The 72,089-nt window shown below is 41.0% G+C and overlaps 1 protein-coding gene and 1 long non-coding RNA gene across 5 annotated transcripts in view; one reads left to right on the top strand and one right to left on the bottom strand.

Moving 5' to 3' along the window:
- The window catches only part of LOC310896575, a 25,546-nt gene extending 13,206 nt beyond the window's left edge, over positions 1–12,340 (top strand). The window contains exons 2-3 of the long non-coding RNA XR_014581626.1: positions 1,117–1,259; positions 9,660–12,340. This is a non-coding gene — a long non-coding RNA (uncharacterized lncRNA). The remainder of the gene's footprint in view (positions 1–1,116; positions 1,260–9,659) is intronic.
- A 28,457-nt stretch (positions 12,341–40,797) lies between these two features.
- On the bottom strand, positions 40,798–49,645 carry FAM110C (family with sequence similarity 110 member C). Of its 4 annotated transcripts, XR_014581186.1 has the most exons (4): positions 49,293–49,645; positions 48,005–49,177; positions 44,349–44,657; positions 40,798–42,145 (listed from the first exon to the last, which is right to left on the bottom strand). XR_014581186.1 is itself a non-coding variant. In XM_083828011.1 (3 exons), exon 2 carries the CDS (start codon positions 49,146–49,148, stop codon positions 48,045–48,047), a length of 1,104 nt encoding a protein of 367 aa, XP_083684137.1. In that variant the 5' UTR covers positions 49,149–49,177; positions 49,293–49,645; the 3' UTR covers positions 40,798–44,657; positions 48,005–48,044. The 4 variants fall into 4 exon arrangements, 3 of the variants coding, with proteins under 3 accessions (XP_083684137.1, XP_083684139.1, XP_083684138.1); XM_083828011.1 differs by having other exon boundaries at positions 40,798–44,657; XM_083828013.1 differs by having other exon boundaries at positions 40,798–44,657; positions 49,308–49,645.
- Positions 49,646–72,089: the final 22,444 nt, after the last annotated feature.

Genomic DNA, 72,089 nt, shown 5'->3' with positions numbered 1-72,089 from the left:
AATCTGTACTTTGAACTGAATATGATGTAGAAAGAAAGAGAGGAAGAATGACAGTGAAAGGAAAGTGGGAAGGACAGGAGGACCTTTAAGAGATCCATCTTCTCTGTGAGTTTTGAGGTGTTCTGGCCACTTCAAAACATTATTTGGAAGAATATATCAACTGAGACTTATTCTGACCTTCACACTTACATGAAACAAGCCAAAAATACCTCTGGTACCTTCTCTGCCCAAGTTACCATGGTATCTTTTTTAGATCCTTTAATCTTTCCTCTCTTTCTTCCCATTCTTGTTTTATCTTTTAAATCTAATCTAGTCCAGCTTTTTATCCAGTTCTACCTACAGGGAGAGCCTGCTGCTGTTGGTGCCCAATGTGAGATATGGTAAAAAGCATATTTTTTTAATGGGTGAGAAGTCCCCTACGAAGGCTGAAAGCTGATGAATTATTTAAAGCAGAATAACTAAGGTACACTACAATATGAGTTATTCTTTATATATTTACATGCGTTTGTTGCCTTAGCCCATCAACTGTATGGTCTAAAGAAATGCTAATCCACACGAGCCTTTTAACTATCGTACATGTGGTTAGGATATATTGGAAGAAGCTGAATGCAGACCAGGAGATGAAATAAACAAACAGTGTTAACACTTCTGCATATATACAATGATAAAGAAAAGTCATCTAGAAATTTCATAAATAGGAGGATTGAAAAACTTCCTAGTACGAAGTCATTATGCCAGAAGATATCTTAGGCTCTGGGTCAACACATGGATCTTGAATTTTGCAGAATTTTTCTTTTACTTATTTCATGAATATAACTTTTCCATATGGCTTGTAGACAATTTCCACAATATGTTAGATGCTATAAGCATATAACTACTCCCATCTTGCTTGATTACAAGAATTCAAATGCAAGTCAGGTATGGAGGGCTCTAAAAATGGTAAACACATGGGCTTTGAACACTGGCTGAAATATAAACTTCTTGTCTTTGTCTAGTTCTGAAAATAGGTCCAGAAATCATAATTTTCTAGATTATCTTAACATGGAACCTGATTGAGTTAATCTGTTTTAATAATTCTGTATTATTATTATTATTTTGTAATAATTTTGTTTTCAGAAATTGAAAGCCACCAAAAGAAGTTTTATTAAAGATGTGTTTGAAATATACAAAATGAAATACGTGGAAGCTCATATCACTTTGGGAGTTTTGCATGTGTTGTGGTCCTGTTAACCTAGCAGCTGAAATGTAGAAAAAACATGGTAAGTTGTAAAGAAGTTTGAATCAATTATTGTCTGTAGACAAATGTGGCCAAGGTTGATTTCAGTTTTTGACATACTGAACAGCTTCCTCTGACTATATGAGTGTCCTGTCTGACGTTTCTTGTTTGATTGAGAAGTCATCTTGTGTAACAAAATAGAGTTACTATTCTTAAATCTGCACATTTGCTGCTAAGCTATACCAAACACAGGTGAAATAGTAAGATTAAAGAGCAGTGTGTAACACAGCAGAAATAGCTGGCTAATTATAATCAGCTACCCAGCTACATAGCATATTCCCTAGATGACAGTTTATGAAAATGTGTAGTGCTTTCAATGCATACGCAGAAAAATGGAGCCTTCAATTGAAAAGAAATGCTTTTATGTGGCTGTATAAGGCTTGATTTTGTTTGGACTGTGAATGGATTTTTGGCGTGATTTGAAGCTGTGTTTAAAGTAGTTTAAATTACAGTGACCACAGCAGTCACAGAACGTCTACAGTAGGAGCTCTGGGTCATACTCAGTGTCCTAACCCTGACACGTGCTATATTATTCTTTGAGTTGATGGGAAGCTCTTTTGCCAATTTGTGCTCCTGAACAAGCAGATTAAAAACACTGAATACAGGCAAACATAATGCCTCTTTTGCTAATAAACGTGTGCTGCTACTGAAAAGAAAAGGCTTTTGGGTTCACAAGCAATTGCTGCAAGGTTTCCTATAACCAGCAGTGCAAGAAACTGCACTTTTCCTTAAAATGGCTTTACTTTTTTTTTTTTTTTCTCCCCCCCCAAAAAAGTGTAGCATTAATGGGATAATGGGATGAACAGAGGGAAAGAACTGTCACTGAATGCACATTAGATTATTAGAAAATTTAGAAGCTTAACAAATCTGAAAACATTAGTAAATGGCTGATATTATAGTTTGTAGAGGGGACTCAAAGGAAGTAAAAAACATAAACCCCACCAAATTAATGAAGGATGTGTATGGAAGATATTATTATACACCCCAAAATGAGGTTATGAGAGAGATCTGCAATACAGATTCCATGTGAGCTGCCAGATTTCCAGTGGCTACAGGATCTCAAAATCTGTCAGATCAGCATCTCTATTTCACTGCATATACTCATGGGATTTTTCACTTCCAACCTAGCAAAGAAAAAAGGCAGCTGCCACGATCTCTGCTTTGATGTTTGGAAAAAAAGCAGAGTAGTCTAGGATTTCTGAAAGGAGATTTGTAAAATCACATATACTCAAGCGAAGTCTAGCCAGGCTATATTTACTATACAGGAAAAATTTGATTTGCAAAAATGTGGGATATAGATTACTAGATTAATGAATTAATGAATTATAAGAACAGAGCTTGCTGTCTGTCTTTTGCTCATTTTCTGTCTCATGGGAAGAGTAAATTATATTCTGTCTACTCACTGGAATAATTAAAATTTTGAAGAGCATGCAAGTACAGTATTGAATAGGTACTCATCAGTAACTAAAATCAGTAACTAAAATCAGTATTTTGTTGAATGTTCCTTATCACAAAGTCAACATCAGTCTCTGCACCTAGCTGTTAAGAAAAAATAAATACCCCACTCAAGCCATATTTTTTATTACGTTCCCCTCTGATTTAGAGAGTTTGTCCAAAATGGAAATTTTGAATGATTTATGATATTTTCCCCAATTCTTGCTTCATCAGAAAATTATGTTTTTACACTGATTTTGGGTCCTGAATCAGTTTCACAGCTGCTACGGAATATTTATTTATTTATTTATTTCCTGTGAAATCTGTGGGAGAAGGGCATCTCACACAAAGGAAGACTCTGGAAGGAGGTCTTCATCTAGGGCACAGAAAAGCTTGTGAGAACCTTTCTTATGATTTCTGTGGGCAGAAGGGCACCACTCATTTCAGATAGCAAATAATTATGATCTGAGCACAGATAAGAGTGGAAATAAACAGTTTCCAGGAAAAAAAAAAAAAGAGAGTACATGCTGATACATATTTGATTATGTGAGAAAAAAGCAGAAGAAAATCAAAAAGAGAAAAGACAAGAAAAAGGCATATATTGTATGACACTATGAAAAAGAGATATGCAAGGCTTACTAGCAGGCAGGAAAGAAGCTTGATGCCAAGGAAAAAGAAGCTTTGTTCCCCTCACACATGTGGCTCCAAAGCAGACAAAGTTGTGATGGAGGGGAATGAGCAGTTCCTCCTCTGGAGTCGTAGGGAGGTCATGTTTTACTGGATGGGGCTACTGGAAAGAGGACTTTACGTCTGTTAGCTTCCCTGCTAAATCAATGTTGTGCTTGCATTTTTGCTGTTGCTGTTGAGAATAAATGGGACCACATATAAGAAGTGTCTGGCTTCTTTATCAATTTCTCTGTCCAGTAGAAACCATCTGTAGGACTCCAAACCCTGGACAAAAACGAAAGTCCAGGACAGGTAACAATCTCTCTCTACATGAGGTGTGTATTCATATAAAATATTTCTGAGATGGTCCCTCCACAGAACTCCTATTTCTGTCAGGTTAGATTAGTCTTCTAAACTTTAGAGCCACCAGCTAACAAGCTTTACAGCACAGCCTTGTAAATCATCTGTCTTGCAAAGGCACTTACATGGAGGAGCTGAGCATCTCTGAAAATCAGGCCATTTCATTTTACCGACTATATATGGATGCAGCAACTTAAATTAGGCATACAGAAATGTTAGCAGTGGGATTTTCTGAAGATTGGTTGCTGCTTTGTTATTAGAACATGTTCCAAAGGCAGGTTTTGTGCCAGGAAAGATATGATAGCAATAATTCACTAGCCAAACGGACAGGATGACCTTTATGAAATGGCTCAGCCTCAGGATGGTGCTGCCGCAGCAATAACAATGCATGCAGGTGGACGCTAGGAAAATCAGGGGTTAAGCTGTCCCAGCGGGTGATTTTCACCTGAGAATATGAACCCTAAATTTGGTTAGCTTGTGTGGCCACCCCACATCCTTTCAGGACAAAAAAAAGTGGGGAGCAGCCAAGAGCAGGTAGGTGGTGATAAGCATATATGGCTGAGAGCAGGGGCCTGCAACGCTGTGTGTGTGCTAAGGCAGCTGCTGGCAGTCTCTAAATGACTGAGCAGGCTGTAGTTTTCCAGCTGAAGGATAATATGCTCGAGGGAGTTGGAATCCTTTGCCTTTCAAAGGTAGTGCTCTGCTTCAAAGATTCCAGCTCGGCTGTGTGGCAAGCAATGTCTGCTTGCATGTCCTCAGTGCCATGGGTTGCTCTCTCTGCTACTGGGGATGAAATATTTAAGCTCTGCTTCTGAAGTTTGCATGGTTGCTGCCCTAGGCTTGGTCTTGTGCTGAGCAGCAAGTGAGGCAGCCTGCAGTATTCACAAGCATTAGCTCAGCTTCAAGCCCAAAGACCTCAGAGTTATCCGCACTCGTCTGTGAACAAGACAGGATCTGCCAAGTAGATGAACTTAACAGTTTTACTGTGAGTTTGTGAAACATGCCCTGTCGGGCTGTCACCACCATGCCCGTGACGTAGGCTTGGGATTCGGCACATGGGATCATAGAATCACAGAATCATTAAGGTTGGAAAAGACCTTCAAGATCATCTCATCTAACTGTCCTTCTACCACCTATATTACCCACTAAACCATGTCCCTAAGCACCAGGTCCAACCTTTTCTTAAACACCCCAAGGAACAGTGACTCCACCTCCTCCCTGAGCAACCCATCCCAATGCCTGACTGCTCTTTCTGAGAAGAAATGTCTCCTCGTTTCCAACCTGCACCTCCCATGGAGCAACTTGAGGCCATTCCCTCTTGTCCTATCACTGGTTACCTGTGAGAAGAGGCCAACCCCCAGCTCCCCACAACTCCCTTTCAGGTAGTTGTAGAGAGCAATAAGGTCTCCCCTGAGCCTCTTCTTCCCCAGACCAAACTACCCCAGTTCCCTCAGCTGCTCCTCATAGGACTTGTGTTCCAGGCCCTCCACTAGCTGTGTAGCCCTTCTCTGGACATGATCCTGGGCCTTGATGTCCTTCCTGTGCTGTGGGGCCCAAAGCTGAACACAGTACTTGAGGTGCGGTCTCACCAGAGCAGAGTACAGGGGGACGATCACCTCCCTGGTCCTGCCATCTACACAATTCCTGATACAAGCCAGGATGCCCTGCAGGCCCGCTCACTGTCGGTGCCTGTTGCTTGTCATCAGGTGGTTCAGCTGGGCCGAGCGCGGCACTGCAAAATGGTGCAAAGTCCCCAGGGCATCAGGAGCTGCCGAACCGGCCTTTTTGCAGCTCTAAACTAATGGCTGTGATGCACTGCTGCGAGGAGAAGAGCAGTGTGATCCCCTCATTAAAGTAATTGTAGTCTGAAATAATTATACCTTAATTAGTGAGCTGCTATAACTTGCTCCAGCTCATGGTCTTGGGTGCTCAAAAAGTAACAACCAAGCCATGGTTTTATTTGGACAATAAACAGATTGCTTATTTACAAAAGAGTATTCAAGTATCAGTTGCTCAGGACTTGTTGGAGGGATGGGATTCTGATTTCAGTGAAATCAGTGAAAGGTGTTTTTTTGTTTGTTTGTTTGTTTTGTTTTCTGTTTTTCCTACTGAAAGGTCTGATTTTGAATGGTGACAGTCCAGTGGTAGCCTTGTGTTTGCTTTGCTCTGGCAGCTACAAGCTCCAGACAGTCATGCTGCACTGACGCCTTCGCTGTCACTACTCTGCCCAAGTGCTTGCAGACATTAAATGTCTGAAGGGGAAGGAGCTTTGAAATTACCTCCAGAAAGTTATGGTTGCCCTGTCTGAAGAGCAGACTTGGAACCAGACAACTCAGCTCTGCGCCTCGGGTGACTGTGTTACAGCCGAGGCCACAGGTGCCTCCTTCTGCTTTTGGAGATCGTACCCACTCCTCCCTGGCACTGACTCACGGTCTGATTTTAGTTTTATTTAGTCACAGAATTGGCACTGTACCCTGTGATCTCTGTCTTCCATCTGCTAAAGGGTTCATCCCATTTAGAGGAGAGAACAGCATCCACAATTATTGAGTTGGCAGTGAGAAACGGAGACTAAGGCTATAATGGTAAATAAAACAGGGCTAGGGCACAAGTTTCAGCACTGGCACATGACTGCCCAAACTTGCTGTTCGCATAACCCCTGGCATGGTTTTGGCATGCACCAACTAGCTCTCCCCCAAGGAACGCCCAGGCACAATCTGGACGACAGCATCTGCCAGAGACTGTTCCTAAAAAACTCTTTGAGCAAAGGATGCAAGGTGTGCCCTGCCAGTTAGCCCCAGGGCCCACAGTCCCTGGCCCATCATACTCACCGATACAGACAAAGCTGGAGATGCCAAACATCTGATCCCTTTTCCTCATACAGCCAGAGAAGCAAGAATATCGGCAGGATACTTTAGCCTCAGTACTCTAACAACAGAGCTGCCCAAGAGCCTTTGTAGCCTTAGATTTTAGAGGTTTATTTTGTAATAAATGCTTAGGCTGTGAGCAGTTTTATGCTGGATCTGAATGACACCTTTTCTTCCAGAAGCCCTGTAGAAAGCCTGCACCCTTTTTAAGGAACTACCTGCCATGCTTTGTGTACTGCAGGTGCAGCATGTCCTGGGCAAAGCAATAATGGCTGGCAAAAGAGTGCCCTTTGTGAGGACCTCCCTTGCAATCAGAGTCAGTCTGTAGCTTTGCCATAAATTACATAGCAACAAAAGCTATACTGCATTGTTTTATTCTATGGAAAGAAAAATGCCTCTTAGGCTGGCTGGATTATCTTTAACACCTCTGAAATTTAGCAGAGTGATTTTTTTTTGTGCTTTGGGAATTCACAGTGAGGGATGAGCACAGCTAATGAGCTGCTTTCAATGAGTCTAAACTTAGCTAAAGCCTCTTCATGGATCCCTTCAGTAACCAAGGATATTAGCAGAAGAACAAGGTCGAAAAGACAAAAGCCCACAGCTTGACTTTACACTGTGTACAAATTAGGGAACTGACTCTTGCATTTGATCTTTTAAGCAAAAGGGTAACGTATGGTTAAATTTATACCGTCTTTTGCCTTTCATCACTTCACTCCTGTCAGTACAAGTTGAATGGTGCTGATTTGTGATGCCACTGCTTTATATATCAGCCTGGCTGGATTTCAACTACATCTCCGCATGTTGCATTTTATGTTGCCATTGCTGTGTCCTGTCTGTGAATTAAAATCTTTGCCATTTGTCCTGCTGTAGTTGATTGTGAATCCACAACCCAGCAGATATTCTTCCATTCTTCCTGGTTACCAGAGAAAGAAATACGTTTTGGCTCTTCTCCACAGCAGACTGAGCACCTGTGTGTGTTTGCAGTCAACGGGAACTTTAAGCCATGCTGCTCCATGAGCCCCCTCCTGCTTTCACTGAAAACTGGGGTTGCTCAGCACTTCACAAAAGGACTCTGCTTAAAGGGATGCAAAACTCCCGAGCAGACTGTCTTTAATGCGAGTTCTTTATGGAAAGAATTACAACTGCTTTGTTGTTGCTGTTCTTCCTTTTTTTTTTTTTTTTTTTTTTTTAGGTATTGTTCCATTGCTATTGTACTAATTAAATTTGTCCATTTGTTAGGCAATCTAAATTGCCTTCATTCCCAGCTGCTGCACAATTTAACTGTAATAGTGCAGATTGTTTTATGTAGATGGCTTGATTTTTGTGGTCGGTTGTATGGTAATGAATTGTTTGTCAGAGAAATTTAACTATAAATTCAACAATATATGCACAGATTGAAGTAATGAAATTTGTGATCATGATAATATTTTATGATACAGTCAATCTGTCCTTCTCTTAAAGATAAAAAGTCAGGTTTTATGACTACTAAACAAAAGAACAGCTGTTAGCTGCTCAAAGTTGAGCATACAGAATGAAGCTGATTTATATGATCTAATGAGAGCCCTCTGGAAATGGTGTATCTAGAAAATATTTTGGATATGGAAAAGCAGAAGATAATTATAAAATGGCTTATTTTTAAGTTTAAGCATTTAAGCACAATCCAATATTTGACTGTAAACTGATGACCTCTCTGAAAATTTTCACAGACTCTTGCTGTACTTGAGCAATTTTATCAAGAGTAGGACAGTTGCAGTATAATGGCTGCAAGCCTAGATAATGGTACAGATGGGAAATCTATAGGAAACCTTTTCCCTAGAAATAAATATTACAGCAGAAAGAATATCTGGGAATCAGCACTGAAAATTGCAGCAAAAAGAACTATTTGGGCAAATATCAGCAAGCTTTCCCATGGTGTTGTAATACTTTTTCAGTAAATGGATTGGGCATTAGAGGAGGAATATCACCTGGTCAATCTCAGATAGCTGCTGCTGGTCAGTCACACAGCTCTGATGTGAGGCACAGAGGATGGGATTCACATGAAAAGATGAAACTTCACATAGTTCAGTCATCTCCCCCTAGCTGGCTGTCTAAGCTCCCTTTATATGCAATGGAGAGAAATATCTACTCTAGAAAAGCAGGCAACCTCTTAAAGTCAAAAAAGAAGAATAATGACCTCCAGAAAATGATGATCTCATCTTGTCTAGTATAGGTGGTGGATGAGTATTTGTCACCTTCCACTACAGAAAGACTTTGTCTCTCCAGAAGAGGAACTTTAGGTGGTTGAAGTAGTTGACAGGTTAGATAGCTAAGATGAAGTGAAATAAATCTTGTTCAAACATTGGTGGAATTGTGTTGGTGTACAGAGCACAGCCCATAAGAACTTTCAAGTATTTATGCTGCAATACAAAGGAAAGGGTGCCATGTCATACCATACATTTAGAAATATTGGCATCATTAATGTTCTCCAGCATTTGAAATACTTTCAAAGCATTCCTGCACATGTTTTCCAGCTTGATCTCTCAAGGTCAAGCAGTTTGTCTTATATTCTTACCTTTTCTTTTCGTCTCTCCGTATTTCTCCTGATGGTAACTTTATACTGTAGTGTAATTGCTGCTTGACCAGCATTGTACTGAGGCCAGGTTGAAATGTTAATACTGCTTTATGTCACTGAGTAATGACTAGTAGCAAGCTAGTGTTTATAACTGAGGATGAATGCACTTATTTTTTGGTCAAAACAGTATTTTAAAAGTCTTTACCTTTACGCATTTTCAAGTCAGCTAAATTTTCAGCTTTTGAAAAAATCCAGAGGAGACAAAAGCAAAACAAAACAAACAAACCCCAAAGTGTCTTCTCCATGAAGGAGAAATTAAAGTCACTTTTTTGCATCTCAGAACTCTAGATGATTATTATTAACATAACTGAGGAAATTGGTCTTCACAGAAATGACTTAAACTGTGTAAAATGAATTCCATTAAATGTTGGCCCAAAAGGGATTATTTTGTGCTCTGTGAGGAAACCTGAGTTCATTTTTGTCCCTTGTTTCCTGATTTCTGGTCCAGATGACATGGAGTGCAGAAGAAAGGATCAGACTCAGACACAGGGGAATGGTGGCGTCCGATAATGCAAAGTGGAAACCACTTCAGATGTGGTGCTGACATAGTCCCAGTGGTGGTCTATTTACTTAAAAAAATACTCACCCCAGTTGGTGATACCTTGTAAATATAAACCTGATATGTGCATTTCCAAGTTATTTGAATCCTGTGCAGCAGCTTTCGTCAGTGTACTCCAATACCTGCTTTCTCTCCAAGCTAAAGTACCACTAATGCTTGGATTTGTCAACATACAGTGACTTTGGGTAAGAGCAAAGGAGAAGGGAAGAGGAAAAATAAAAAATATTAAAAAAATAATAATAAAATACAAAATAAATAATAAAATAATAAAAGAAAAGAAAAGAAAAGAAAAGAAAAGAAAAGAAAAGAAAAGAAAAGAAAAGAAAAGAAAAGAAAAGAAAAGAAAAGAAAAGAAAAGAAAAGAAAAGAAAAGAAAAGAAAAGAAAAGAAAAGAAAAGAAAAGAAAAGAAAAGAAAAGAAAAGAAAAGAAAAGAAAAAGAAAATGCTTCATTGCCATATGTTGCCAAAAAAGTTAGGGCAATTTTTCATAAAAACACTGAACCTGAAATGAGGCCTCTTTGTATCAACTTGGAAATGTATCTAATACACAGTTACTTCGGAATGAGGCATGGGAAAGAACATGTATGATCGCATATTTGGCTACATAAGGCTTCTCCCTTGAGTAAAGTTGTTGTGAAAGTAAGAGGGTATGTCTGCCTCCTAGAGCAAATCGTGACTTCTTGTTTGCTTTAGAAATTGCCAAAATGTTTTCTTTCATCTCTTGTTAATTTCATCAATGCTGGATCTGAACTCTGTAAATTAAGCAGAAAGTTTTGGTTTGCTTGTGGAGGCACAGAAAGCCTGATCCTAATTGCAGTAGCATGCACTGAAATTCAGCTTTCTTCTTTCTTCAGTATTGGACCCTGAGTTAATTTCTGTAGAGGCTTGTTACAGAAAATCGTTCCACACTTTTGGCCTGTAGCTCTGAAATCACCTTTTCCTTCAAGATGTGATATGCTACAGAATTTAGATGGCACAAAATGTGTTCCACTGCAGTTGAAACAACTCTGGTGCAGTGTCAAGTATACAGGTTTTTTCATGGTTACCTAGAGACTGAGTGAAAGGAAATATGTGAGGCTTTACTGAGCCTACCTGAGAAGATAAATGCTTTTCAGCAGTCAATGGACCTTAGACAGACAAAGTAAGAAGAAGCTGTACCTTCAGTGGAAGAAAAAAAAAATAAATAAGAAGGATTGCCATTTCTATTTGGTAGTATGTTTCTTCTTCTGAAGATGAGATGGAGAGGACCTGGACTCTTGCATTGTTTAGTACTAACTGATGGATGATGTTTGTTCTTACCTTTCTTTTGTTCCTAAGACAATAATTTTAACTTTGTTTTATGCAGACTTTAACATTTTATATTTGTTTATCCAACAATAGGAATATCTAAATGAAACATAACTAATAATTAAAATCAGGAGAAATTCTCATTTTTTGTATGAATTTTATTGATGAGCCCATTGCATGCCACCAAAATTAAGCAATAGACATAACTATTTGCCATGAAGTGAGACTATATCTTTTCTTGCTGGTGACATTTTGGGGGAAGGGAAGGCTAACATTAGCAGTTAGTTAAAAACATACAGTCTGTAGCTCACATCAAAGTGCCTATCTATAAACATCATGCTGTGTATTCACTGAAAATTCAAGTGGGGTTGAAAATCTGAAGGTGTTTTTTTTTTGTTTTGTTTTGTTTTGTTTTTTTTTGACACAAATACCCCAGACAATTTTATCACTCTGTGAATGAACTCCATTAAAATCTATGTGATGAAACCTATAAGTATTATGTGACAAGTTTTGTGTTTTCTTTCTTTGTTTTTATTTTTCTTCCCTTGTCTAAGTCAACCTTTGGGTAACACACCAATGAATTTTATTATCAGTATTTAGTAGAAGCTTTGATGGTCTAAGGTTATGAGTCTGTCAAGGTTCATAGGGAGAAACATTATCTTCTATTTGACTGATTTAGTATGAAAACTAGTTTTCAGTGACCCAGACTGTACCTGAGCAGTCATGTGCCTGAAGATTTGTTTGTTTTTCTTCCCTGTGTTCTGTTAATTCTTGTTCCAGTTGCACAGTCATCACAAACAAAGGGTTGCTTTCAGCTCTTTCCTTCCTCTTAAAAGTATTTATTTGGTAAGGTAGCCCCAGGTAGGTCTTGATGAATGGGATATTGCATGTTACATAACTTTTGTACTGTAAATTTTTTTTTGTTTGTTTGTTTGTTTTTTAAGAAAGGAAATTTAATATGTTCTCTTTTAAGAAAGTAAATTCAATTTTCTAGATAAAATCCTGGCCATCCTGACATCAGTTTTGGCATTTACTGCAGTACAGCTAGAATTTCACCTTTCGTGTGGGAAGCTTGTTTGGTTAATTACCAACCCATGAAGAGCAGGATCATACCAGATTCAGAAACAGAATCACTTGCTAGTGTCATGGCAATTGTACCAATTATTCATTTACACACAACTTTGGGAGGTTATGAAAGTTATATGACTACGTCTCTCATTTTGAACCACTAAGACTATAGGTAATTACACATGGCAAGTCTTATACATGTTGTACAAGGAATATAAAACCCGAAGCTGTGCTCTAGCAAGTTCTGATTTGTACAGATCCCCTTGACCTTCATCTGATTATAGACATATATAGGATAAAGGATGTATAAAGAATATGTGTGACCTACAGCTCTGCAGCTTGAATTTGAACTAATTGTATGTACTGTTCATCTTAATGTGTGCTGATTTAGGATGTTTAATGCTGGTTTTAGAATTGTTAATTAAAATCAGAAATAATTAGTTTTTCCAGGAGAGGTGGGTATCTTAGGTTGTTAATAGGTAGTTATGTTTTCTAAGAAACACTCTTAATATTTCTGCATCATGTTGAATTTTTAACCAACCATTCTGCACCTTGACATTTTCAGCCAGGAAATAAAATACCTAAATAAAGTTTCCTAAGAACAGGAAAATAAAGTACCTAAAAGAAGGAATAAAATGTCCAGAAAGCATTCTGTCTCCAAACTATAATGCTGTTGTCCTTTCTAAATAATCTTTCATCAATTTTTGAGTAAGTAACACTGTAAAAAAATCCTGGAAATAAGAAATGGTCTGATTGTCAGACTGTGGAGACTATCTGCACTATGGGAAATGACTAGAAGCCCTAGAACTGTATGTATTTATCTATTTCTTGAGCTATATAATTTGTTAATCCACAGTGGAGGATAAAATGTCTCCTTAACACTACTAAAGGGTAACTCAAAGCTATTGCTGTGTTTCTCTGCATAGCAGTCATGAATTTCTGAAATTGTACCTGTTTGCAATAAGTGTCCCAATGATTTTAAAGACATGGTTTAGAGATAAAAATCTCAACATAGTGCACGAATAGACAGATACTCAGATAATCCAGGGGGTGCATAGCAAGTTACTTACACAGGTGTCTTAATTCAGAAAAGACTTCATTCTGCACGTGCCTTAATCTACTACGGCTACTACACAGCAAATGAAGGTGACAATCTAAATTAAAGGTAATCACCAATGAAGTTACTTTTACTAGGAGAAGAGAAGATAACTGTAAAAATGTGGTATGGACTAGCAAACAGAATACAAACCATCTGTGGTCATTGAACATGACATATTTTCCTCCTTATTTCCTCCAGTGGCTGTATTACTGCTTTCCCTTGTTATCTAGTTTAAAGGCAGCACAAGTATGTCCACTCTTCACTGTGCTATATACTTTTTTCTTTCATGTGTCAAAATTTAAAGTTATGGACATAATTGTTTGGCTGAACATGTCCTCATTTTCCACTGGAGAGAAACAGAGGCAGAAGAATCTGATCCATGCCGGCAGCATATCCCAGCTCCACGTACGTATTTCAGAAAAGTGAACTACTTCTAAATGATATGTTTGTACTCATATTTCAACATTTCTGTTAATTTAATGATGTGTGAAGTAAAATGTTCTTTAAACATTTGTATGAAAGACAAAAAATAAACTCTTCCTTGGTTTGGGCTGTGGACACATTTTTTTGGCTTGTGAATTTGTGTGCTGGGTATCACATAATGAGTTTCTCTTGGCTTAACTTTTCAAACACCATGTGCTCCCTGAAACTGGTAGTCAAAGATAAAGTGAAGAGAGATCAAAAAAATGAAAACATGAGCACACAGAAGAAAACAGGAGTCTGATTGTTTTTTAAAGCCTTAAAAAAAAAAAAAAAGAAAACTTATTTGTGGTTTCTTAAAAATGTTTTATCTGTTTCTTCCACTTACATACTGTGGAAACAGATTACAAACCAAAGAAAAACCCATAAAAGCTGTTTGTGACTGGGATTTATTGCCCAGTATTAGCAGTTTGCTCTTCTGTGTCAAGAGGAAAACACTTTGGAGAGGATAACAATAAATTATGAGTTTTTATGGCTTTGGGGGTGGGTGGCAGGGCTTGGGGATTTTTTTCTTGACTTTTTTTTGTTGTTGTTCTGTAATGGTTATTTTTAAAGAGAAATCTTACTTTCCATCTAGCACAGGGCCAGCAACACAGCTATAAAGGGGCACTGTTTTGTCCTGTGCCTCAGATCCATAAACAAAGATTTTTACAGTTCCCACTTCTAAAGAAATTGAAGTGGATCACTTGCAATTGACATTTGAGAAGTACCCATATTTGCAATGACAGTAAGCTGTCACTGTTAAAAAAAATCATCAGGTATCTGAAATGTCTTAATAAAGCAAAGAGGAGGATCACGGAATCACAGAATCATCTGGGTTGGGAGAGACTTCCAAGATCACCTAGTCCAACCTCTGACCTAACACTAACAAGTCCTCCACTAAACCACATCACTAAGCTCTACATCTAAATGTCTTTTAAAGACCTCCAGGGTTGGTGACAGTATCTTGCAGTTCTTTTGTGATGGGTGAGAGGGAAAAGACACAAGGAAGATCCTTAAATCTTTCCAAGCTCAACTGCTCTTCAAGTCCTGATCACTTGGTAGTTTGAGGTGATCTCGTTGTCCAGTTATCGATCATAAGGTACATTCTAATTGCTTAAGTGCTCCCTTGAGCCAACCAAGAGCCAAAATGTATTAAAATATAGGCTACAGATAAGTAGTTCATTATAAGATTTACTTTGTCCAAGCTTGCTTAAGGTTTTTCATCTCAGCCAGGCATTTGAAAATGGGTTTTTATACTTTGGACCATGTTTGGGATCATCAGTGCTGTTTACTGGTGTGGAACTTTCCAAACTACTAGCACTTGGTTTGGAGCTATAAAAATTATACATGAAGCCATGGCATGACACAGGCATGAAAAACTTAGATCTTCATAAGTTGTGAACTTTATTGAATCATGGAATAACTGAGGATGTCTGGGACCTTTCAAGATCATCTAGTCCACCTTCCCACTCAAAACAGGACCAGCTGTGACTCACATAGCATAGGGCCTGGTCCGTCTGAATTGTGAATAACAAGAGCAGAGGTTTCACAGCCTCTTTGGGCAACCTGCTCCAGTGACTGACCACTGCAATGGTGATTTCTTTTTTCTCTACTATAAATAATTTTCTAACAAGAATTTTCCTTTCAGCAACTTGTGCTTGATGTCTATTGTGCAATCAGTGTGCACTTCTGAGAAGTTTGGTTTACTTTTCTCTATAACCTGGCATTAGATAGCTGCAGACAGCAACAAGATTTCCTTTTTCCACCTCTCAACCAGGCTAAACGTGCTCAGCTACCTCAGTCTCTCCTCCCAGAACAAGCACTCCATTACCCAGCCATCATGGGCTGAACTCACACCAGTTCACTGATTTCTTTCCTGTACTGGACCCTGCCACAGTGCCCCAGGCACAGTCACACACGTTACGAAGAGGAATAATCTGCTCTGTGAGCAGTATGCCTAGATATATTATGCTATGTGATGTAACAGCTGGATTAACCATAGAAGGACACTTTTTGCTGTTTATATCTAGATGATATAATGGTCATGTGAAACCCTGGAGGAAAAATTGTCTCCCAAATGCTGAGAATCATTAATTACTCACTGAAAGCTTTTATTTGATTTCACTGTAACAGGGACAGAAAAATCTGAAGCCAAGTCCCTGAAGAAAAAAAAAAAATTGCTAAACCAGCCAAATCTCTCAGACATGCAGAATAACTACGTACCAGTTTAAAATTTCCCTTAGTGGCACAGACATGAAACTGTCTTCTGAAGTCAGTGGAGTTATTCTCATTTATAGCAATGTAAAAGAAAGCACAATCTAACTCAGTGTCTGGGAAGAAAAAAGTGCTATGACTGAGGCACAGAAAGTGTTTTATTATTTTGTCTAAGTAATATCTTGACACTACATTGTTATTTGAAAATTGCTACGGAACTTGCTGTTTCTTGAGTCTGCTGTAGCACCTGCAGGGCTGACATATGTGCAGTGAATGAGACATCTGGTCTGGAACAAAGCTGTCTTTTAGCCCAGAATAAATGTCACTTGTTCTTCAGACACAAACAACAGACAGAGGTAAGGATGAAAGCCAGGTGAGTGTTTCAAAGTGCATATCAGAAGTGATTATAATAATAAGAGATTACAGGGCATGTGATTTAATCAACTCTCCAGAATCCAGGACATTTGTCTGCCTTTTTTTTTTTTTTCTAATTATTATTATTTTTATACAGACCTTGTGGTTAGCCAGGTTTGTTTTGCCTGCTGAAAATGACGTGGCACCTCATGAAGCTATTCAGGACAGCACCTGAGTAAAACCTCTTTTTTCTCTGCCCAGCTGCCCCCATTTGGTGGACAGGGTGGGGAGAATGTGACACAACTCTGGAGGGCTCCTGCTTACCTCCCAGCATGTTAAAATTGCTGTGAGGCCTTCAGCATCTCTCCCAGTGGAGACAGCTTTCTCAGGTGATTTTGCCTCTGACCTGTGAGAAAGTGCTGGGTGCCAGAGAAAGGACTGTGGATTTTCTTGACATAAATATCTGTAGGCTTCTGTGCAGTATGTACTTAATGGCCTGAATACATCTGGGAAGTATCAAACCTACAGCACCAGGCACTGATTCTTCTTTTTGAGCTAGACATTCTGAGCATGTCAAATATACAGCAGAAACACTGATTGTCTGTGAAGTCCATGCACTAAAATCACCCCTCTACCCAAAGAAACAGACTTTTGAATGAGTACTGAAGAGCAACCTTCCTCCCATAAGAGCCTCTCTGTGGTTTCTGTATGGTGGGCCAGCCAGAAGTCATGGACAAAAGCAATGAATCTTTGCATTCTGCCCAGGTGACATCTCTGAGCTGGAGAAGTAAGCATGCAGAAGAGACCCTCTTGGAACAAATCACTGTGTAAGAGTGGTAAGAGGTGAGAGGCTACCTGCAGTCCTTAAGAGGAAGAAATTCTGTGGAAAAGTGTTTTTTTTTTTTTTTTAAATTTATTATTATTATTATTATTATTATTATTATTATTATTATATGTTATTTCAAACCAGTCTTGATAATTGCTTGGAAAAACTTACCTGGAGACAGTCTGCCTATTTTGGGGATGAGGAATCCTTATCAGGGACAAGGAACCCATGTTTTGCTTTCAGTGAGATCAACAGATATATCGGCCTGCTGCAGGGACAGCATATGTGCAGCTGAGCAGGACGTAACAGGATTTCTGCTAGAGTTTCCACTACAAACCACAACAGGTTTTCACCACAAATATTTCACTGTTCTGCAGACATACTGATTCATTATTAAAGCTGACCTCTGTGTTAAATTATCTGAGTACTTTTTACAAAACTGCAGCTAAGACACCCATTAAAGGTAATTGCGTCCTGCCTAGGCTAGACATCTTTATGTGAAACCAAAGGAACAGGGAGGAAAAAGAACAGGAACTCCTTAAAAGAGATTAGCATCACTGGCGTGACTTTCTGTCTCAGAATGTCAACGATGTTGAATTCGTGTTATTTATGTTCAAGTTTTACAGGATTTTAGGAGAGTGTGAAAGGTCCTCCCCAGACAACCATATGCCTTTTTACACTTGTCTTTTTTTTTTGAGCCTTGTGATACGGTTTTCATTCCCTGATGGTCTTCTGTTGTCACCTGCTGTTGGAGCTGACTTGTCACCCGTGGTTGTAAGAAAACAAAATGCCTTGGTACGATGCCCATGTAGAATGAATTTAATAACTGCACTCACCTTTAGTGTCCTTCCAAATATAGGCAGTTTTAAAAGCAGCCCTGAGGTGCATTTTTGTCAAGGTACCAGCTGTGGAAGGCAACTGTCAATATATATCTCAGGCTCGTTAAACACAAGTAACCAGCTAAGTTACTAATCAAAGGTTTAACACTGAGTACAAGATTTCGGCCTTCTTTTCCATGTGCTCCAGGTACCAGCAAATGTGAGCTCCTAAGGCTACAAAGTGAGTCACAAAGCAGGCAGTTTGGCCATGTTAAATTAAAGACTCATGATGGGCCCAATGAACTGTGATGACAGCTACTACTGGGCGATGTTAAAATGTGTGAAAAGTGCTGGGTGAGAGGGCTGGAAGAAACAAAGGAGAAAAAAAAAGTTAAAATTTGCAGAGTCAGGTCTGGAGAAAAATATACTGTAGAAGAAAAGATTTGTAATAAGTTCTGGTAAGAGGTATTTCATTTCTATGGTCACACCTCTCTATATGGAAAAAAAAAAAAAAAAAGAAAAAAGATTTGAAACTGAAGGCAGGATCTCTACCAGGTAAACTGGCAAAAGGGCATAGCAGAGAACAGCTGCATGTGGACAGATGTGCCCCTCCTGCCTTTTCTTGTGGCAGCTCTTGCCTCTTTCAAACTTCTCTGTACAGAGAGCTAGAAAGAGTTCCTTGTGTCCTCTGAAACAGAGTATCCATAAAGAACAATAATATTTTTTTTCAAAAGTGGAAATGGTATTAAATTGCAGGATTAAAAAAAAAAAAAAAAGATAGTTGAATTAATATTTTGAGAAAAAAATCTAGACATATGCATAAAATAAACTGATTTTTTGAAGCGTAAGAAAGGAAAAAATAGAACATTAAACATTTTAGTGGATATTTGTTTTTCCAGTGCCACACCTCACTTCTTAATCAAGAGCAGCAATACCAGCGTAAGAATACACGTGACACTCTTACTAGTTTGCAATTAAAACAAAACAGTATTTCATGTTTTTAGGCACAGTCACTTTTGCATTTCAAGAGGTTTCTTCGAAAATGAAAAATTAATGCACGCATTTTTATTATGGAGATTTGGGGTTTGATTTATACTTTTTTTAAAAAGCACAAGCTAGCACAGACTGAATTATTTTTACTTATTTCCTGGTTTTTGAATTTTAGGGTAATCATTTTCAAGCCTTCATTCACAGCAGTGAGGGCTGATTAAGCTAATATTTATTTTTTAAATGAGCTGAGATTTCCACAATCACTTGAGGATTGGGTTTTTAAGTACAGCATTAAATATTGTGATACCGTTCATGCTATCTGACAACACTATTTCCTTCGCAAGAATTGCAAGAGAGCTACTGCATGTTCCAGCAAGTAAAGTGAAGTGGTCTTACATGTGAGGGAAGAGACAAAGAGAAAAATGAGCTAAAAAGAGCTAAAAAGAACCCATGTCCCATGCTTTCACAGCAACATACTGATATCTCAACAGGACAAGCAGACCCACTGCCTAGACGGACTTATCTCGCTTAGCACATAACCTTGTGACTTAAAGAAATAATTTTGGTAACAGCTTTTGCCAAGTAGGAATATCTACTGGTTTAATTGGCCTGCTTGTCTGATTTGAGCAAGTACTATTCCCTTGCATGCTGGTGCAGCGGTAATGTGATTTAGATAAAGAACTGGTGCCTGTTCGCTTCCTATCAGCCCAGCATTGCTATGAGAAAAAACAGAAGCAAAATCCTATCTGGAAACTCCTAAGGAACTGGGGATTAATTTCATGAGGAGCCTGGCAGAGGACTTAATCACTACCAGATCATAGTGACTACTTGATGAATCCTACACTTACTTACAGAAGGATTAATTGAGTTGACACAAGAATATTCCATTTGCAGTGTAAACAAACAAGTAAAAAGAAGCTTATTTAGACATTCTTAGAGGAGTCAGATTAAACCTCCATCCTAGCAAAATGCAGATGTGATGCATCCCTTCTGATCTGTGTGATGGATAGGCAGCCTGCTTTACTGAGCAGCGTGACTTTTTGTATACTTAGTGACAATAAAGTACTCTGTTCTTGCTGCAGTGTTCAGTATCACAGACATGGGGAGAATGATTTTAACTGTGCTCTACAATAACGTTCTCGTCTGCCTCATTCTATATCTTTTGGGGTTTCTTCAGAGCTGCTGGAGATACCTTAGTCAAATGGTTTTACAGTAAAGCTTTAAAAATGTATACCCTTAAAATTAGGAAAAGAGTAAGCCTACAATAAATATTTATTTTTCAGATGATGATTAAATTGCTATTTTAATCAATAATAAAACACAAAATTTAAGCTAGTTCTCTCTGCTTTTGCATCTGACACGTTGTTTGTGGGCATTACAGCTCCTGCTTATTCTGCAGGTATGAATTTACCGAGAGAGGCCCAAAGGACCTATCTCACATTGCTGTCCCCATTAGCACCCTCCAGAAGTGTGTTTACTCTCATCTTTCAGCCCTTCTCATTCATGTGTCCCTTTAGCCATTGTGGTCTTCAGGAGGCTACCCTAGCTCCTGCCCTACGACAATTGCATCTGAATAGCCAGGCTGTCACCTAACATCTTGCAGAAGCTGGATAAATTCAGACGTAGTCACCTTTGTGGAGCTTTGAAGAGCCCCAGCCCCAGTGTGCATCATATATCTTTGCAGGACTGAACTTCTCTCTGCCTTTCTATTCTCTTCCATTTGTTGCTGTACCGTGGCTGATATGATCCTGCAAGCATTTCGGGAGATATATTCCTCTGCGCCCACTGGGCTTCTGTTTTTCAAGGTCATTTTACCCACAGACAGTCATGTTTCTGTTGTTATTCCCAAGGGACTTTTACCAGAGAAAAAGCACCATTATGCTGCATTCAGACCACTGTCAAGATTTATGATCAGGGAGACTTGTTTTGATACTGTTGTTTCTGAGTCAGTCCGTGTTATCAATCTGTATAAAGGGGAAAGCAGCGTTGGCTATCTTACCTTGCTTTCAGCTCGCTGCTTCACATATCAATGTTATGACGGCATTTCAGCTCATATTTGTGAAGCGACAGTAAAATGTTGAGCACCCTAGAAGTGCTGAAGATTAATGTATCTTGCCCTGCAGAGCACACGGCTACTTCAGTCAGACAGGACAGTCCAAACAGTTCTTGACAGCTCCTGGGTAAGCAAACAGCTAACATCAAGCAAACCCTCTTTGCATTTGTTTCTGCAAGCAACAGGCTGAGCGGCATCTGGCTGAAGGTCACCCTTCCTTCCGTGTGTGTCTGCTCCACAATGGTTTGTATCATGATATGACTTGCAAGAAAAAAGCTAAAGAAGCTGTCTTGATTCATATTTCTGTACATCCCTGACACACCTCTACCTTTATAGCACCTGCTGCTATGGGAACTGGACCACTGAATGAATGATGGTACAACAGCAACGGTGAGGTTAGAGACCACGGGGCTGGTGGGCAAAGATAGGTCCGTACTCCCCTTTGTGCTCTCTTCAATCCCACCTCTAATCCTGGCAGCGTCTGATTTGAGAAGGAACAGCCATGAGGGATGAAATGCATTTCCAGGATTGCCTTTTCTGCCTGCCAAAAAGCCTTGTGCAAGTGCTCTAAAGTAAGCATGTAAAGAAACGCATGTGTTTTTTGTTGAGGAGCCATGGATGTGCTCACACCTGGAATGCCCCACCTCATCTCCCTGTTGAAATGTATTTGTACACCGTGTGTTTCCTACACCGCGTCTCTCCGGGCAAGCCACAGGCACTTAGGCAGATTAGTGGTCTTTGAAATACAGTCTAATGAGTAATACAATCGGAAAGGAAGAAAGTAATTTGGAAAATGACAGAGAAGGAGAACAGTACTTTTTAAACACTTTACTGCTGTTTTTGCTTCTGCTCGACCATATTAATCAAGTTTAACAGCCAAAGAGAGAAACAATCCAGATTTTCTCAACAGTTTCATAGTAAACTACCGATATTTTTTTTTCTGTTTGATTGCTTACTTGAAAAAAGTTACAAATATGGCTTACCACATCCTCACACCCTCAACAGCAATTTTTCACACCCTCCACAAAACAGATGTACGCAGTGCAATTTGGGGTGCCTGAGCTTAGCAGAGAGCTGAGAGATTTGCCCAGAGTGCCAGAACCCAGATCCGTGTATAGTCACTGGAGACAAGTAATTATGACATCTGCTGTAAGATTGGATTCATTCACCCTAACCAAAACATCTAAAATTCAGCCCATATTTAAGGATTTTTCAAGTCTGGTTTATATACATGGCTAAACTACCCCTGATTTACCTCCCCAGCAGTCTTCTTTCCTACTTTGCCCCTACACAAAGCCAGTTCTGAGTCACAGTGTGAGTACTGTTTTGGGAAGAATAGTTTAGATTTCCCCAATCAGCTTGACATTTTTAATTGCATAGCATGGTACAGAATTACTAGACTGAGCATAATACGCCAAGTCAATAAGCCATGTATTACATATGTAACCTGAGGCTTCAGAAACCCATGTGTTTTTGTAGGTGTGTATCTTGCATGTGCTTTGAAGCTCAGGACACCCATAGCTTAAGGGGACTGTACAGCTTAGTTATACACAGGCAGCCTTGTGAATTAATGGGACTCACAGTTTCTGTCCGCACCTACAGTAATTTTCTTGTGGTTGGGGAATGTTCCTTTTTTTTTTTATTTGTTTGTTATATGTGAGCATTAAAATATCTCAGAAGAAACAGAAATAATGGCTCTGTTTCATGGCTTAACTCCAAAGGGGAGATTTCTGACAGGGGAGATTTTTTCCTGCTTGTACACCTGCAGAGGGGGCACCCACATCCCCTTTCTGTGCTTTAGGAGCTACTGCCAATTTGTGACACAAAACAAATTATGAGGCAGGGTGAAGGCGCTCTCTACCCATGAGAAGGAATGATCTGTGTTTTGTTCCCATGACCTTCAGATCAAACAAACATTAAATATTTCCACAGATGTTTTCAGTCTGGCAGCTCACACGGCCCTCCCTGGGGCTCATCCCCTGCTGGCTCAGACCCATGGGATGGAGATGCTGGCACCTCCAGCACCCTTGCCAAGACAGAAGCTGCTGCCATCCTCCTTAATCTGTTAGCTCAGTGCTGAGTCTGTGACCTCAATTAGTCAAAGTGAGCTGGTTCACCAAGGCCCTTTCTGTATTTAAACTGGTCGGGTCAACCCTGGCTCATTTCAGCTGTGATAGGTAGAAGGGAGCTCTCACGGGCATGATGTGAGAGGGCAATAACCCCCAGGTGAGGATGTGTTCCCGTAGTGAGGTGTACGGATATAGGTGCGTGATGTCTCACAGAGCCTGAACACGGATCAGCAGGCGGACCCTGCCTGGGAGGAGGACACGGCGTGTGACTTGTTAAGCACCTTGGGGAATCAGTAAATAAAAGTGTCTGGGAGATCTCGGTCTAGCAGAGCATTCAAGTACCTGAGAAATTTAAATTAAATCAACAGCTTGTTGACTTTGGTGGGACTGATGATGTGCCTCAACTTAAGGCTGTGTTTAAGTGCTTTGCTGGGTTCAGGTTTGAAATCTTAATTACTATTTAGTCTTGTATATTCTAAATCAGGTAAATGTGGAGAAAGCTGAAGGTGATACCACCCCTAACATGAATGCCACTAAACTTGTTTTGAAAGAAACAGGTAATTGCTGTCCAAGGCAAAAAACGGACCATCTGTTTTGAGTAAAAGCATGCTTTATGGCTTCCTCTCCTCACTCACTTAGGACACTCTGCCGTTGCTGTATTTTGCCTTGCTCACCTCCAATTCTCTTCCATTTGTTTTTCTTCCTTGTTTCACTGTTCTGGGAACTGGAGTTAAAAGGAAAGCAGAGCTTCTCTGAATCTGCAGCGCACTGAATTAACCAGGACGAGCAGCCCTCCCCCTCTCCCAGTCCTGCTGTTTGCCAGCTGAGAGATAACATCAACAGCGCCCTTGTTCCTTGCTCTGTCCCATGTGTTTTCTCTCTCTCTCTCTCTCTCTTTTTTTTTTTTTTAACCTGTCACTAGCTTTAATTTCACATGCACCAGTGAACCACTGGTGCTCGATCTAAGCACCACACAACAAAAGCTTTTATGCAGGCTGCAACCTGAGCTCCTGCAAACACATTGCGAGCTTCCAGCTGGTCAAGGTGCAGCTCTGCTCTCGTTTCCTTTTATCAGGGAGCTGCAGGGGACTGTACTAAGCAGACTATTTACTCTTGTCTGTATGCAGCCTTGCTGGCCTGTGTTATCAGGGGCAACACATTATATTGGAGGTTGCCACCCAGTAATTAAACATGAGATAAGTTCTTGTACCTAAAAATTACTTGTTCTTTGCAGAATATTGTAAGACCATGGGGGGATAACGCACTGTTCATTTAATGAAATGACCTGGCAGGAGTCAAGCAGCGGAAGGTTTTCTACACTGATACCGAGTCTCCCCATTCATTTTTAACCCTTCTTGGCTGCATAGCTGGGGATCCGACATGGGCAAAAAAAAAAAAAAAATAGAGTGCAAGGATCTAGCTTCCCAAACGGACATCACAGGCTATGTTAGGAAGGCATAACTATCAGCCTTGATGCTGCTTGCTTACTGCCTGGTGTTTGAAGGAGGACTTTGAAAAGCAGTCCAACCCTCAGCAAAGGCTGGCACAGAAAATTAACTCTCTACAGAGAGCAGGAAGGTGAGAAAGACCAAACACCACGAAAAGGCCAAAAGGAGCAGAAGAAAAACACATGCAATGTGCAGGAGGAATACGAAAAGGCTATTAGGGCTGCTTCCTTTAGGGTTTATTCACTGCTGTATGTTACTGGTAATAAGAAGTCATTTTTGGAAGGAGGCGGCTAGGACTTCAGTTGTGCCTCTGCAACAAACTGGGGCGACTGCTTCTCCTTCCTGGTGGCTGCAAAGGAGATCAACAGAGCTCTGTCTTAGCCTCTGGCGGGAGGCACAAGTCCAAGCCTCTGTCCTCTTATTTATTTATCTTTTGTTGACACTCTGCATATTTAGCGAAGAAACATAAGTGTCTTTGCAATGCGTGGACGTGATAGGCACTTTCTTGCTCAGTAGGGTCTCCCCTGGGAGTTCTCATCTAATATGCAGCCTTCTGCATTACACCAGCTTGGGAAAAATTATAGAGCTCGCTCTTTCATTGTAACCACGTCATGTAAAGCATCTGAATATGCCACCCTCTGAGAAGATGTGCCAGCTCCAAGAACCTCATTCAGATATTTCAGATATGATAATGACCCATTTAAAGTACTAATCAAAATTAGATGACTTTCATATCTCCCTCAGCTTTAGAAAAGAAAAATTACAGGCCAAATATAAATTTCATAAATGCTTGATAAAACTTCTGCAGGAGGGAATTCTAGAGAGAGTATAGAGACCAGACACTTCTGAGCACATGAAAGAACCTAAAGCAGGACTTTGAAGTTTGACCTTCAGAGTGTATAATGATGCACTGGATGACACAGGTAAAATACCACAGAGTGAGACAAGACTTTTTAAGTGAGCATTTTTAGCCCCTCTTTGGCATTCTCTTCAAATATGTTTCTTATAAAAAGTATTTTCATTTTTATTATCACAGCTTTCAGTGGCATTATTCTTTAAAATACTGCTTTATTTTCCTCCATGCAGAGCAGCACACCACCAGTTATTTTATAGTCACATCCACTTCAGTGGTGTCATTTCCATTATAGCAGCGGAAAGGCCTGAGAGATCTGAAGTGACAGTCAATACTTTTCTGAGAATGATGGGCCAAACATGTTCTTCTGAGCATTATGCTAAAATCAATGGATGAACTAATTGGCTAGACATTACCATGAAAACTGGAATTCTAATTTCTTATTTTCCAGGTGGACAGACTAAAAATTGCACTTGCTTTCTCCTTCTGGATCACAGAACAGATGAGTTGGAAGGAACCTCTGGAGGTGTGCAGCTTGACCTCCCACTTCTTTGCACCCTCCCATCAGCTATTTATATACATTGATAAGATCCCTCTGAACCTTCCCTTCTCCAGCCTGAATGGTCTCAGCCTTCTCAGCCTCTCCTTCTAGGGCACATGCTCTTTTTATCATCTTCATGGCCCTTCATTGGACTCTCTTTGGTGTGTCCATTTCTCTCTCGTACTGAGGAGGCCAGAAAATGACACGCTGCTCAGATGTGGTGTCACCAGTGATGAGCAGAGGGGAAGGATCACCTCTCTCAGTCTGCTGGCAACACTGCTATCAACATTTCCTCCTTCAGTATTTCTGAATGTTCACTCTGTCCCAAGATCTGGGTCATTAATGATGTGTGAGATAGTGTGTAAAGTCCTGCTAAAGTCAAGATAAACACCCACTGCTACCTCCTCAACCACCATGACATTTCTTTTATTGTAGAAGGCTATCAAGTCAAGCACAATTTCCTCTTTGCAAATCCATGTGGATTACTCCCAGCCACTTTCATGTTTTTCATATGTTTGGAAACATTTTCTAGGATTATTTGCTCCATCACCTTTCCTGTGATTAAGGTGAGGTTGACTGGGCTGTAGTTCCCTATACCTTCCTTCTCACCCTTCTTGAAGACAGTAATATTTTTGCTCTCTTCCAGTCCTCAGGAACCTTTTACAATTGCAATGACATTTGAAAGATAATGACATGTTATCTAAGATAACAATTGAAAGTGGCCTTAGAACAACATTGGCCAGCTTCCTTGTGGGTGCATCCCATCAGAGCCCATGGACTTGTGTCTGTCTGGTGTGTTTACATTTTTCCTAAATAATCCTCCTCCAGCAAGGGAAAGCTTATCTTTTTTCTCCAGTCTCAGGGCCCTGGAATCACTGAAAGCTAATACCAGTAAAGACCAAAGTGAAGAAGAGATTCAGTATCTCATCCTGTTGACTATCATGCCCTCTGTCACCAGCTGCCCTGCCCCATTCAGCAGAAGGCCCACATGTTTCCTAGTCTTCCTTTTGCTGCTGATATACCCGTAGAAGACCTTCTTGTTGCCTTGTATATTCCCCACCAGATTTAGCTCTAGGTGAGCTTTGGCTTTCCTAACCCCATCCCTGCATGCTCTAGCAGCATCCCTAGGTTGTGATCCTTTTTGTCTCGCTTCCTCCTCTCAGTATCCAGAACTCCACCATTTCATGATCACATAGCCGAGGCTGCACGTGGCCTTCACATTCCTAAGTATTTTTTCCACTTGTGTAAGCATGAGGTCCAGAATAACACCTCCCCTCCTCAGCTCTTGTTTCTGAACTGCATAATCCTCAGTGGGCAAAGGCGGCCAGATCTCTGCTGGGAAGTCCCAGAAAAGGACGATGAGGCAAACCTTACAGGCACTGGTCACAGATAGGGAGGCAAGGTGAAGGCATGGTAGATTCCTCCACATTCCTTACTCCCTGCCTCGGGTCTTGTTTCAAGGATCCAGCACAGTGGTGCAAAATATTGCATAATTCATGTTGCCTGTGCATGGTATGAAGCTTTTTCTGAAAGCCACTCTGGCACTCCCAGTAAGGTTGTTCTGGCACTGGCCCCATGCCCCAGGTGCTTGCTTCACAAACTGCCCTGTGTAACAGGAACTTGCAAAGCTGGGAAAGGGTGAGACACAGCACAGCTGTTTTGAAGACCTTTAGGTAAGGGAACAGACAAATCTGACATCCCAGGACCTTTGCAGTGCTTATGTCAGGGACCAATACTAATACACTGAGAGCACATTTGAAATTCTGGAGGCTTTCACTTGTTGGATCAATTCAATCTTTGTTATGGAACTATAAGATGCAAAAAGCTAGTTTCCAGAAATAAACTCATGATGGATGCTGAGATTGTCTGAGGAAGAGGACACAGACTTGCATCTGGTTCTCTGCCCCACGCAGAATGTGTAGACCAATTGAAGAAAACTTTCTGAGGACACCATAGAGGCTTTCCAAACTGAGTACTGCAAGAGATGGGCATTGAATAGTCCATTACAGATGACAACCAGTGCTATCTAGGTGTACATCACAGAAGTCACCTTGCTTCCCTCATACTCCAAGACAGAAGTTACCACGTTACACCTGTTAACACTGGTATTTCTACATGAGCTTGAGACTCAGTCCTTCCTCCTTACCATTCTTTTCCAACCTCTTTCAAGCTACTTTTCCCAACTGTCAAACAGTTCTCAACTTTTCTGTCCTCTCTCCGTAACTGAAGACAATTGATTTCCCCATCCAGTGCCATAACATAGAGTGAACATACTTTTGAGTCTTTGTTTAATATCAACTCTCATCAAAAACACCTGCCTATGTGGAAATAAATTTCTGGTTGTGTAGTTTGCCTGACCTAAATTCCTGAACTGCACTCACTGCCAGACCCTTGGTGAAGCAATCCTGCTGTGATGAGGATGTTACAGGGGCAGTAGTTCTCGCTGGTTGGCCACGTTTCTCACAGAGGCACTCAGACACAGACCCGCATGCCCTACTGAGTCATTTATGTTTTGGGGATGCCCTCTGTGCCCTGGCTGAAGTCATGCTTGTCTCCTTCTGTGTGCCAGCACAACAAGTGATGTGCTTTCTGCAAAGGGCATGGCACAGGGGCAGTAATGTAAGATGTTCTCCCCAGTTCTCAGGCTTTGAATTGTGTGGAGGAAAAAGCTTTTACTCCCTGCTTACATCTTTGGGGCAAGTGTGGTTTTCCTGCTTGGGGACCCAATGAAACATGCAACTGATCTGGGATACCTGCAGGCCTGGTAGTACAGGGTCCCTGTGGGTCCAGTGCAGTCCATGGAGCTCAGCTAAGAGATCAGTACAGGTGTATAACCGTGATCATAATTGTTACATGTTTATCCTTTTCTATCTAAGGTATGAAAGATGATTTAACAGTGCAACTTCTGAATAGCATTGCACTCCCTATGCTGTTCAAGGCTCTGTCATTTCTTCCAGATTATGCAAAACACTCCAAAATATCATTGATCACTTTTGAATGCCTCGTATTTTATTTCTTAATTATCTTACATGCCTCCTATTAGTTAGCCATGACTAGTTTGCACATGTTTGTGGACTGCACTGACTGCACTGTAACACGCACATACCTGAATAATACATGGCATGATTAACGGTGAGCTCTTCCTGAACACCAGCTCTGCTGATGGAGAGATTGAGTGCAGCTATCTGGGTGACCTAAATTGCTCCACGAGCCGTGGCTGCTAAGAGAGAGTGAATAAGTGAAGGCATTATGAAATCATGTTTTCCCTTGTGGTAGCTAAAAATGGCTCCAACCAAATAACATGGACTCCAGGTTTGCTGTGGGGTATGGTGAATTTGTATATTTCCAGTTTCTCACAGGAATGGAGTAAAAAAATCCCTTCTCTGAAGGGCTACTTTACTGAATAACAAGAGGATTGAGCAAGAACTCCATCATCTTGCTGAAGGAAATATTTCCTAGTTGTGTTTGCCCTCTGCCAATGGACATTTTCTCAACTGTTTCATACCAAAAGGTTTGCAGTAACAGTCACCATGTGCTCCAGGTACATGCAGCCACAGCTCGCTCGCTGTGCCATATACCTGCCGGCAGCCCCTGGCCCCCAGCATCAGCAGAAGCAGAGCAGCTGCATTGAAAGAACAGGCCGGAAAGTTCTGAGCATCCTGAATTTTCACTGATAATGTGATGGATCATCATGTTTCAGGTTTTTGGAAGAATTTTCTGCACCCAAAGGATAAAAAATGTAGTGACTGTTGTAGTTAGATCAGGATATATCGCCTCTTAGTTAAAAATTCAAAGGAAAACATGATTGCATCTAACATAGTAAGCAAGCACTGTATGGCTTTGCACCTAGGTTTTGTACTATAGTTGTTTTTTCTTGTTTACAGTCAATATACATATGAGGCCTTTAAATGGTTAAGAAAAATACCAAGGAGTAAAGGGATTTTTTAAACATCATTTTGAGATACTGGCAGTGTATTTTGGAATGTCCTAAATTCTCAAAACAAACAAACAAAAAAAACACCAAAATTCTCAGACATTTAGATGAATTTCCTATTATACCAGGGAAATTATTTATTTATTTATTTATTTATTTTGCTGTGATAAGGGCACATCAAATCCCACAGCCCTTCAGAAGAGAAAAAAAGAATTTTGATGACACCTTCCAGGGACTGGGGAAGTTGTCAACCAAGTAAATGTGGAGTTAAAACGCTGTATTTCCATTTCACGTTTTCTGCCCTAACCAAAGACTAAGGATTGGCACCTGTTTGTACTGCTGAGTGTTCTTAGAATCGTGGTAGCTCAGCTGTAGCAAAATCAGTCATCCTCAGAAGAGCACTGTTAGCTAGGTCTATGGCTTGTGTGACTCTAGAAAAGACCTTTGAACATTTTGTTTCCAGCATCCCAGCTGGTGAGTGTGTAGAATTCATTTGAGTTCATGGGACACCGAGGGGATCCCTACAATGCAAAATCCAATATTAGGCCACCTAGTCATGGTCATTTTTGTCCCTTCCAGAGAGCGGTTTTTGCATTTATTTTTATTTCTCTTGGAAAAAAATCAAATTGTGGTCCTACTTCTCCTTTGGCTGAAGTGATAAAGTGGGGTTAGCAGCCTCTGTGGACACAGACTCTGCTGCTACTTTTTAGATTGTAAATTGACAATTCTTTCAAAATCATTGAAACTAAACATTTCAGTGTTTCTAGCTTTTTGATGTTGTACAAAATATAAAAATCCGTTCATATCCATTCAATATCCATGGTGAAAATTTTCTTTTCCTAAGATGGATATTTTATTTTCTGATATAAAAGTGTTGACTGTCTTGCCAGTGTGATGTATCCCATACAAATAGTTAGCAATCCTGTGATTATTTGTAATTTAAGAACATGAATACTGTGAAGAGTTCATCAGTGTGACCTTTCTCTTTGGCTTGCTGCCTAATTAGGAACATTCCTCTGATCATCTTCCACATCAGCTGGCTTTGGTGCTTCTGTTATGTAAACACGTGGAAGTGGCTATACATATCAAAGTGATTATTAAATCATCAATGTCTGCAATCCCCAGAAATGTTTGTGTCACTGATATTCATTTTAATTGCTAACTAGACAGTGCTAATTAGGGGAAATCCATGATACTGTAATAGGTCTGTCTGCTTTTCTCTTATGGTGGTGAAACTCTCCTAGGAAAGTCACTGAGGAATTCTGAAGATAAATTGCTCCTACTGAGCCATGCGTACAATGGAATGAATAGAGATATTATAAAGTCATGATAAAAGCATCATTTAATGATTTAGAAAGTGATTCATGTTTTAATATTATCTATCGGTCTGTCTCTCTGTCTGTCTATTCTTTCACAATCCCATATTGCTCCGCAACAAAGTGACAGGTATTCCTAGTTCTGGAGAAGGGAATAGAGTCTGCATGTGGCTGTGTTTTGTTTCAGGTTCTTTACAGTATTTTTAGATTGCATGATTTTTTATTGGTTGATAGATCAGAAATTGGATGAGGGATGCATATTCACAAATGGGTCTGCCAAAAAGAATAAACAAATGAAAGGTAATAAAGGAAAAGGGGAGAAATGTTGATGCATTTCATAATTCTGTTACATGCTTGGATCTCTTCAAAGAACGAATCTTTTCAGAAGGAGACTGGAAATATTTGTCATTGTGAACTGTGCTCTTATTGATTTTTTTTTTTTAAGCTAGGTTCAAATCCATATAACCATTTGGTGACATAGCGTACTTTCCCTCCAGCACTGCTAATACAGAAGCATTGAAAGAATAGTGAAAGCCTGCCCAGAATATTAAATATTGAATGCATCTAAGGCTATAGATTCACATATGGTATTTATGATCAGGAATCCAAACCAAAATTCTCAGGATTTTGAACTACCAGCTACAAGAGAGAGACTGCAAGAAGGAGGAGTCCTATCCTTTATTTCTGCAAAAAAATGAGCCATCGGATGCCTCTGAATTTGGCCTTTCTCAACCACATGTATTACAAATCCCTGCTAACTTTCAAAAATCTTTGTCGCACACTTGTATTGAGGCATTAAAATATGACCCTTCCTTTTTTTTTTTTTTTTTTTTTTCCAGGACTGGAAGAACTTTCACAACAGTTCATGCCTTTTATGAGGGCTATGGTTGAGAAATTAAGTTGCGCAACTACAGATTAAGGTATCTAGCTGTAATTTGAAAGTGTTGGCTTTGTTTTAACTTGGTGCTTGTTCGCTTTACTGTAGCTATCTGTCATTACTTTATATCTCATAGAACGCAAACTGCTTTCACTGCAAATATATTTTTATTTCATATTTGTGCAACATCAAGCAGCATGGGTACTTCTGGACGTGGGGTTTCAAGGCATGCATGGTGCAGAGAGCAGCAACCTACAGCTTTGGGTGTAATCTGAGTTTTGTTTACATGTTAGCCACAGCACAAAGCCTGGTGCAAAGTAGATGGCTGCCTGGTTAATTCACAAAAGTATTGAAAGCTGTTGCAGTTACACGTCTTGTCCTTCACAGCTTTTAATCTTTGCCAATTTAGTTGATTTCTCTTCCTCAGAAAGTGCATGGGTTTTCTAAAGCCAACAAAAGAAAACTACAAAATTAACCAGTTCAAAAGACTTCAGAGAAATAATTAAATTTGTAATAAAGAGAGAAGAAACCTTAGGTCTGAAGAGCGGAGGAAAAGAGCTGAAAAGCTCTCAGAAAGCCACTGGTTAATTCTTATTAGACAATAATACAAGGAATTAGACTGATTTTTAATAGCCTATTATTATTACAAGCCTTTATTTCTCTAATAAAATAGACCATTCTTCTGTCTGTACCAATCCTCACATGACATAATGTCACATATGTCAAAATGTTTTTCTCTACTCCTTTGATCAGCAACTCCCTTTTAAAATTATCTCCTCTCAGCTCCTTTGATCACCTTTGACCGACTGCTACAGCAAGGTGCACTACTACATTGAGAAGAGCAGGAGAAATCTCAGAACACAAAACATATTTATATGAAATGCAAGGTAGGCATATCTCCAAAGCAGAAAGTCAGAGTAAAAGATATATATGCTAGTGCAAGGAAGAGGCAGAAGCAAGCAAAATTGTCTGGTGTCTCTCTGGTGCTGCAATTCATACATTGCCTTGGGGTTTCAACAAACAGCATGAACCTTGGTGGCTGGAAATCAATAATATAGATTTCATCTGCAAACAGATGCAATCTCTGCCCCTTTATGGGAGGAGCAGTTAATACCTCAGGCAAATGCAGTGCATGACTTTCAGGTGCGCCTAGCATTTCCATGGGGAGCATTGCATAATGTTGCTAACAGCTTTATTTTCATAATAAACCCAATGAAATAATCCAAGGGAAAAGACTGCTGGGGGAAGACAAATTCAGGAGCAAAGCATAAAATAACTGATTCATAAACAGTTTATGAAAATCATGTAAGTAAGACTTTAGGAAATGTTAACAGAAGAGTATAATTTGCCAGAGAGGATAACGGGATATATGACACCCCTTGAGCTACCAACAAGTCATGGGCTTTGTTTTAAAGAATTTTATGGATTTTTATTTTCTAGCCACTTTTATTTCAGCCTGATATTGCCTGATATTGCCTCCCTCCCTTCTCTCCCTTCTTCTCAGTGTTGCTTTTTGTTTGTTTCTAACTTTCTTTCTTCCCCTATTTTTCCTTACATTTCTTTTGCGGATACAAATATTTTCCCTTTAGCATCTGCATGTGATTTCCCCATTTTGATGTAGTTTTCATTTCTTTTTGCCTCAGTTTTCCACCTGGAAATAAAGATAGTGTTTCCTAATAGTCTGATGGGATGTTAAAAAGTTCCTGGATGATTTAAGAGTGTTTCATGACAGACATAAAAGCAGGGATAAAGCAATAGTTATGGAGAGGAGTTATACCTGTTAGAAAAAAAAAAGATATCTACAGGTGAAATTGCCTTTACTTCCCTGTCTGATGCAAGCTGTGTCTACCATGTTTTATCATGGCACATGTAAATCACAAGACCTGTCTTTTTTTTTTTCTTTCCTTTTGACTATAGTACAATTGTGAAAACTGCAAACAGTTTAAGACTTTTGTTCCAAAGTGTCTTTCACTTCGTTACACATTAATAGCTGTGGTAGTTGTACATTCACATATTAAGATATTATCCAATTTTAGAGTTAACAGGAAAGCTTCCTTTTCAATGCATTACCACTGAAATTAGCAGTATAAAATTTTCCCGGAGACAAATAAATGAATCTTTATATAGCACTCCAATGGCTTATAAGTTATTTCTCTGACTGGAATGTTAACAGATATTAAACTTTGTTATTAACAGACTACAGAATGTATATTCATATGTTGAGGTTTTAAGACTAATGGGGTAATGTGCCTACACTCAGTAGTACAGTCTTTTGCATTAATGAGAAAATGAGAGCTCTCTAAAACCCTTGTCACAGCAGTTCTGGTCCTTATCTGTAAAAAAAAAAAATTAAAAAATGTTACACATTGGATGCCCCTTCAAAATATTTATTGTTCTTTGAAGTTCACTTGAAAAAGTAATAACAAATTATGTTCAACTTTTCAATGGGATTTGTTTTTGTTGTCGTCATTCTAAACTGTTCTAAATTAATGTATTTCTCTTTGGGGTGGATGTACTCTGGGTGTACTGCTTCCTCCACTATGTACTGTGATGTTTTGTTTTGACCTGCAGTTGTTCCTCCTGGCAAATATATATTGATTGCACAGATTTGTAACTTAGGGGAAAGAATCAAAAAATTTGGTGGGAAAATTTATTCAGTACTTTTGTGAAAAACATGAACTCAGTACAACTCACATTTTTTAATGAAATACTTCTGTTGGAAGATTTTTTTATCAGCCTTACCATTTTGATATCTACATTTATGTACACTAATGACTCACACATCCTTCCCCTGCTGATTTTCAACACCTTTACTATTGTTTTCACAAATGGCTCTTTCCTCTTTCATTCTGAAAAATACAAAGACGGTTGTAATCAATCCTTGCCTTGACTTTCCTTGCCTTTCCAACAATAGCTTTGTTTTTTGGCTTAAGGCCCACGTCTTTTTTTGAGATAGTAGCAAACCACTTGATCTTTCAGATTTGTCTCCTGTGTTGTGCTGTATCAAAGGGATATACCAAATGTCACCACGGCTCAGTTAGCACCATCTTAAAATGCAGGTTGAGAGTTTAAAATGACCTTAAGAAAAGAGACTGAAAGCAGCAGTGAAGAAGTTGTACTAGACAGCCACACTCTCTGTAAGTTAATCAATGCACCAAACGTTGAGTTTATCTTTAACTAACATGTCTATTCCTAAGGAAGTACACATGCATTTTACACTTCCTCTCCACATCAAAGTACAACTGTTATCCCACATATCCTAAGCCCCATCTAGCTGGGAGGAACCCAACTTCTTTTCCCACATGGGGATGTTCTGCTAATTAATATGCTGTTTCTGCAGTGTTTCTTCTGGGGAACTCTGGATTTGGAATATTTTGGGTTCACCATACTCAGGCTACTTCCAGTCACACGTTGATGGGGATTTTCAGAAACAGCCACTATGACCAAAAAGTTATATATCAATAAATGACTGAAAAAAACAAATCACAACCCCTCCCTAAAAATCATAGTAGCATTATGGCTTCAGACACTGAATTCATGATGACCTCTTAAGTTATGAATGTCGTTTGAGGGTAGGATTCCTCTCGTCTAACGTTAACTTGCCAAAGGATAGTAGTGTAGTCTAATCTAGTCATCTAGACCCCTGATGCAATCAGCAATGAAATATAGGTAGCTCCAGAAATGATTCATTCCTAATAGTATTCCTAATCTTTAGATAGATGGGATGTGTCACTGACTGTAGAAAGGGCTGGGGTGAGTAGCCTAGGCCAGGGGGTTAAAGACAGGTGAGATGTGTTGTGCTGCTGGATATTGTTTGTGTTAGCCTGCCCCAGTAACAAAGCAACACGCCTTAACTGTAAACTGCCTACAGGCTAGGCTGCATCACTCCTCGATGGGAGCACCTGGACAGTCACGGCAGCTCAAGGACAAGAGCTGGCACGTTGCACTGCTGAGGCCTCGTCATGTGGTTGAACCCTCAGTACCAGCATCTGTTTGTAAAAGTGGCTCTGAGATACTTCCGATAAAGAGAGTTATGACTGCAAGGTTGTGAGTGCTTTTGAAATGTTACACCATTTCAAAGAGCTCAGGCTATTACCAAATACTGTAGCGGCCCTCCTCTTGGCCACAGTAACATGTGGCTCTTTCTAACTGCAGGTACCACCATTAATTAATTAGTGAATCACACTGGAAACCTTTGAGCCTGAGAAGCAAAACATCATATAAAGGCAATGTCTAGTCCCTATGACTTCATTAAAATGGTTTCTCACGTCAGCTCTGTTTTACCTCAGAAGCTCATCAAACGCATGCACAATAGCAGACCCATCGTGACTATCTATAATGAATTCAAATAGTCCAGCTGACCTCTCGCTTTATCCCTGATGCACTTTTCTTGTATCCTCCCACACAACTGAAAATCCCATCACCACAACTACGTCTTATTCTTTCCACAGTCTGGGAGCTTCCTGGTTCTCCTCATTCCTTGTGTTTTTAACTGAGAATTCTTATTGAACTGATTTCGTTTTCACCTTCTTGTTCAGCTACGCTGTCTTTTCTCTTACTTCTGATGGATTTGGTGCTACGCTGAACACTTCTCCCTATGGACAACATCCACTTGGTTGAATATTTTGTGTTTCCTGTTTGTCATCTTTTCTCCATTTGATTTCACTCAGAACTGCCCATATTTACTTCCTCCTCTGATGGAATTTGTTTTCTTCGCTTTATGTTTCATACTTTGTCATAATGGCAAAGTTGTAACCCTGATTATTCATCCACCAACAGATTGTCCCCAGCTACGTCTTTGAGTTCAGTCACAACAAAAAGAAGCACAAGAGAAAGCTGCAGGAAATGAACATCATGGGGTTCTTAATAAAGAGGATATTTGTACTGAGCAATGTTTTTGTTTCTGGCTGTCATGCCCAGGACCTTATCATGCTACATACTATATACACCTACAACAAAACACAGTACTTGCCCATGGCCAGACACACCATGTGCTCTAAGTCCTTTGAAACACTCATGCATCCTCCACTGAACCATGAGCTTGGATGAAGACCAGACTTGAAGCAAAATGTAAAGTGGACAACTGGCATCCTTCTGTTTCTTGTCCAGATTCAGTATCTGAACCGGTTGAAAATGTTTGGATAGTTTTGATCTGGATCATAACTTTGTTTAGAGAACCATGAAAAAGGTTTTCATCAAAAGATTAGAGGTGATTTTTTTCCCCTGATAGATACATAAAATAATGTTGATTAAAATCAGGAGTCCTTGGTCAGCACTTGTTTTGCTGAGAGGCAAGCTGTGTCTTCCCAGCAAGTTCAGAAGATACCTTGCAACTGGGTCCCAAACAGAACCACTTCAGGTTCATTTATGCTTTCAGTCCTACTCTTGCAAAGCCTGCCCAGTTTGCCAGAACTGGACTGATTTTTTTTTCTAATTATTATTTTTATTTTTATTTGGCCACACTGAAGTTCCTAGAAAGTTTAGACTACATTTTATCTTGAAAAGTTTTGTGATTTGCCATTTGCTGTTGCAGTAGGTGCACTCAGAGCTCTTTGCAGACAAATAAAATGTCACACAACAGCTCTGAGAAACTTATTTAAGTGAGCTAAAGACAAGCCAAGGGTGATGTTACAAACAGATGTCAAAGACGAAAAGAGGGAAAATAATGAAGAAAGGATATGCCAAGTTATGCAAGAAGGGCTGTGTACATGAAAATGGATGGCAGACTTGGCCTCTAACATAGTAAGTTGCTGCTTAACTATGCACCTTATTCACTTCTCATCTGTTTGCATGTTTAGTTTCCTGTTCCTTGGGGTAGGGGCAAATAAAGATTGAACAGAAGATTGTAACTGGAAACATTATTCAGAAAAAAAAGACTACAAGAATGAGGATAGATAGAATAGTGCCTTGGGTAACATAATCAACACATGAATGAGAGCAGTGGAAAAGTAAACACAGAAAGGGACCGTCATAGAAGGCACACGATGAGCAATTCGAACTGGTGAGTAACTGTGGAAGTTGCTAAGACTCCTACTCACCAGGGAGAAAAACAGTGATGCAAGAAGAGGTTGGGTTGACAGGAAGGAGTAAGACCAGCATTCCCATTAGTTTGCTCAGTTGTGCCTGTATCTTTGTACGAGGGGTTACATCTTGGCTCTGGTTGGTTCAGCACTGTTTTATGCTGATCATCATCTGATGAATAATAATGTGTTTTTGTGGCTGGCTGACAGTGATTACCACCCTCTGCCTCTTGCTGTAGCCAATGAAAAAGAATATAAAATTGGTACACCCATGGGACTGTTGGCTGGCAAACTGTGAAATACAAACAACCAAAGCTCTTAGATTTTTTTTAAAACATATTAATCACTGAGGCAATCCAACACCCCTACAAATAAGCAAACTAATTTCACAGGATTTTATATTCTTTGAGGAGTTAAACTGATTTCTGGATATAGATGTATGTGACTTATTTTGATCCAGAAGTTGTTTTATCTTTGAAACTTTGTTTGTTTGTTTGCTTGCTTGCTTTTTATTGGTTTATTTATTTTTTTTCCCCTGGTATATCACCATTTCTATTGGCGAGTGTAAATTATCAAAGTTCTCAATGCCTTTTGTCATGAAGACCTCCCTGGACTTAACTGCCTCTTACATCATTACCTGCAGATGAGAAGAGTGGTCATTTCTAATCTCATTTTGCAATGTTACACCTAGGTCAATTGATCTATTACCGTTTACTCCATCAGGATAAATCTAGGGTAAATATAACTAAACCCCTCCAGTATTCAGAGGCATCTCTTTGAGGGTAATGCTAAGCACTATATTTGCTTGTTTGGATGCCATTGACACAGACAGTTCTTTGTCAAAAGCTCTTGCAGATACGGTTACAGTTGTGTGTTCAGAATGCACCAACATCTACAAGACACCTGGAGAGGCTTTTTTCCAGTCTCTAAGTCTTTGCAGAGCTTCTTCCTAACACCTGTTCACTACTGACAGATGAATCAAAAGAGAAGCAGTGAATCAGTAAGCTGTGGACTTTAAGAGGTTACTTACACCAGACACTCCAAGAACAGGAGCTTGCAAATCCTTATTTCTCGAAGAAATCCACTGGACATCACAAAATGTGGTACAAATGCCCTATGTAAAAAAGGACTGTAGAAGGGGTCTTCATTTAATAACAATGTTCTTAAGCTTGGCTGTAGCCCAAGGATACTGGTACTGGTGGATAAAAAGTTCAACGTGAGCTGGCAATTTGCACTTGAAGACCAGAAAAAGAATCCTGGGCTGCATCAAAAAAGCGTGGCCAGCAGGTGGAGGGAGGTGATCCTCCCACTCTGCTCTGCTCTCGTGAGACCCCACTTGGTGCACTGCGTTTGGTTTTGAGTCCCCTGTGCAAGAAAAACATGGACATGTTAAAAGCAGGTCCAGACGATGGCCACAAAGATGATCAGAGGGCTGGAGCACCTCTCCTATGAAGACAAGCTGAGAGTTGGGGTTATTTAGCTTAGCAAAAAGAAAGCTTCAAGGATACCTTATAGCAGCCTTCCAGTACTTAGAGGGGACCTACAGGAAAGATGAGACTGTACATGAGACTACAGGAGAGACTCTTTATCAGACTGTAGTGATAGGACAAAGAGTAATGGTTTTAAACTAAAAGAAAGTAATTTAGATTAGATATAAGGAAGAAATTCTTTACTGTAATGGTGATGAGGCATGGGAACAGGATGCCCAGAGAAGCTGTGGATGCCCCATCCCTGGAGATGTTCAAGGCCAGGCAGGATGGGGCTTTGAGCAACCTGGTCTAGTAGGAGGTTTTCCTGCCCATGGCAGAGAGGTTGGAACTGGGTGATCCTTAAGGTCTCTTTCAACCCAAATCATGCTGTGATTTCTATGATATTCACGGGCTATGATGACTCCTTCCTTCCAAAGGCAGCAATACTGGCAAAGGCTTGCTAAGGGAGGTTAACCCACATAGAAAGGGGTAGGCACAAATTGTCTCCCTTTTCTAGACTTGCTTTTTATCCTGTACTGACAAAGGTCAGACAGGGTTTATGCTGTGAAGGCTCTATGTCAATGATGGTAAATGTTGCACGCCCCCCCCCCCCCCTTTTTTTTTTTTTTTTTGTGGAAGAGCTTAATCTACACAGTGAGCATCAGTTAGCTCTACCTCCAGTTGCATTCAAACTCTTGTCAATGAAACACTTCCACCTGAGCAGGTTAGGCCATGCCAAAATGATAATTACACAGCTGGAATATACTGGTCTCTGGTAAAAGCTCACTTTATGCAATCATTATTTCTGCTGCTTTCTTCACAGAATGCATGCACAGGGAATTAACATCACATACATTGAATTCTTCCTACGGAATGCAGTCAAAGGAAAACCTGTTAAGGTTCTGGAGATATGTTTTTTTTCTAAGCAGAACTTCAGACTCACTACTTGGGCACTGGCCATGCTTGCTTGTGATGGATGTGGTATTGCCTGCAGCACACGATAGTTTTTGACAGTGAGGAAAATCAAATATATTATCAAAGTCTGGAAAAAAATACTGCCCTTCAGAAACAAACGGTGCATCTTTTAGCCATATTCTAGAATGAAAATATTAAATTACTGTGAAACAACCCTGGCCTCATGTATTTCAAATTTACCAAGAACCCTTGGTTCTCAGCCAGGGATCTTGGTATAGCACACCTGTAACCTCACTCAGAGAAAGTAATTGGGTAGTGGGATACTAGCTTTAAAATAATGGTACACTAATGGAAAAAGAAAAATAAAAGGATACTTTTTCAAGAAAAAACAAACAAACAAACAAAAAACAAAACACTCTCAGTGTGTTATTTTTATTTGTATGCACTCAATAGTACACAATATATTTATATGGCTATAAATACAGAAACGTAGGAACTTGCATACCAAATCTGACCAGTACTCTATTTCACAAGATTCAAAAGATGTAAGAAACTTCATATGAGGCAATGACAGGTCAGCCTCCATCCAGGGAAGCTTCTGCTTAATGCCCATCGTTGTAATGTTTCTCCAAATTCACAAAACACGAGGGCTATCTCCCTTTGAAAAGTAATACATGTATAATAGAACAATCTGTATTTGATACATATAGATCTCTGTACAGTAATATTTACAATATATTGCAAGGATTACAGTCTCTACTGGATGTCTTTATTGCAAATATTAACGTTTAGGCCATAAAAATCAGACTTTGTACCTTTCACGTTATGCTACAGCTGCGGATATTGTCCCATCACATGGTTGGAGCACATTGAAACACTTGGGTGTAAATAGCAGTTAGCACTGCACACTTGCACTCCATTTGACAAAATCATTCAATTTATGATTTGTCTTTGTCCTCAGCCCCAGTTTTAGGTTTCCCAAAAGAACAGAAACCCATTTCCAAACTTCTGATTTACCTCAATGGCCTGCTTTACCTCACTTTATCACTAAAGTTGAAAAAAACAGCCCTTCCAAATCTTGTCTTTTATAGCAAAGTAGTAAAAACATCTTGAAGACTTCTTTTGGGAAAAGACAGGTAGTGGCTAACAGTAGCATTTTTTTCTCATTTTGATGGATATGAGTGAAACACCCAACAGATGGAAGAAAAAGCCATCCCATGTAACAGTAACAGGAGCTGAATGAAGTACCAATCTTTGGTATAAGCACCAAATCATCCATTCAGAAGAGGTACGGAGAAAGAATGATTGTCATCTGCTGCCTTTCTTGGCATACTGGGAAAAGTAGGTTATTAGCTTATCCAGAAGATATTTTTAAATAAAGGCAATCCATAGCTTACCAGGGTAAGATCTTAGTTAGGTCCACATCTTCTCGGGAATAAATGATATCTCAGAGGGCTCAGGGTTCCTATCAAAGCTTGAACAAAGCAAGGGAAATTTTGCCACATATAAATGTGGAAAGTCATCACGACCACATTAAACTGTCCACAAAGATAAAAATAAGGAATTAAAAAAATATTCAGAATGGGGCGAGTTCTGGTTTCACTAATCTGTGCCAGGAAACATTCATTGATTTTGACAAAAGCTGATGTTCAGTACCTTCAAGCCAATTGAACATTTCTACCGTTGAAAGCACACTACCAACGCATCTTCTATTTTTTTTCCTAGCATTATAATCTTAACTTCAAAGTTGAGAGCCGCTCATCTGAAAAAGTGAAAACAAACAGAAGTTTGAAAATGAAACTAAAAATCTTCCTTGGATACCAAATAAAATAATTCCCTTGTGTTGTGGTGGGGCACCGATTTGTAATGCAAAAGATTTTTCCTGGGCTCTGAACCATCTACAGTCAATTCATATTTTCAAAGGCGAGCAGGTATCAATCTCTGACAAAAGCACCTGAACACTTTGCAAAGTGAGCATGAAAAGAACAGATACAGCAGGTTATGTTCAGGACTAATAAACCTAGTCTGTGCCCCTTTAAAAATTGCACTTTCAGTGCATAAATCACATTAGCAGCATCTTGGGTTGTAGTTTTCTGAGAATCATCCTTAAATAATAATGTAACAGAAGCACACAGAAATCTCATTATTTAACAAGGATATCCCTGTGCGCTAGCTTCTTTCTAAATTTGCAGAAGCTCACTCATGCAAACTATTTGGTTTCCTCCTAAGTTTAAAACAGGTTCAAAAATTACTGTATTGGTAAGCGTTATCTGCCTATCTAGACAACTTCAGACACGCAGTCCTTAGTATATGACACTAGAAAAAGAAGACAAATGCCTTGCATTCTCAAACTGTTGCTGTAATTGAGAACTAACTATCCAGTGACTGACAAGCACATTTAAAACATATGTAAATGCAACCCAGCCATCTTGTTGTGAATTTAACTGCTATCAGCTGCAGCACTTGATGAGCGCTTCAGGGGTGACTGTCAGCGTGCCGAGTTTGTGTAAGTTCAAATGGGAAACTGGGCCTCCCACGTCGGATGTTTTCTAGGAGTACTGCTGCTCACTCTTGCCCTTTCCTCTCCTACAGGTTTATTTACCGAGAGCAACAAACGCTTTAAAAATGCAGCTCAAGTGCTCATTTGGGTTCTGCTTCCACCCAGCTGTGCTGGCAGCCGTTTTGGGCCAGAAGTGGCACCTCGAGAGCTGCCGGTGTGCGAGCAGAGAGAAATGCAGAGAATGACAGCTCCTTTTTCTGGACTCCTCACAGCTCAGGTCTAAGGGCCAGGTGAAGTCTGGCGCTGCAAGCAGGACACCATGCCTGTGGCAACACATGTCTAACCTCTGCAGTACGCCCCATCGGAGTCCTTGCTGTGCAGCTGTCAGATAGGCCTTGGTGTGACTGAAAGGGCAATGGGCCTACATTGGTTTCTATTTTACTTTGTGGTTTGTAATATCCACAAAGAAATGCTTTGGTCTCAAACATTCTCTATTAAGTAACGACAGATTGCATTAAGTATCTGGGACATAGCCAGCAAGGTCCATGAGTTATTGCAGAAGGCACCATTCCCTACACTGATGATCCAAAGTACTTTTTATCAGATTTTGAAACACGTTTCTCTTGGCCAGTTCAAATGAAGCATTTTAATGGTGATATTGAGTGAGGTGCTGTCTACACTGGATCTTTTCCCATCAGAACATCCAACTAGCATGGTTGTGCCTGTGCCGTAGCACATCCTCTTGCGAGATGTCACAGTGCAAGGATGCTGGCCTGCACATCCTGAGTACAGCTCTACTCCAGACCCACACTAGGGAAGTGTGGCCTTGCATAGCCTAGGATAGTTTCCTACTGTGGTTCTGTAAGCCCACTCATGGTGCATAAAACAAAAGGTATTGAGCCACCAGCCGCCAAGCACTGGAACGAAACCCTCTCTGGTAGAGTCAGAAATAGGTTGCAAGCACAGTGGAGGAGCCCATGTAAATGTGAATTGTACAATTCTGCAGCACGGCAAAAACAATGTCAAACCCTCTCTAATTTTTGACTACCTGTTTCTTAGAACTGCACTTCTGAAAAAAACTCAGGCAGTATTTTAGAAGCTATTCCTCCCTGTTGGCTGAGGAGGCTGTGCGACTGAGCAAGCTAGATGGACAAAAGGTACTCCAGTGTGCAATGAACAGCCTTAAAGAGAGGCTTGGCAGGGATTTAGCTTACAGCATGTTTGCCAAGCACACCAGATAAAGCTGCCACAGTCCTCACCAGCCAGGCAAACAATGTCTCCTGATGTCAGGATGAGCCCTGGTCAAACAGCCCCGGTGGGACAGGGCCTCTGAGCGGCTGGGTGGAGCCAGCCGGCCTGCAGGGCGAGGTCTGACCTGGGGCTCACTGCCACTTCATCCCCACTTTCTCCTCCCATCCCTGGTGGCAAACTCTTTGCTGGGGAGAGACGGGTGCACGACACGGACCTTCTGCCACATCCTGGAGCGACATCCTGGGGCGGTGACTTGATGCTGGATATTTCTGCCAACAGCATGCTCTGCTTTGCCAGGAGCTTTCATTTCCTGCTTCCTCGCCGTGGCACAGTTCACGATTTCAGCTCGTTGTCATGCTCTCGGACACCCTTTGTGCTTGTGACAAGAGTGAGGCTGCCAGGGGATGGGGGTGAGGGAAGGAAGCAAGAAGAAAATGCTAAACTTGGACCAAATAGCCATGAGCCAGATGAGGGAAGAGTTTCTTCCTGTGTCTGGTTTTGTTCAACTTCCAAGTCAAGGATTCTGATGAAAGAGAAAAAAAAAAGTGCAATTTATTATTTATCATATCAAACAGCATTAGGTGATACTCCAAGGCTTTTATCCAGCTGCTTACCGTTATTGCCAACATAGTAAATTCCCCTCCCATGAGATCTCCACTTGAATAATGAACATTCATGTAAGAATGATGCTGAAACACAAGGCTGAATAATCCTGATTCAAGCCAAGAAGGAGGATGTCCTGTGAACCCCTTTCTTGGAGTCAAGCAGGGCTGACAGCGAGAGGAGCCAGCAGTAGTGAACTGCAGAGGTGAATTCAGGCAACTGTGAAACAGTTCAGGCATACTGTGAAACAGCAATGCCCATCTCACTGAGGAAATTTGTGTTTTGAAGCCCACAGCCCACGTTCAGACTCTGCACTCATCACTCTGATGAGACGTGTCAGGGAACCTGACTTCAGGTAGTTGTTTTACTTACGCAGTGTCCCACCAGGCTCCAGAGAGCTCATGAAAAATTAAATGGAGAACATAAAATATGAATGAGGTGCTCACCGGCCCATACAAGCTATGCGGTTCTCAAGAGGTGTTTTACATGTAATAAAAGCTAGATTTTAGGAAAACAAGCTTTTGCTTCTTTCTCCAAAGAAGCTGTAACACTTTTCAAGCCTCTGTGTAAAATGAGGTGCCTTCAAGAATGTGTCTCAGAGCCACAAAGCCAAATATGTGGATATTGTAAAAAATGTATGTATCTAACTTGATGCTGCATTGTCAGAGAAAATGTAGAACTGAATGAAAAGATGAACATTTGAGTATACATTAATGTAAACACCATAACTAGAGGACTCAACCTGAGATCACATGAAGATAGCTTAAATTTTGCCTGGTAACTGTAATATTTAACATATGGTAAAACTTGGTGACTCCTGTCCCTTATTCCAGGTGTTGTGCCCTGGTATTTTTAGCTGACCTCTCTGAACTTTTTCTGGTTCTGTGGCCTAACTGGTATTTTCTTTTTCAGAAAGCGTCCAGAAATTAACCTGAAAACAATCATAGCCCTACTACTGAGGTGTATCAGCTGAGAGTCAGCTCTAGTATTATGTTTAAAATTAGGTTTATAATATGAACCTTGTGGATTAATGTTTCCTCGACTGCCAGAATTTTGGTGCCAAAGAAAATTGCTGCCAGTATAAAGCATTCCCTTGTGCTCTACTCTGATTTCACTTTAAATGGGAGACTGCACCATTGCTAGGGGTACAGAACAGCTAAAGGAAAATCTGTCCTAGAACATGTGGTTTCTAGAAATTAAAATTACTGCAGAATGATCATATTTGTCCCTTGAACTTCATGGAGGTCTTTTTACCACACTGTTAGGCTAGCACTCTTTCTGAATGGTTATTTTGTCTTAGGTGTTAAAAAAAATAAATAAATAGACATCGACCAAGCCTTTGTGAAGTTGCACCAGCTCAGCCCCTGGATAACAACTTTCCCCTTCCTGCCCTGGCTTTTGCCCTGGTGAAGCACCCTCTTGTCCTCAGCCTCTGAAGACTGCATGCTCCTTGAGGTGGTCACCAACATCTCCTGGACATCCTCAGCACCATGCAAATGGATGGGGAAAGGCCCAACTGCTCCCTCCTGAGAAGGCTCTGGCGTCCTGTGGTGACAACTGCTGTTCTGGCCCTGGTGCCTACTGCTGGCAAGGCCATGCAGGAGCAGACAGGTTTTTATTTTGCTTCCCTTCATGGAAATTTGGTTGGTTTTGTTACGTGGCTCCTGCTTGCAGTGGAGGAGAGCGAGCTGTGCCATCCGTCCTCAGTGTTTTGTGAGGCCAGCAGTGGCAGCAAGCATCACAACTGGCCACCTGCACTGTTTTGTTTTGTGTGTCTCCCTTGCCTTTTATCACAGAGGTATGAGCAAGGAGGAATGATCAGAAGAGCCCTTTCTTCTCTCTGACGTAATTTGGGAAAAGATCTGTCACATAACAACGCTTCTTTAAGTCGTCAGGCGGACACCTGACAACTGCTCTTATCTAAAGCAGCTTGAAATGGTGGTGCAAAAATGTCTCTCTCTTCTTCCTTGCTCTACTTGCAGGACTAAAATATCCTTTCAAGAAAAATACAAATTTTAAAAATTATCCACTTTTCACAGAATTAAAACTATTTTAAGTAAATACATGGATTTCTGCATTTCATAGATTACAGGAATCTGGAGTGACAGCCCCACACCCACATAAGAAAGAGGCTCGAGCATTTCATAGGTCCCCGTTCATAAGGCCCACACTCACCCTCAACAGCTGTACCTGCACTAAGCGATGCTCTTCTCACGCACCAATTACAAACTGTCAGAAAACATACATGTAATCCTTCACATCGAGAACTGTTCATGCAATTTTTAAAGACCATACTGTGGTACTTGTCCTAAGGGCTTCACGTATTGGAAGGAGAAAAAACTGTCTACTAGACCATCAGTACCAAAGGCCCCAGGAACACAGCTCTTTGAGATCAGATGCAAAATAAACACAGCTTTGACTAAAACCAGGATATCAGATTTCGCTAGGGCTAAATTTGTTCTACTTCTGCGTGTGAAGTAATTGTTTCCCAAACCCCGACGCCACACATTTGTATAACTTATCTTTAGTTTAACACAGCCAAGTACCCCTCTATACAAAAGAAACCACACAACTCATTTCTAGCCACCGGTACCAAGCCGCACGGCAAAGCCCACTTCAGAAGAGCCACATCCACTACAATCAAACAGGACAGATAACATATGCTAGGGGATCACCTGGAGCAAACTTATATGGTCCGCACAGCAAGAAGACTGATAGCAGTAGTACTGGCTCTGCTTTGCTTGCCTGATACTTGGGGGTGCCTATATATAAGCAAAAGAAGGGAACAAGGAGAGAGTGAGGGAAAGTAAGGAGGGGAAGCTGTAGCACTACGGTATAAATAAAGTGTACTCCTAATTGTTAATAGTTTCAGTTCAGTCTGTTATATAAGCTGCTGTAATTAAGGGTTGAATACTTTTCTAAGTTTTTTTTTTCAGCACTTAATATAACAGAAATGCAGAAAACAAACTATTTACAAAGTAGAAGTCTGCAAAAGACAGACAGCCCTCATAGACACCGACACTTTGATTTCTCATAGGGGGTCTGATCTCAGTCTGGCGAGCTGTACTCATTTGTTTGTTTGCATTTTGTTCTTTGCAATGCCCCAGATTTCTGCTTTGAAAAAATGCTGTACTGTGACAAGTAGTCTACAAAATACAGGTTCCCACCACCGTTCATAAAAAGACTAAAATAAATTATGAAAAGTCTAGTGCTCGCTAAAGAGGAAAGATAAATGTATAAATCAACAGGGCGAGGCTTTGCACACACCTTGAGTTTGCCAGGCTGCAATGCACGCTGAAAGAAGCCTTCATGCCAACTCCTGGATCGCCTTGTTAGTCTCCTTGGCTTTCTTACATGTGTACAGCCACTTGATTATCCGAGCGTTGCGCTCGATCACCGAGGTGCTGCTCGGGACCTGCTCGGTAAGTTCGTCCTCCAGCAGCCCCTCGTCCCCGCTGTGCCTTGTGAAGTCGCTCTCGGATGTCGCCACGCTGATGCTGCGAATCTTGAAGGAGACATTGTCAGACACCACCGAGAAGTTCTCTCTCCCCAGATCCTCAATGACCTCCTGCTCCAGGCCACAGTACTTAAAAAACGTATCAAACTCAGCGAAAGACTTGGAGTAGCGAGAGCTGATGTCTGACTGGGAGCGATGGAGACCTCTCCTCTTCACCTCCTTGACCTCTTCAGCAGCTACAGTCAATGTTGAGGGTCTCTCAAGCTCTGTTGTACACAGCCCCGGGGTTTTGGTGCTCGCAGCAGCAGTCTGCTCAGCCCCATGGCTGCTTGGCTTGTGGTCACTGTGCTTTGCCACGGGCGGCTCTTTGCTCTCAGTGCTTGCAGTGTCCTCCATAATGACTCTGGGCATCTCGGGGGAGGCCAGCTGCTTCTCCTTTCCAGGCCCTTGGAAGAACCTCCTCACCAAACTCCCTCGTGAGCCGTCCTGGCTCTGGCCTCTCCCCAGCTCACATTTCTGCCGGTAGATCACCAGCGAGTCTGGCCGCACCTGCCTCCTGGGGGTGCTGCGCCTGGCTATGGGGGGGCCGTGCTGCAGGGGGGCACGGCACGAGCAGGTCACCTTCGCCCGCTCCGGCGGCTTCGCGCCCTTCCCTCTCCCCGAGTCCCTGTTGGTCTTCTTGCTCTCCACCGAGCACGCCTCGCTGCCGCTCTCCGAGGCCGAGCTGAGCACCGTGACGGGTTCCTGCTTCGTGCCGATCACCTGCTGGCTTTTCACGTACTTGGCCTTGTCGGCCGCCAGCCTCTCCACCGCACTTCTCCTGCTGGGGGTGCCGGCCCCCATCTGCCTGCGCAGGTACTCGGGCCCCTTGCTGAGGAGCCGCACGGTGAGCGACGAGTGCAGGTCGGGGATGGCGTGCATCTTCACGGCCCGGCTGAGCGGCTCGGCGGGCATAGCAGCTGCGAGGCTCCCCGCCTCCCGTCCTGCGTGGGCGAGGCACCAAAGAAGAAATAAAATACAAAACCACCACCACCACCAATAAAACAAAATAAAATGAAAAGTATAAAAAATATAATAATAATCCCCCCCCAAACCCACCCTGAGGCTCCGCACCCTCCGTGGGCTCCCCCCGGCCGCCGCCGCGGGCTCTCGCTGTGCCTCCCCACGCAGCCTCCTCCGCGCCCCCACCCGCGGCCGTGCCCGGCCCCCCCCGGCCCCCGCAGCCAATCCCGGCCCCGCCGCGCCGGGGAGCGGCGCTCGGCACGGCCCCGGCGGCGGCCCCGGGGCAGGGCCCCGACGGGGGCAGTGGGGGGACCCCACGAGGCTGGGGCCGGTGTGCGCGGTGCCGTCGGGGGGGTGTCGGCGGTAAGGCGGCGCGGCGACACGGCGGCGAGAGGATCCGGCGCTGCTTTGCCCTTCAGAAGTACAGGGCAGGGTTCCCCCCGCCCGCCCCGTGCCGGCGGCTCCCAGCGGGCAGGGCAGCTGCTTGCTGTGATTTAAATATGCGAAAGTGGAGGCCGTCACCTGGGGCGGGCTGGGGGCACGGCTCGTCCTCGTGGAGCCCGGTGGGAGATGGGTCTGCCCTGTGGTCGCTCGTAACCGAGTCGGAGAGAGCTTTCAGAGAGAGCTTCTTTATTCCTTTTCTTTTTCTTTTTCCTTTCTTTTTTTTTTTTCCGTTTGTTTTTTAAATTTCTTCTTAGAAAGAGTCGTCAGGCATTGGAACAAGTTACCCAGGGAAGTGGTGGAGTCACCGTCCCTGGGGGTGTTCGAGGAAAGGTTGGACATAGTGCTTAGGGACATGGCTTAGTGGGTGACATTGGTGGTAGGGGGATGGTCGGACCAGGTGATCTGGGAGGGCTTTTCCAACCTTAATGATTCTATGGTTCTATGATTCTAAATTGCCTATTAATCCTTTGGGATTATAATATCAGGATGCTTTTGTGGTGATCAACTCATATTCAGTATTTACACTCACCAAATGTTGGAAATGCAAAGGGAAAGATGGAATACAGAAAAAAAAAGAAAAGTACTAGGCACCATTTATGTCAAGGAAGCGTAGGTGAAGAGTTGGGTATGGATGCCTCCTGCACCCAGTGGAAGCAGACAGCAGGGATCTGGGCACCTCTGGTACAGGGGGCTGCTTTGCTTTGGGGTGGGAAAGAAATAACCTTTGTGCTTACAACAACAAAAACAAAAGTGTTACACAAATGGAGCCCCGCTCTGATGGCTGTGCCCAGAAACTGTGTCATCACCAAAGGGTCGAGCCATGTGGCTGGCACTAACATTATCCTCCTTCAAGCATAAACCACTATGAGGTACTAAACTGTGACCTGAGCAGCTGTGTTTTCAGTGGAGTGGCACTCCTCTGGGCATGTCTGGCTTTTCTGGGGATATACCCATAGTTTCTGCGCAGTATTGGAACCACACCATGACTGTCAGTCAAGGGACCACCTAAGTCACGGTCCAACTTCCCTAAGGCAGTGCAGGAAATGTATGCTAATTTTTGAGTGTTAGGAGTGGAGTGGTTTCATCCGTGCCCTCAATGCAAAGCGACGAGTCACCAGTCATGCTGAAAGCATTGCTCCCATTTTAGCCCAATGCCCTGGACAAGGCCAGCAGGCTTTGGTGAGATGTTCCCACTGTGACAAGGGAAGGGTTGCCCTGGGGTAGGAGCCCAGGCTAACACTTCAGTGAAGACCTGCTCGAAGTAGCAGTGAACAGAAATATTCCCTCTCCAACATGGCTCTGCACCTGCTTTTGCAACTTCCATACATTTGTTTTACATCCTCATTGCCCTGAGACACGCGGATCTGAACTCAGGAAGCCTCATAACACAAACTTCTTCCTATTCCCGGCAACAATCCCAGAAAAGACGCCTGCCATAAGCATGACTGAAACTCATGTTGTACTTTGACATCACTTTGAGAGTAGTTCTCATGGATATACAGAATGAGCATATACAGGTAGAGCTGCCTCACAGACCAGCATGCCTAAAAATTAATGTTCTCAACAGTAAGAGGCAGTAATGATGGTATAAGCACAGCTGATTACTAAGGAGCCCTTCACTATTAAAGCAGCTCATGCAAAAATGTGCAAGAGTGTGTTTAATATTGTTACATATTTAAATGCTTCATGGAAGGCTGCGCTTATGGAGAAGGCTATTTCTTCTGACAATGAACCTTAGCAGGAAGCCAAAAGATGTGATGAATTTATTAATGAGATTAAACTTTCATTCCTGTCCCCATATTTACAAATTTTGTCTTATTTTCTTTCCTTCATTTGAAGTTCAAAGACTATATAATGAAACGACATAATTTCACATTCCTCCATACATCTTGGTGTTTATTTTTCTTCTTTTACCAATTTCTTGTACCTTGTATCTCTGAGCTTTAAGAACTTACAACAAATCTCAGACTGTTGATTCGTTTGCATTTATTTGAAATAATGAGAAGAATGAATATACATGAGTATCAGTAAAAGTGGTCTTATTAAGCAATTCCAATTCATGACTTTATTAAAACTCTGCTGTGCTCTACTTGCTATATGCAAAAGCCACTAGCAAAAGCAGATATTACACATTTTTGTCCTTGGACAATAGCTCTGTGTTTAGAATTGACATACAAAACACAATTGAAAAATATTGACTGCTTTGGATGAAAAAGAGTTTTTTAAACTTAAAAAAGGGAAAATTTTCCTTTTATTTTGCTTAGTTTAGGTTTTGAACATGAGAAACAAGCCAGGATATTTTGGATGAAACATTTTTTACTTTCAAGGAATTTCCTCTCCTTCTGCCTGAAAATAAGTGAAATGCGAGTTTTGATTTTCCACAAAGTGCACATCACAAGAAATGTCTTATTCCTTTTTCACCTTTCTTCATAAGTGAAATACTTTTCCCTGCATGCTGTGAATCCTAGATGGTGATAATGACATTTAAAGTGGGAGAAGAGTCTTTCAAAGGCCAGGAAATATTGTGAGCAACAAAATTGTTTGAGCTTGTCTCCCCTTTGATAAGGTACATCAGTATAGCAGCTAGACAGCTATGTGTTATTTCAAATATGTTTAGGTCATGTGTTTATGATCTTTAAAAATTGTTAAGATTATTTGAAATATTTAAATATCTTGAAGTTAGCTGTTATATTTATGGATACACTCTCACAGTGTTCAAAGAAGAGAGAGCCATTGTGTTCCTTCCTTCTGCAAAGTGGAGTAAGATGTTGTGCATTATAAGAGCCTCAAGCAAACAAGCTTTGCCCCTGGCCCAGCAGAGGCATAGAGACACTAAAATGGAAGCAAACGGCAGCCCCCTTCCCTCAGCCTGTCAGCTGCCATCCTGTCTCTTTGGCAGTGATACATTAAGCAAAGGCAAGAGAAGCAAAAAAATAAATAAATCCTGCACACCCTAACCCTTATCTGACAGCAAGAGTTTCCCCACTCAGTGGAAGTTTTACAAAACACTAAGTCAGATGTCAATTAAAGTTATTGCTAAATGCAAAGCAGTTGAATTTGTCTTTTTGTGGGGGGTAACACAAGCCAATTCTCTGCTTGTATGAATAATAAAGGTGTGCAGGACATATTTTCCTGCTGCGGGCAAGTGGAAAGCCAGTAAATCCGAGCTGCAGCAATATGACTGCAGGTAAAAACTATAATGCGTGCAATGCTTAGGTCATTGCTGTCTACTGCTCCCACCCAGTTCCCAGTGGCAGTGACACACCTTTGACCCTTTGTAGTGGTCAAAGGGCAAAAACGAAGCTGGCAGTAACAGAACGGCAATGGGCGGTAAAAAACAAGGAGAAGACAGGTCACAAGAAGGGGGAGCTCAAGATCCTAGAGAAATGGGATGCTCCAGCTTTGGAGATGCCTCTAGACAGCTGTGTCCAAGGACAGCAAAGATTTTGGTAGAGACGGTCCTGCATCACTCCTGTGTTCTGGGTTTTAGCTTCTCCTGTAATTCCTGGTTGGTTGGTTTATTAAACAATCTAGCATCTTGGCCAGAAAACAACATCCTTCTAAAATCAATCCAGCTTGTTCACTATTGTTACTAGTGGTCTTTGTATTTAAGTAGAATTATTTTTGAAACCCTATATAGACCACTTGCTAGGTTGAAGAACCATTACAAATCTTAATAGGACTGTGCAATTAATAGCACATCAATTCATTTGAATGTATGGGGAAACTTATTAAAAACAAAGAGCTTTTTAAAGCTCTTTAAAAAAAAAAAAAAAGTAATGGAATAGCAGAATGAGAGCAAAAGACAAAAGGAAGGACAAATGCAGCATATACTACACCAGGCAGTGTTAATGGGGAAGACACAAGCCATGACATGCTCGCTTCCCCTCTCATGTCCTTTTGGCCCTGCAGTGCAACTGAGCCTAGACCAGCAGACACCTTTCAGACACCTCTGGCATGACTAACACATGCAAAAATAAAAAATCCAACCCCAAGTTTGGTATCTAATATACTTGCGTGTTAAAATGTTGAGATTGAATATATTGATTTAAAAAAAATGACTTATTGTTTGAGGAATCAAAATCACCGAGTACTGTATACAAGGATGTGGAAAAGCTATAATATCCACAATGAAATACAGATACCATGTTGCAGAGGGAAGCCTTTATGAATGCATGCTACACCTGTTAAAATAAACTTTGCACTCAGCAAAAGTCTCCTACCGTTGCTTCTGTCCCGTGTAAGTGGGATAAATGTTCCCACACTCTTCTGTAACCACTGTCATAGCTTGCAGTTATGAAACTGCATCCCTCAGTGGTTGCAAAACCCTTTACAAACCAATTGAACTCCTACACAGCTCCTACTTCACCCCACACAGGGATGGGTCCGTGCTCTTCTCTAAGTAATTAAGTTATAGGCAGCATTGCTGCAATATCTCTCACTCGTCAACATATTTACGTGTACAGTTTTCCTATAGGGAAGTAGTGTTAGACTGGTCTCATACTCATGGGAAATCCCTTACATATTATCTAAGGCTAAACCCCATACAGGCTTTAACGCTGTACAGCTCCTGATGTTCTGGGGAACTTCCAGCATGTACGTGTCACTGGGATCACCAAAACTCTCTCTGCTGTTTCCTTGCCATGTAGATGCCTAAAATAACCAGTACAAAATTTCTGTTGTTACAGTGCATCACGTCTAGCAATAACACTAACACTGTCATACATCGCTTGCTGTGTGTGGTCAAGAATTTGAGAGACTCAGCACATACTTGCATCCCATGTCTTCCTCTGCTTTTTCTAACACTTGGGCTCTCTATGAGTGCACATACCTGATTAGGAAGAATATGAAAGGTCATTGATTTACTGGATGTCCGACAGAGGATTGGCAGGTGTCTGTGATATATAATCTGCATCCTGCTAGTTGGGGTGCTGGGCTGGCGAGCGTGAGAGGCCATTTTCTCCTCCCAGATGTGGAGCCAAGACGTGAAATGAGATTTCCTGCTTCCCAACACAGTAGCCATAACATGGCTACTCTAGCCCATTATCATTCCAATTCTGCTGTTGAAAACTGTTCTGCTTGCCTAATTAAAAATTACTAAAGATAGTAAGTAGAAGATATTAATTATAAAACCTAAGCTCATGCATCTAGGAAGAGGGAGATCCCCAGTGAATTTTCAATTACTCATGCAAAGTGTAAGTATCTAAGCAGGGAAGGTTGAAAAAGTCTCTCTTTCAACAATGGTCAAAGTCTTCTCTGGAGATGTGGGTTCAAATCACAATACAACCTCAGCTCTTCTACTTTGCAGGCTGTTATAATCTCTCCTAGTCTCATTTTCCATGATAAAAGCTCAAATTTAGAAATCAAACAACAGGATAATATTCATGTTTGAAAATCCTAATGACACACAGGAATTCTACAATCCCCATTTCAGTCTAAGCTTTACAGGACATCTGAACATGTCCTACCAGCTTATGTGCGTGTTCCCTGCTCAGACACTGACTGCTGGAAATCCCATGCCTTGCCTTATTTTTGTCATTCATTTTCTATACAATATATGAAAAGTTTTATAGTAACAGGTGATTAAGCCCAAAATATTTATATTAAGGCCTACGTTTTGACACATTTTTCTTAACAGAATGGTCACGGGAGCCTTGGCACTGCAGTATTTCCCACCACAGCTGAGCATAGGTCCTCTTCCCAGTTCCAGGGGAAGAGACTCATAAATGACCATACGGATCTCTGAGAAGGCAGCAGACACTCTACATTTTCAGTATCTAATAACCTCCAGCAGTGCTTTGGGCTGGACAGCTTCTCATGGTCTGTCTGGTTGCAGGAAGACAGCAACACACACAAAAAGCCACAGCCAAACATCGATCTTCTTTTATACATAACTGAATAAATGTGTCTATCTCACAGGAGCACAGCTCCTAACATTTAAAGAAATGCATCTATCAGATAAACACCAAAATACTACTGCTATTACCTGCAGAGGTAGAACTTGTACCATATGAGCATATGTAACACGTGACACCTGTCATCTTCTTACTATGATTTTAATAATAATAATTTGGATGATAATTTTATGTGTCTATGCAATACTTAATCTGTAGACGTAGCTAGCAATCTCTCAATCTTTCTTATCAGTGATTGGAAACTTTAGCCCCTTTCCTTATGTAATCTATGAAGACATGACTGAAGACAATTTTGTACCTGTACTTTCTATACATTAATTTAGATTTGGAAGAGATTTTGCATGATCTCTCTAGCAGAGTTACTGGCCAAGGAAGGTCTGTATGTCACCTTTCCACAGAAGTAGCCATTGCTAAAATGCTTGGCATTTTTCTATGTTTTTAAAGAGCTTAAAGTCTTTCCCTTAATATATGGGTAAGCTGTTCAGTTTTTGATGGACTTGTGATAGCTAAAGGAGACTGCTAAAGTACAGGCTATCTAACGGCGCCAGAGGGTGATTGCTTTTTAGTATAGTATGCACAAGAAGTATGCAAATCTAGGAGAGCTGATAAATGTGCTTGTGTTCTTGCAGCTTTTCTGGGCTCCTTGAATTCTCTGACTTAAGAGCTCCTTGTGGAGCTTAGATGGGAAAAATGAACTAATTTATCAAGAGTTCCCTTGCCAAAGACAAGCCTATGCATTGAATGGCCATCAGTCACGATGTCTCTGAAGGTGTGGTGTTTTGTCCTTTCATTTTCTAAGGGTTTTTGTTCAGTGCAGACATAACGGCCAAATATTTTCCAAGCTTAAAGGGGAGCCTGCAGTCTGATCTGTATGTATGTACAGAGAGGATATATAGGCTGTGTTTCCTTTGCCTAACTTTGGGAGTTAGTACAGGCAATTTACCATTCCCAACTATCTTGTTTGGCTAACAAGAGAGATAAACAGTGTAGATTTGGTCAAATCATGTCTGTTTTAGTCTTGTGAGCAGACAGTCAATCTGAGACCATAGATGTAATTGGGCTCTCTGACACAGTTTTTCACATTGTGAAATCAGGCCATGTGCAACAAAGCTCATGAATGCCCTTCCCTTTGCATTTCAGAGTCCTTCTAAATACAATCCAGCATCAGCTGAGCTCTGAATAATAACAGAAGAAGATTCCCAACACTCTTGAAATGACCTGACTACAGAGTCTTGATTTACAGGAATTTATCTTGAAAGCGATAACAGATTTCTTCTAATCTGATTGAAGATTAAATAACATCTTGGATAATGAAAGCAAAATGGCTTAGCCGTTCTGTATAATTATATTAATTCCAAAGCTATACAAAACAAATAAACATAAGCCCCAGTATTCAAGCTTCGTTAGGTTTATGTTGTAACAGCCACATTAAACAAAATTACAGATTCAGTCAGCTCTTATCATGCTGGTGTCGAAGCGACTGCTCTGGACAGGCTCACACAGTTATTCATACAGCAGGGGTTTTGTGGGAATCAGTGGTCCAAATTTATTTAGCAAACAGATCCACCCCTAACCCACAAACATTAACTCATGTGGTATCAAGATGTTCATCCCTGGCTTAAGCTGGGATATGTCTACTTCAGATTTCTGGCAGGAACAAAAGGAAAGCACTTCTCTGGGAAAGTTAGGCAAACACCTGGCTGCTGCTTCCTCCTGTAACACTCCCGTGCTGCCCGGTGAGCATGAGTGGTAACGACCAAAGTTCACGGAAAGTGCAGGTCCTGCAAGCCTGGGGACTGCTGAGCTGTGAGGATTCACACATGAACCTTATCTCCTTCCCCGAGACAGAAGATTCAATACACAGAAAGGAACTGGAAGCATTAGAGATTTAAATTGTTTATCCCATGTGACTATTCAGTATCCAACCAGGAATTTACCTGCCAGGAAATAGACTTCTACCTATTTCTTATCATTTTCTATCTTGCAAGTGCTGTTGGCACAGGAGCTTTACTTATGGCCTTCTTTCTATAAAAAAGTCCATATGTTTAAGAGTTTCTAAGATACATACTTTTAGAGAAAAGCAAAAAGTGAAAAGCTTTCTAGTTTTCTAAAGTAGATGCCAAAGGCTTTTGGAGTCTGACTAGGCTCTGAGCTGCATGTTAGAGAGGGCACAGGGGGAAAGTCTGTTGGATCTGTTAATCTAAAACTGAGTGAAATTTCACTGCATCAAGCCTCAGATACAGAGTGATTTCTGTGAAGGCTGCTGTGGAGGAGGAAGGGCTATGGGCAGGCATGTGCCTCACAGCATGATGAGCTAATATTAAACAGGCTGAAGGTAGTGGAGAGGTAGAACAAGGGATGTGCTGTGACCTGCTGGCTCAAGCCTCATCCCCACGTTGGCTTCATCTCAGGGGCCTACAGCTGCTCTTCTCCAGGACTGGCATTTCTCCTGGATTCTGCTAAGGAGATTTCACTCCCAGAGGCTGGCTGGAGGGTGCACAGCCAGGGTTGCACCAGGTCTGGTTCCTTCTGCCCTCTGGCTTCGGTGCCCTGCACGTTGCACCCTTGGAGGTGTGCTGTCAAGCAGGGCTAGTTCACCGTGGGGGACTACAGTACGACCCTCACTTTTCAGATATTTTGGACTAAATGACCCCTCTTCTGCTCACACAAATGAGTGGAGGACGTGGCACAGGCATAGATTGTCTGCCTTTAGCTGTAGTGGGGGTGCAGGAGGTCTGCCTTGCGCTCGGTGGTGCACAGACCTTCTTGCCTTGGCTGCTGGGGACAACCCCGTGAACTGAGGGATTCACTGGCAGAGATGTAGCCTACAAGCATACGGAGGCTCAAAAAAGGAGAAAGAGTGGAATTTGCACAGATCATAAGATTGCAGGGAAATTCAGTTTGGAAGTGATGTCAGGAGGTCTCTAGTCCAAGCTCTTGCTCAAAGCAGGGGCAGCTGTGAGATCAGAGCAGGTCATGGCCTAGAAATAAAAACAGTATTGCAAGGGAAGATTATACAAAGACCATTCAGATTTTGCAGAAAAATAAGGATAAGTCAAAAAAAAATTAATACCTGATAACTTGAGATGGTCTTGAACAGCTCCTTTTTCATTTTCATTTTTACCATGATCCTTTTTTTTTCTTTCTTATATTTTTCTAAATTTAATTATAGGTTTCTGCTTTGTATACTAAATTAGTTTGCAAAATACCTAAAATGTCTTTCGGCATAAAATAAAGAAATGATAGCAATATTAAAATCAACTGACTTTCAAAGAAATGTGATATACCACTTTCACAGTCTAAAGTAATTATTTCTCCCCAGTGCAAGTCAGCCTTCACTGGAGAGAAAAATAACCTCTGTTTATTGTTCTTTGGTTTTGAATAGAAGATCTCAATTATTTTAGTATCAACTGAAGTTAAGAAGGAGATCCGTAATGTAGGCCAAGTAGAACTCATTTCTTGCTATTAAAAGTTAAAGAGTAACTGCAAATTACAAAATTTCTTCTTCAAAAATAGCTTCCATAAGTACATTTTCTAACCCTCTCAAAAAACTCACCCCCCTGAGGAAACCACATTAAAGTACTGTAATGATTAAACTGTTTTTTTCCTCTCACACAACAAGAATAAATTTTAATTAATCCAATCACTTGTTCAGAATCTGTGTCCAACTTCTTAGGAAAGTGAAGAAAATAAGGATTAATAAACAAGCTCATCTGATGTAGCATGTTATAGAAAAATTCTTAATCCTTTGGTTTAAGACCAGTACTAAGTAATAAATGAACTGGCAGTTTTCATAGAATCATAGAACAGCCCATGTTGGAAGGGACCTTGAAAGATCACCATGTCCAACCTTCTCATTATTTGAATTTCAGATTATCAGGGGGAAAAAATAAAAAATCCCAAAGCCCTGAATTAAATTTCCTGGCCAAGAAGCAATGGGCACAAGCTTAACACAGGAGGTTCCACCTGAACACCAGGCAGCATTTCTGTGCTGTGTAGGTGACAAACCAATGGCATAAGTTGCCTAGAGGGGCTGTGGAGTCTCCTCCTTGGAGATCTTCAAAAGCCACCTGGACATGGGCCTGCTTGAGCAGGGGTTGGACCAGATGCCTCCAGAGGTCCTGCCAACCTCAACCACTCTGATTCTGTGATCTTGTAACATGCAGCTTCATGCACATTGTGTGGGATTCTCCCAATGACCCCTACTTACAGAGCAAGTTTGATCCTCCCAGTCTTGTATCAATGTCAGAGCATCCATCCACATTGAACTAAAGCATTTTCCCAAGGGGGGAGAGATGGTGTGTAGATGGGTGCTGACACACTTGATCATGCAACATTTGAGCGTCCCTTTGCATCTGCTGCTGTAGCTCCTGATGCATGGTGCAGTACTCAGGTTAGCAACATCTCTTTTCCTGAGCTTAACCCCTTTGAGGATGGAACAGCAAAGTCCAACAGTTGCACCCATTTTCTCGGAGGGTGCCAGCTGTCAGGAAGGGGAACGTGACTGCTCCCCAGGGTACGTGTCAGCAGGGCTGCAGGGCCAGGCACCTGCAGAGTACAGGAGGAAGGAAGAGCCCTGCAAATCCAGCCCTGGCTCTTGCTTCGTGTGCTTCCCTGTGGCGCTTGGAACTGCCCTCTGATCTGATTGCGGCAGAGCCAGCATTTGGTGAACCATTTGTGAATCACTTGACACTTGCACAGACTTGCTGAGAACACAAAGTCATCTGCAAGACCAAAATGTTTCTGGGTTTTCTTTTCCTTCCTTCTTGGGCCTGCTGCTTCAGCCAAGTTAAAATATATGATCATGGCAGGGATGAAGAGAAAGGCTATAGATGGTGTAAAATTACAGTGTGTTCTCCTCATAGCTTTTCATCTAAAAATGAGGACTTTGCGAGGTATCGTTTCATGCTTTTATGTTATCAACATCTCCATTCCCTACTGTCTTCAGTCAGAGATAAGGACGTGTAGCACCATGCCAGTTTGTTTGCTCAGAGATACAATCACTCCAGAAATAAAAATAACTTGCATCCTGTTAAGCTATCCAAAAATATCAATGCCCATTGAACCTTTACAAAGGTGCTTGGAAGGAGACCAGTATTGTAAAGAGCTTAATTTATCACTTAACTAATTGTAATTATTTTATATTCTAAAATAACTTAAACTAAATGAATTATTAAAGAATAATTTAATCTCAATGCAACCTTTTTAGAAGCTTTAAAATATTGTAGACAAAGAATGCACACATTGGTTTACCGTTGTCTTATTTGAGAGATGTCTGTATTTTGAAAATATTATCTAAGCATTTCTAACACTGAATATGTAAATGGATATCAAAGAGTTAGGTTACCTCTCTGAGCTTTAATGTCAACTTTCTTTCTTTCATGCTTCCATGATGTTCTTTGAAAAGGCTGAGATTAGACATCATTCACCTAGTTGTCCTAACATGTTTTAAAGGATTTTGGGGATTGAAAAGGGGTGATTGGCAAGGATGTCTGCTGGCAAGATCAACTTTCAATTCCATACTGCTGCACAGAGTATGCAAAGAATAAAAAGATACAAAATCTTTCCTTTTCCAGACAAAGAAGTAAGGTAATAGGCAATGTTCTTAATGAACACTTAAATCATTTTACACATAATCTGAAGTGGTGACAGTTCCAAATCCTTCTGCTATCAAGTGCTTTTATCTAGTTCGGATCTCGTTATTTGCAGTCAGTGTGTATAAATACAGCGTTAATGAAAATCACCTCTTTGAGAAGGCAGAACATGAAGGCACTGAACCACATCAGTCTCACCTTACTTTCCAAACTGGGCTTAAATGCCACCAAAACCACCTCTGCACCTCTGACCTCTACACTGAAGAATGCATTTTCTCCAACATGAATGTGAATTTTCCTTCCCCTTCACTTTATACCCAGACCCTATACATGAAATATTTCTGTCCTAACTGAGAGCCATGGTGTACACGGCACATGCTGGAAACCTGGACTGAGACCACAGTTTACACAGTGCATAGATCTTTGTAGCTCAACACGAGAAATGATGGCAGTGCTCATGGAAATGGGGGCTGCATTCACTAACACAACAGCAGCGGGGTTTTGCTTTCTTTGCCAGTAACACTATTCATCCCTGGGTTTGCACTGTGTGGCTGCAGAGGTAAGGACTATTAGATTATTGGCAAAGTCATCGGATGACAGCTTTGCGCCAGGGAAGGCTGAAATGCTTTTACTGCCACTGGTGATTTTATCTATGTCAGAGCACATAAACCGCAGTGTCCATCTTTCCCACTCCCTTCTCTGTCTCTTCTCCCCCTCTCTGTTGATGCTTTTCCTCTCTTCCCCCTGCCGCTGCCTCTCCACTGTCCTTTGCCAAGCCTTTAGGAGCCTGCAGGGCCAGCAGCCTCCCCCATCACACTTGTGCTAATTGGGGCCTGATGAGAGGCATTTGCTTTCCCCTCCGTGCTCTCCTGCGGCGTATGGCTTCCCAGCTGGGACTCTGGCTCGCTCTACCGTTTCCGTGTCTCTCGGCTCTTTCCAGGAGGAGAGCAGATGTTCATCCAGCTCCCCTGTGGAGAAGAGCCGGCCGCTATCGCTGCCATGTCACGGAGCAGCTTGTGCTCAGTGCCAAGCGGCCGGGACACTTGGAGTCCTTGACCTGAATCCTTTGCAGGGAGAGTCTCGTCCTGCATTGTGTCTCTTGGAACAAAAACACGCAGATGTGTCCTGGTTGTGGCGTCTGAAACAGGAACCCTTAAGGAACAGACAATAACTATATCGAAAAATATATGCAGAATAGTGCAAAGAACTAAGACAGCTACGAAAATGGCTTTTTCATTTTAAAATAGTAACACACAGACTGAAAAGAGCCATATCCTCTTGCTAGTGCCCTCACATGCCCACACAGCTCAGTTAGCAGTGCTAATGCTTTGCTGCATCTACATCAATTTTAATGCAGTTCAGATATGGGTTTTTCAGCCAAATCTCCTCCTGATCATCTCCTTTTATTGCACATTGATACATATTGCAGAGTGATCTTAGATTTCCTGACTACATCCTTTTGATAAAACTAGACTTGAGCACAATACATCCCAGCTACTAATGGGAAGACAATGGGACCGGGCCCAGTGTGGATGGCAGGTCTGTATATGTCCTATTCACTAACCTTACCCTAATGTCCCCTGGAGCAGCACGTTCTTAGCCTGACTTTCCCCAAGATGGTAGTAAAAAAATGAATTTCAGCCTCTAATTTCAGGCTTCCTGACAGAGCTTGTCCTCTTTTGTCCAAACATGTGTTTGTGTGTGTGTGCATCTTAGATCCTTCCCAGACACCACCGCAGCTCAGTTCCAACTCTACTTGATGGATGCTGCCAGGAACATCTCATTCAAGGCAGCTGCAATGGAGTTCATCCTCAGGATGGTTTCTTTACTCAGTTCTGTCAGATTGTTCATTCCAGGGAACAGATCTGCTATAAAAACATGGCATGGGAAGTTTTAGAATTATAGAGTTACTTAAGTTGGAAAAGATCCACAAGATCATCAAGTCCAACCATCAAGCAGAGGATATTTAAGTTGATCATCCTTAGCCTCTAGTGCAGTTTGTAGAGCACATGGGGGACATTTGCTGTGTGGTCACCAAGGACACAGACACAGGTTCTCTCAACGCTTTGCATTATGGCCCGATCCCAGCTTCCTTGTGAGCCAGAAGAAATAATGCATTTTTGTCAAGTACAAAGAGTTGTCCCAAGGGTGTGAGTTGGAAAGGACTAAGTGTAAAAGAGGGAGTAAGTGTTAAAGTCTGCTGCCACTTTTTTTTTTTTTAATGTTAAAATATTGCAATTGAATTTATTTAGATTATTACTTAACTGTTATCAAAATAGCTGAGGTTAGCAGAAGGTGCTTAATTCTCTTTTGAACAATGCGTTATTTATCCATGTGGTATGCTCTGCTGGAATGCAACCAGTAGAAGTGATATCTGATGGACTTGTGCAAAACCCACTTAAGTTATATTGTGTTGTCAAGCCAGATGTGCAAACTAGCTCTTTCTGAACAGGGGATGCATGTTTGATCTTAGATCTGCAAAACTTGGCATGTAAACTAAGGGGCAAATACATACCTTAGTCTTTGTCTATATCTCCATGGTATTCCAGTGAGCCTTCAGACAGAGTGGGATAGTCTGAAACAATTGATTAGTACATGTATTTTGGAATACCTCTTTCACTGCAACGTAGGTGCCCAGGTGATGGGCTTGTATGCAAATATCTGCAGCTTTTTGTGTGAATACGCCTGCTTTAGAAGAATGTGTGCAGAAATCTGCAGAAGGTAATGCTGGGTGCAGCCCTGGTGTTGTGCCAGGAAGTCTCTCAGAGTCACACCCTGCTCTCACACTACTCTCCTGTAATGTAACCACACTTTGCCCTTTGGCCAGGACTTTTAGCAATTTTGTTGTACGTCCTCAACTAATAATGCTGCCAAGTTCACTCAGGGTGTGGCACAGGCATGGTTAGTACACTCCTGCCATGAATTGCTGAAAAAAAAAATATATATATATATGTGTGTATATATATATATATATTCAGGGACTGTAAGATTCAGCACATAACCATAACAACAGTATTATGATGGTTGAGGATATATATATATATATATATATATATATATATATATATATATTTGTCCTGGGTTATCCAGAGTTTAAAACAGGAGTGACATTTTGAGTTCTTACACAGTCTTGCAGCCCATGGACTTTGTCAGTATTAAAATAGTAACGTTTAGCTGAGGCCTTTCAAATCTACTGCCTATATCCATCTCCACCCTGTGTTTCCAGCCATGGCTGACCAGCATAGAAGTCCTCTAGTGTTTTTTTTTCTCCATCTAAAGGTTATGCCTGCATGGAAAAGGCTATCTATGGAAAACCAAGGTGTGAATTTAGAGTGTGAATAGCACAGTAAGGGTGTCTCCATTTGCACAATTTTGTTCCCTATGCTGTGCATGTCTGAACTGATGGGATCAGTGGGCACCTCGTTCCCTCTGTCTGTACTTGCTTAGGGCAGACATAGACTAGCTCTTCTCTGGAATTTGTGTAAGCATGTTATTGAGGTACTGAGCCTGAGCTAAGGTGCCAGTCTGTGTGGATGTATCCTGTGAGCTTTGCACATATTCACTCATTTCCAAAATTCACTATGCTAAATGAGACAAAGAACTTTTTGAGCTAATTGTCCACCTGAGAATCTGCACAAATATATCACTCTGGACCACCTCCTCATAAAGGGAGGTGCTGCTAATAAATCTTCAGGCTTTGTGCTTCTGCAAGATATCTGCCACTCTGCTTAGTGGTCAGTGACATACAGGACTCCTCAGAGAAAATAAAACTGTGTTTGAGAATTTATAAGGATCATGCTCTTTTTGTAGGAATAACAAGAAGCCAAGGTCATTGGAAAAACAAAGAAAGAAGGAAAGAAAGAAACTACAACGACAAAAACCTGAATGGCCAAATCAAAATTTTTCTAAGAAAATTTTCTATTTTGTTTTCTTTATTCAGTGTCTGTCTCAGAAATGAAGGGGCAGTCAAAAGACTGCTCCTGCATAACTTTTCTTTAGGACTAACTGATCCATGGTCAACAATTTTGTGAACATGAAAAAGGGCTTGAGGTATTCCTTCTTATTCATCGCGAGGGCCTGACAGCAAATGTAAGAGAAGTTTGTGTTCCTCTGCCTAGACCTATGGCAGGCTTTGAAGAATCACAATCTCGGTGTGTATTTGGGTTACGCATATTTTAAATATGTTGCGCTGACAGTGAGTACAGAACTATCTCTCTTCTGTCTGTTACGTCTCCACCACCAAGACTTAATTTCTTTCTCTTTGCCCTTGCATGCTGAATGGGCTTTCTTCCACCTTCTTATTCAGTTTCATCATGAGATGGGTTCAAGAGCAGCAGGGCTACTCAACCTCAAAAAGTGGTGCTGCTAACACTATGATGGACCCATCGGCCATCCCTCTTTCAACTACTGAGTGACCAGCAATTTTCTTGCTTGCGGTATTATCCACATGGCAGTTATAGTGGCACAGTGTTCTCATCCACATTTGCTTCAAATACATTAAAAAAAAAATTAAAATCGGTAGTTGGAGGAAGTGAGAGTCCAGGGGCTATTGCTTTTAATTGTGTCACTACTTAGTTTTGTGCACATGAAGGAGAATAGCAATAACAATAACAGTAATAATTATTATTATTAATAATTAATTAATTATTATTTTAGGGCTGAAACACCTCAACTGATTTCATAATCTACCCAGAAAGGGATAGATTGCCATGATTTGGTGCTCATGTTTTCAAACACAGGAGAATTATATTTTTATATAATATATATATACTTATACAGATCACTGATAACTATTAAAGGTTTGAGATTTGGTAGTGCAGTACAGTACAGCCTAAATCTAGCACTTCTTATCAGTAACCTAGCTGAGAAACTTGGGATATTCCTAACAGCAAGTACCAGTAGCACAGGATAAATACATCAGAACCAAAGCAAAATATTGTGGCTGACATTACTGAGCAATAACTATTGCAACTTCCCCTTGTTACAGCAATGTTTTATTCTTTTAGGTTTGCTCATATACCTAGTAGGACTCTACTCTTTAATACAGGATAGATTATAGCTGCCTGAATATGCTGAGTGTTTGGACAGTCAATGATAATTTTACCTTTTGCCTTGAGCTCAAGCATAACATTTTCTCTTCAGGCTAGTTTGATCCTAGATACTGCTAAAACTCTTTCAGAAGTCCATATCATGCTGATTACAATATGTACTATGTGATATAAAATGCATTATTACATCTTGCTTCCTTAAGCTATTAATTCCTGTCTTCATGGTTTCTCTATGTAAGAGAAATTACATTTCTCAACAAGATAGCTGATCGTTTATGTCTGGCCATTTGTTTAGCTGGGTCTCGTAATGATGTGTTAATGATCCTAAAGTGCTGTCAGCATGGTGTCCTTTTCTTCACATACCATACCATTTGCAACTCTCCACAATTCTTTGAATTTAGATTTGGGTGGTAAAAGGCTGAGGTAATTAATATCTTCCTAGACATTTTGAATGAATGTACACCACAAGAAAGTAAAGAAGAATGCCAGGAGCTGTCAGTTTGCTAATCGTGGTTTATTTGAGCAGCATTGTTAATGACATTCTTTGGGTAGTTAATTCCTCACTTTACTTTAGCTGAAGCCTAACTAGATATGACCGCTGAGAATCCATTTATTCTTTTCTTACATACAAAGGCAAAATACACCTTTAAATAGGGTGCAGATACATAAATCATATCATGATGTCAGATATTTAAAGAGCTTTCCCTATTTTTCCTAGAAGTTGCTTAAAATTGATGTATGATATATCTCATAATTAAGTAGGATGAAAACCAGGCTTCTTTCTCAGCCAAATTCATAGGTGTCATATACAACGATATAATGGCGGTATAAGTTACACATAAGTGATTATTTGCATGAAAGTAGGAGGCTTCATTTAATGAATACAGGAGAAGGATGGGTTGTAGGAGAAGCAGCAGCTGGAAATTACATAAAATATAAATAATAAATTATATATATATAATATATATATATATAAATAAATAATAAAAACATATGAAGGACAGTACTTGATTGGAAAAAAAATATCCAAGTAGCCCAGTGTCCTGCTGGTGGCAGGGGCCAGTAATGGATGCACACATAGGAACCTGGCACAGATGCTGGGATAGGTCATTTTCTTTAATTTCCAGATTGCCTGCATTGTGCTTTTCTTTAACTGGATCTATTTATTTATTTATTTATTTATTTTAATGAAACTTTCAGAAATTCTTCCAAGCAGCACTATTTTTAATCAGATGAGCAAAAATAATTATATATATATATATGAGGGGGGAAAAAACAAAACAACAATGTAACTATAGGTGAGAAATATGTGTAATAACTCCTTAAATAGAGATTTTAGAGAAAGTCTTATGGGATGCACATAAATATTGCAGAAGGCAAGGTCTTTATGCTGTGGAGTGTAGGATGGTGGGGATTTGACATTAATATAGAATTCCAATAATTTGACACTTAAGATGTGAAATTTTATCTGTGAGCTTTAATAAAATATGTATTAGTACAGCATGAAATTTCTGCTGCAAAAGTGGCATGTATGTTTACTGACTGTTGTCTATTACTAACACTTCCAAGTGTGTAGTACCTTTAACTAGATCAACACTACTTTCTGGGTTGTAATTAAGTACTTGACAGGATTTTTTTTGCTGTAGAATTTTAGAAACAATTTATAAGAAAGGACCAACACTGGAAAAGGACCACCTAACTGCTGGTTATTTCATTTTCTAGAAATAATGCATATGAGAAAACACCAGTGTGTTTTACAATGGCACCAGGGTCATAAAACTTGAATGATTGTATAAAACTGGAAATCATATTGAGGATGGTAAATGGAGCAATAAAAATACATAGCAAGATGTTGTCATTTTACAGTTGCTACTGTAAAAAAATGCCCACAGTACTCAATTTCTACACTATTTAAATGAAAAGCTGGAATGGATAACTCAAACTATATTTACATGACATCCAGAAGATCTGGACAACAGTATATGACAACAAAAAGTACCACTGTAGCTTACTTGAGTAAGCTTTCTCAGCTTTCTCAGAGCTTATACAGAGAACAAAATCTGTGCAATATACAATGATGTCTGGATTGAGGAGCCAATGTATTTTTGTTGCCATCTTTGCTACATTCAAAGAAGGTGTTGTATTATTTTCCATATCTGGATGTGATAGCAATACACAGGGAAAAAAAGTTATTTGCTTTAGGAAATTTGGAAGTGCTCACACCTCAGGGTTCTTATTTTTAGTCAGTTTGCACCCACGGAGTTAAACTAACCCGTCCTAAATGTTATGGATTTTTTTTAATTATTATTTTTTTTAATTATTATTATTATTTTTGAAGAGGCTGCAGGAACAATTATAATCTCTGCACTCCTCTGAGTATGGAAAATGTCCTCAGGTCCACCTCTCTGGGTGGTGGTGACTCCAAAATGAGTCATGGTAGAAGGGCTATGCTTGTCTTCTGCTTCTTTCCCTAGTGTTATATAACTTGCTGCCACCCGTTTTGAACTTTTGTATTATATTGAACAACCAGCTTTAAAGATCAACTGAGAATACTCATTACAAAAACAGTGGTTTTATTGTACCTGGGCACACAAGATATTTTGCTCTATGGCAGGAAAATATTAATTTTCTCTCATCTAAATGAGTGTGCATGCTCCAAATGTATTACCTCTCCCTGAAAAAACAGATGAACTTAAATTTACCCACAGTGTTGACTTCAGCAGGACAGTTCATGTGGTTGAAATTAAACAAGTATAGGCACTTTCACAGGTTGCAGTCATCAGTATATCATTACGTGCCCTCAGGAACTCTACAGCTCAATGAGATCATCTTTCTTTTGTATAAATAAATAAAAGCTTCAGTATTAAAAATATATATATATCTTTTTGAAGAGCTGTGAAAGGAGAAGATTGACGTTACAGGAAACAGATTTACCACCTTCAGTGAGGATGCTGGGGTGGGGAGAGATGGGCAGTGCTGGGCATGGGGGAGTTACAGGTCTAGGTCTGTTTCAGCAGGTCCTGTGGATCAGTCGGAGCACAACCAGTGGTCCTGGGCCCAGTGTTCAGTGGAACAAGGCAGCTCAGGTTACTACATGAAACATCCTTTCCTTTGATGGCTTCTTCACTCTGGATTCCCCAGAGTTGTAAGGAATATTATAAGTAATAATAAGTGTTGTGGGGAATACCAAAGGGAGAGGCCTCCTCCTTCTCAGTTCCCTTTGTATGTATCAATATGAATCAATTCATTGAAGTTTAGAGCCTAAATTGTGGTCTGCATAAGGGATTAGTTTTGTACAGCCTGGGAGTGATGCTGTTTTTATACCCATTGTTGCTGGAAGTTGACTAACCCTACAAGATAAAGCTGCAGAATATTTTAGTGGCTCGGGCTAACAAGTTTTCAGGATACAACTTCCTGTGCACATGGTTGAACTGTTACGTGGAAGTGAGACACTGGAGTTGTTCCAGTGGGCTGGAAGAATCTGAACTTTCTGTGTGTCATATCATAATCTCATATATTGAGTTATATGGATATAAAACCAGAGAGAAGAGATTTAGACTCATGGGCTTCATCTATTCCAGTAAACTAAACGTGTCCTATTTCCAGCATCGAGGCTGACCAGCTAAGGCAGCACGTATGCATGGAGCTGAACTTGCTGTCCTCCCAGCCACAAGAACCACATTCATAATTTGCCACATTTGTGGTATTGATAACCACAGTATGTATGTGGGAAAGGGCTCTGGTGAGGGCAATGCTAAGGTACTTTGGTCTGTATATGACCGTAATAGATTAACTTGCTAGTGTCTCTGATGACTTAGAGTTGGTTCTGTTTGGTTTTCAGAAGTTAATCAAGCAAAGGATAACTTCCCATCCTGTCTTGTAGGAAAACCACAGATACATACAAAATCAGGGCAGAATGCCCCTACACTATGCTAGCTCATAAAAATGTTATTAGTCGACCTGGCTTCTATTTTTTTTTTTTTTGGCAATTTGTCCCCATTATGATAGCACATAAAAGACAGTGCACAGCTTTGTGGTGGTAAGAAGGGAACAAGGCCAAACTCTTGCTGTTAAACATAGGTGAAACAGCCCTATTGATCTTTGAGGTGCAAAGGAGTCAGATTTCAGTGCAGATAACTGCTTGATCTGCTGAGGATGATAAAGGATATCACAGCAGTCTCTGAACCTCTTATTGAATTTATGGGTGCTTATACCAATTCATTTTCCTGGTAGCTAAAATTATATCCTAAAGTGTCATCAAATAATGAGTTACAATAGCTAAATTCTGTTTTTTAAAAGAAAAAACAAAACAAAACAAAACAAAAAAACATTCAGAATTGGCATGTGAGCTGTGTGTAGAATCTAAACTTTGCTGTGGTGTGAACAGGCATGAGTATTATGGGATGTAACCTCTTCAGTGCATTGTTTTGACAGCTTATCCCTTGGAGTATGCATGAGCTGAAAGTCTTTTATACAGAGGCTTTTTGCTCAGATGCTGCCTTAAGGGAATGAAGAATTGGTTTGTAACAGTGGATGGGGAGCTGAAGGTCAAGAATAAATTCTGTTTACTAAAACATTCTGCTGCTTAATCTGATCCTGTGTGAGCTGATTCACATAGCAGAGTTTAGAGAAAAGAAAAGGAAAAACCTTGGCAACTTAATTAAAATGATTAGTGATGTTTTAAGGGAAGAAACTGTGTTTAGGGAAGGAGGGAGAGAAGGACAAGGAAGGAACCTGCTACAAGTACAAGAATGCTAAGTACTGTAGAAGATGAATTTTTTCTCAAAATAATAGCTGTGTCTTGGTCAAGTATCCCTATAAATCTGCAATATAGCCTAGGATTTGAGAATCAAATCCTTTTTCTTACTGAAACAATTTTTGAGAGAGTAGCTCTTTTTAAGAATCAAAGGAAAAATGTAACTGGTATGTACAAATTTATTCAGCTAACTAAAATTGTACTTTACCATGCTCATTGGATTTGTTTATTTGGAGAGATCTTTCCAGTAAATTGTTATTCAACACCAGGCCTTGCATTTTATTCAGGAAAATTGACCAGGAAAAATTACCATTGACCAGGAAAATGTATGTTCTACTAATGAACATGTTCAGAAATAAAATGATTTTGGCGGTCTGACCTGGGCTAACTTCCAGGTGCCCATCCTGTCACTCTCTCACTCCCCCTCCTCAGCAAGATAGGGAGAAAAAATACAATTAAAAAAACTTGTTGGTTAAGATAAGGACAGTGAGATCGCTCACCAGTTACCATCATGGGCAAAACTTATTCAGTGTGGGGAAGATTAGTTTATTGCCAGTTAACCACTGAGTAGGATAGAGAGAAAAACAAAATTAAAAACACTTTCCTCCCACCCCTCTTCTTCCCGACTTCAACTTCAATCTCAGTTCTTCCACCTCCTCCCCCTGAGTGGCGCAGGGGAATGGGCAATGGGGCAGGGGAATGGGCAATGGGGGCTGCGGTCAGTCTATGAAGCTTTGTCTCCGCCACTCCTTCATGGTCACTCTCTGCCCCTGCTCCACGTGGGGTCCCTCCCACGGGATGCCGTCCTTCCCGAACTGAGCCTGTGGGGGCTGCCCACAGGCAGCAGCTCTTCAGGAACTGCTCCCACATGGCTCCGTACCACGGGGTCCATCCCCCAGGAGCAAACTGCTCCAGCACGGGTCCCCCACGGGCGGCAGCTCCCCCCAGACCCCCTGCTCCTGCGTGGGCTCCTCTCCACGGGCTGCAGCTCCGGCCCGGGGCCTGCTCCTGCGGGGGCTCTCCATGGGCCGCAGCCTCCTCCAGGCCACATCCACCTGCTCCACCGGGGGCTCCTCCACGGGCTGGGGCACCTGCAGCCCTCCTTCTGCACTGACCTGGGGGTCTGCAGGGCTGCT

The sequence above is a fragment of the Anser anser genome (assembly GCF_964211835.1).
Source record: "Anser anser genome assembly, chromosome: 3".
Classification (NCBI taxonomy): Eukaryota; Metazoa; Chordata; class Aves; order Anseriformes; family Anatidae; genus Anser; species Anser anser.
This window is presented reverse-complemented; position numbering and strand designations above follow the sequence as displayed.

Excerpts from the sequence above, each read along its gene's own strand:
- FAM110C (XM_083828011.1), bottom strand. The coding sequence starts at position 49,148 with ATGCCCGCCGAGCCGCTCAGCCGGGCCGTGAAGATGCACGCCATCCCC.